The sequence below is a fragment of the Triticum urartu genome, chromosome 3 (genome assembly GCF_003073215.2).
Source record: "Triticum urartu cultivar G1812 chromosome 3, Tu2.1, whole genome shotgun sequence".
NCBI lineage: Eukaryota > Viridiplantae > Streptophyta > Magnoliopsida > Poales > Poaceae > Triticum > Triticum urartu.
The window spans coordinates 290743471-290815559 of record NC_053024.1 but is presented as its reverse complement, the minus strand read 5'-3'; positions in this window follow the sequence as shown (position 1 = coordinate 290815559).

The following is a 72089-nucleotide window of genomic DNA, read 5'->3' as shown; positions in this document are numbered from 1 at the left end:
ACGCGTGCGGTAGTCGGCTGTGCTAGGTCGTCCAAGACGCCGACATGCGGCCCTACACCGCGCAGTGTTTCCAGACGATGCCGGCGACCGTCGGTGTCATAGCCCTCGTCGATGCAGGCTTCACCTCTCGCATGTGCCAGATGATGGTCGACTCCATCCGTAGTTTCACCGCCGTCAAGAAGCGCGTGGACGATCTTGCCGTACTGCTCCAGCCTGCGCGCCCAGGCTCCTCGTTGCCTGCCACCCTCATCGGTCTCCTAGGTGACGAACTCTTTGAAGCACCGGTGGCCTTGCAGCTGCCAGAGGTCGCGACGAAGAATGTGCACATCGAGGCCGCGCTCATCGCACATCACCTCGTCATGCAAGAAACCATCGAGCTGCACATCCACATCTATGAGGAAATCGTCTAGATAGGCCAATACAAGGCCAGCGACGACAGAAAGACGTTGGCCTTCTTCTAGTGGCTGGAATCTTTGGACACCATTATTCAGAAGCACGTCGACCTGGACACGAAAGCCACTTCTACTTAGCTGCCGTTCGGTGGGCCGACGCCCTGAGTCGAGGAGGTGGAAGTTGTCGATGGATGCATCTTTCTTCTTGCCTCCTGTAACTAGCACTGCATTGCCTTCTAGCTATAATCTTTTATTAGTGTATGTCATTTTTATTCTAGTCATAACATTCTCATCGTGAGGTGGGGCCACAGTTGAGCAAACCGATGCTACCTCTTGAGCATGCGTTGGTTTTCCCTTGAAGAGGAAAGGGTGATGCAGCAAAGTAGCGTAAGTATTTCCCTCAGTTTTTGAGAACCAAGGAATCAATCCAGTAGGAGACTACACGCAAGTCCCCTGGAACCTGCACAAACAAACAAGAACCTCGCAACCAATGCGATAAAGGGGTTGTCAATCCCTTCACGGTCACTTACGAAAGTGATATCTGATAGAGATAATAAGATAAATATTTTTGGTATTTTTGTGGTATAGATTGGAAAATAAAGATTGCAAAATAGATAGTAAACTATAATTGTAGATTGGAAACTTATATGATGCAAAGTAGACCCGGTGACCATAGGTTTCACTAGTGGCTTCTCTCAAGATAGCATGTATTACGGTGGGTGAACAAATTACTGCCGAGCATTGATAGAAAAGCACATAGTTATGATGATATCTAAGGCAATGATCATGAATATAGGCATCACGTCCGTGACAAGTAGACCGAAACGATTCTGCATCTACTACTATTACTCCACACATCGACCACTATCCAGCATCCATCTAGAGTATTAAGTTCATAAGAACAGAGTAACGCATTAGACAAGATGACCTGATGTAGAGGGATAAACTCAAGCAATATGATATAAACCCCATCTTTTTATCCTCGATGGCAACAATACAATACGTGTTTTTTCCATTTCTGTCACTGGGATCGAGCACCGCAAGATTGAACCCAAAGCTAAGCACTTCTCCCATTGCAAGAAAGATCAATCTAGTTGGCCAAACTAAACTGATAATTCGAAGAGACTTGCAAAGATATCAAATCATGCATATAAGAATTCAGAGAAGAATCAAATAATATTCATAGATAATCAAGTTCATAAACCCACAATTCATTGGATCTCGACAAACACACCACAAAAAGAGTTACATCGAATAGATCTCCAAGAAAATTAAGGAGAACTTTGTATTGAGATCCAAAGAGAGAGAAGAAGCCATCTAGCTAATAACTATGGACCTGAAGGTTTGTGGTAAACTACTCACACATCATCGGAGAGGCTATGGTGTTGATGTAGAAGCCCTCCGTGATCGAATCCCCCACCGGCAGATCGCCGGAAAAGGCCCCAAGATGGGATCTCACGGGTACAGAAGGTTGCAGTGGTGGAAAAGGTGTTTTGTGGCTCTCCCCGAAGGTTTCAGGGTATAAGAGTATATATAGGCGAAAGAAGTAGGTCGGTGGAGCTGCGAGGGGCCCATGAGGGTGGGGAGGGGGGCGCCTGGCCCCCCCGGGCGCTTCCTCCTACCTCATGGCCGCCTCGCTGCTTCCTTGACGTCCACTCCAAGTCTCCTGGATCATGTTTGTTCCAAAAACGATCCTCGCGAAGGTTTCATTCAGTTTGGATTCCGTTTGATATTCCTTTTCTGCAAAACATTGAAATAGGCAAAAAAACAGCAATTTGCACTGGGCTTTTGGTTAATAGGTTAGTCCAAAAAAATATTATAAAAAGGTATAATAAAGCCCATTAAACATCCAAAACAGATAATATAATATCATGGAACAATCAAAAATTATAGATACGTTGGAAACGTATCAAGCATCCCCAAGCTTAATTCATGCTCGTCCTCGAGTAGGTAAATGATAAAAACAGAATTTTTGATGTGGAATGCTCCCTAACATAATTTCAATGTAATTCTCTTTATTGTGGCATGAATGTTCAGATCCAAAAGATTCAAGATAAAAGTTTAATATTGACAAAAAATAGTAATACTTCAAGTATGCTAACCAAGCAATTATGTCTTATCAAAAAAACATAGCCAAAGAAAGCTTATCCCTACAAAATCATATAGTTTGTCCATGCTTCATTTTTGTCACACAAAATGCACCCCTCATGCATAACCCCGATGACAAGCCGAGCAATTGGTTCATACTTTTTAACGCGCTTCAGCCTTTTGAACCCTTACGCAATACATGAGCGCAAGCCATCGATATGGCACTATAGGTGGAATAGTATACGATGATGGGGGTTATGTGAGAAGACAAAAAGGAGAAAGTCTCACATTGACGTGGCTAATCAACGGGCTATGGAGATGCCCATCAATTGATGCCAATGCGAGGAGTAGGGATTTCCATGCAACGGATGCACTAGAGCTATAAGTGTATGAAAGCTCATCAAAAGAAACTAAGTGGGTGTGCATACAACTTGCTTTCTCACGAAGACCTAGGGCATTTTGAGGAAGCCCATCGTTGGAATATACAAGACAAGTTCTATAATGAAAAATTCCTACTAGTATACAAAAGTGAAAAAGTAGGAAACTCTCTATCATGAAGACCATGGTGCTATTTTGAAGCACAAGTGTGGAAAAAGGACAGTAACATTGTCCCTTCTCTCTTTTTCTCTCTTTTTTTATTTGGGCTTCTTTGGCCTCTTTTTTTATTTGGCCTTCTTTGGCATCTTTTTTATTTGATTTACTCACATGGGACAATGCTCTAGTAATGATGATCATCACACTTTTATTTACTCATAACTCAATGTTACAACTCGATACTAGAACAAAAATATGACTCTATGTGAATGCCTCCGGTGGTGTACTAGGATATGCGATGAATCAAGAGCGACATGTATGAAAGAATTATGAAAGTGGCTTTTCCAAAAATATGATGTCACCTACATGATCATGCAAAGAAATATGACAATGATGGAGCGTGTCATAATAAACAGGACGGTGGAAAGTTGCATGGCAATATATCTCGGAATGGCTACGGAAATGCCATAATAGCTAGGTATGGTGTCTGTTTTGAGGAAGATATAAGGAGGCTTATGTGTGATAGAGTGTATCATATCACGGGGTTTGGATGCACCGGCGAAGTTTGCACCAACTCTCAAGGCGAGAAAGGGCAATGCACGGTACCGTAGAGGCTAGCAAATTGCGGAAAGGTGAGAGTGCGTATGGTCCATGGATTCACATTAGTCATAAATAACTCATATAAGTATTGCAAAAGTTTATTAGCCCTTGAAGAAAAGTACTACTACGCATGCCCCTAGAGGGATAGATTGGTAGGAAAAGACCATCGCTCGTCCCCGACCACAACTCATAAGGAAAGCACTCAAAGAACACCCCATGCTTCAAATTTGTCACGCAACGTTTACCATACGTGCATGCTACGGGATTTGCCAACTTTAACACAAGTATTTCTCCATTTCACAATTTCCCAACTAGCACGACTCTAACATTACCACCTTTATATCTCAAAACATCTATCAAGAAACATAGTATTCAATGCACTCTATATGAAAGTTTTTATCATACCCATCTTGAATGCCTATCATATTAGGACTAATTTTATAGCCAAAGAAAATTACCATGCTGTTCTAAAAGACTCTCAAAATAATATAAGTGAATCATGAGAGATCAATAATTTCTACAAAATAAAACCACCACCGTGCTCTAAAAATATAAGTGAAGCACTAGAGCAAAATTATCTAGCTCAAAAGTGAAGCACATAGAGTATTCTAATAAATTCCTATTCATGTGTGTCTCTCCCAAAAGGTGTGTACAGCAAGGATGATTGTGGTAAACTAAAAAGCAAATACTCAAAACATACAAGACGCTCCAAGCAAAACACATATCATGTGGTGAATGAAAATATAGCATCAAGTAAAGTTACCGATAGACGAAGACGAAAGAGGGGATGCCTTCCGGGGCATCCCCAAGCTTAGGCTTTTGGTTGTTCTTGGATTTTGCCTTGGGGTGCCTTGGGCATCCCCAAGCTTAGGCTCTTGCCACTCCTTGTTCCAAAATCTATTAATTCTTTACCCAAAAACTTGAAAAGTTCACAACACAAAACTCAACAGAAAATCTCATGAGCTCCGTTAGTATAAGAAATCAAATCACCACTTAGGGTACTGTAATGGAATCATTCTTTATTTATATTTGTGTTAAACCTACTGTATTCCAACTTCTCTATGGTTCATAACCCCTGATACTAGCCATATATTCATCAAAATAAGCAAACAACACACAAAAACAGAATCTGTCAAAAACAGAACAGTCTGTAGTAATCTGTAGGTTTCGAATACTTATGTAACTCCAAAAATTCTACCAAATTAGGAAAACCTAAATAATTTGTATGTTGATCTGCTGCAGTTGGAATCAGTATTTTATCGTTCTCTGATTAAAAACGAAAATTATTCTCGTGAGCACATAATTTCTGTTTATTTTTTCAGTAAGGTCAAATAACAATCATCCAAGAAGATCCTAAACGCTTTAGTTGGCACAAACACTAATTAAAACATAAAAAACACAATCATACCAGATGCTGGATGATATATTTATTACTAAACAGGAATAAAAAGCAAGGAACCAAAATAAAATTGGGTTGCCTCCCAACAAGCGCCATCGTTTAACGCCCCTACTTAGGCATAAAAACAAGAATAGATCTAGGTATTGTCATCTTTGGTAGGCAATTCTTCAATTGAACACTTATAACCCTTAGGAGTTTCCTTCTTTTTATTAATGATCAAACTCCTAGGCAAGAAATCAAGAAATTCATTTGTTGAAAAACGTTCCTTAATGATAGTGATAAAGTTGGGGTGAACACATTGATTTGAGATCCGCATTTTCCTTACTATAAGATTCACCCTTATTTTTAGGAACATACATAAACTTGGCAACTTTGGTAGTAGGAGGGTTTGAAGTATTTCTTACGGTAGACAAGGCAGACCCTAAGTTGGTAATAATATCCTCAAGTTTATCAATTCTAGTAGAATCTTGATCTTCGTTTCATTAACTATGGGTTCTTTCTCTCGAAAAAATTCCAGAGTAACTCCGTCCTTAGATCCATGTTGAAAAATTCTCGACCAACTCTACGGTGGCAACTTTATTTTCAATAATTTCAAGCCTTTGCATCACATGTTCCAAAGTTAAAATAGTTCCATTGACCAAAAGAGGTGGTGGGCCAAACAAATCTAACATAGCATTATAAGAATCAAAAGTATGGCTACCCAAGAAATTCCCTCAGGTAATGGTATCAAGAATATATCTGTTCCAAGGAGTGATGCCTACATAAAAATTTCGAAGAAGAACGGAAGTAGATTGCTTCCCAGTGGATATATTCTGAGCATTGCAAATTCTATACCACGCACCATTTAGATTTTCTCCCTCCCTTTGTTTATAATTAAGAACTTCATGGTCGGGAGTACTAACAGTGATACAAGGACTAGCCATAATAGAAAAATAAACGATCTAACAGTCGAACACACGACAAGCAAGAAAAAAGAGACGAATGGAATAAGGCGAACGGAAAAGAGGCGAATAAAACGGCAAGGGTGAAGTGGGGGATAGGAAAACGAAAGGCGAATGGAAAATAATGTAATGCGAGGGATAAGAGTTTGTGATGTGTACTTGGTATGTCTTGACTTGTGCGTAGATCTCCCCGGCAACGGCGCCATAAGTCCTTCTTGCTAGCTCTTGAGCATGCGTTGGTTTTCCCTTGAAGAGGAAAGGGTGATGCAGCAAAGTAGCGTAAGTATTTCCCTCAGTTTTTGAGAACCAAGGTATCAATCCAGTAGGAGACTACACACAAGTCCCCTACAACCTGCACAAACAAACAAGATCCTCGCAACCAATGCGATAAAGGGGTTGTCAATCCCTTCATGGTCACTTACGAAAGTGAGATGTGATAGAGATAATAAGATAAATATTTTTGGTATTTTTGTTGTATAGATTGGGAAATAAAGATTGCAAAATAGATAGTAAACTAGAATTATAGATTGGAAACTTATATGATGTAAAGTAGACCAGGTGACCATAGGTTTCACTAGTGGCTTCTCCCAAGATAGCATGTATTACGGTGGGTGAACAAATTAATGCCGAGCAATTGATAGAAAAGCGCATAGTTATGATGATATCTAAGGCAATGATGAATATAGGCATCACGTCCGTGACAAGTAGACCAAAACGATTCTGCATCTACTACTATTACTCCACACATCGACCACTATCCAGCATCCATCTAGAGTATTAAGTTCATAAGAACAGAGTAACGCATTAGGCAAGATGACATGATGTAGAGGGATAAACTCAAGCAATATGATATAAACCCCATCTTTTTATCCTCGATGGCAACAATACAATACGTGTTTTTTCCCTTTCTGTCACTGGGATCGAGCACCGCAAGATTGAACCCAAAGCTAAGCACTTCTCCCATTGCAAGAAAGATCAATCTAGTTGGCCAAACTAAACCAATAATTCGAAGAGACTTGCAATGATATCAAATCATGCATATAAGAATTCAGAGAAGAATCAAATAATATTCATAGATAATCAAGTTCATAAACCCACAATTCATCGGATCTCGACAAACACACCACAAAAAGAGTTACATCAAATAGATCTCCAAGAAAATTAAGGAGAAGTTTGTATTGAGATCCAAAGAGAGAGAAGAAGCCATCTAGCTAATAACTATGGACCCGAAGGTTTGTGGTAAACTACTCACACATCATCGGAGAGGCTATGGTGTTGATGTAGAAGCCCTCCGTGATCGAATCCCCCATCGGCAGATCGCCGGAAAAGTCCCCAAGATGGGATCTCACGGGTACAGAAGGTTGCGGCGGTGGAAAAGGTGTTTTGTGGCTCTCCCCGAAGGTTTCAGGGTATAAGAGTATATATAGGCGAAAGAAGAAGGTGGGGGCGCGCCCTCCTACCTCGCGGCCGCCTCGCTGCTTCCTTGACGTCCACTCCAAGTCTCTTGGATCACGTTTGTTCCAAAAACGATCCTCGCGAAGGTTTCATTCCGTTTGGATTCCGTTTGATATTCCTTTTCTGCAAAACACTAAAATAGGAAAAAAAACAGCAATTTGCACTGGGATTTCGGTTATATAAAAAGTTATAATAAAGCACATTAAACATCCAAAACAGATAATATAATAGCATGGAACAATCAAAAATTATAGATACGTTGGAGACGTTTCAACCGACCATCGGCAAATCCCCACCCTTCCCACCGTGCGTCGGCCAAGAGAGAAACGAGGGAGAAGAGCTAGCTGTAGCATCAACGCTGTTGTCAGATGGGTGTCGTGTTGACAGAATAGGAGTACTGAGTACTCGTACCTCTTTTTAGGGAAGAAGTAGTCGTACATCTAGTACCAGTAGTTGGGTGCGTGCGACCTATACATGTCATCACTTTAGGTCTCCTTTTTGAACTACAGCTATGCTTCATAGTAGTACTACATATTTTTTCACGCATTTATCCTCCTATATGTACTCCTAGGCTATTTCCACGTGCTCCCTTTCACCGACATGTGGGACATAGAGCATCTGGGTCGTAGTGCATGCACGACTCAGAGCATATGCAACCCTAATGGCGTAATTTACATTCCAGACCTTGCGAATTACATGCAAACCCCCCGCAGAAGAATAAATAAATAAATTAATTACTACATGCAAACCGGATTATTTTCATAGAAACCGGAGCACGTTCATTAAATTTGAGACATAACACATTGATAAAAAAACAACCGGACCTAAACCAGTCTAAGGTCCTCTTTGATTCGCATGATACTGAAAACACGGGAATGGGGAAAGTATGATGGCGATGAACCGATACGAGGAGGAAGAGGAGTAGTATTGTACAGGCTACAGACTGGACTGTAGCACATTGTTTTTATGGCCATATCACCACATTGTTTTCTATGGCCTATCGCCTTCTGGTTCACTTGGGCTACCGTGGTTCACACTCCTCCGACGTGAGTAGTAGTACTAGTATACCGCTTGATTCTTTGCTCCTTCTTACGTACTTCGCCGACATGTGGGAGTTCCCGCATCCTGGTCGACGTGTCATGCACCAGATTAGAGCGGGGAACGGAAGGGGGCATCACCCCAGTCGCAGCGCAGTACTTCATGACTATAGTGAGTATTCATATCACAGGACCCCGTCTTTCCAGCAGTAACACGCTGTCAAATCGCACAGCCCTACCTTTCCAGCAGTAAGTTGAATCCGCTACTCCCTCACCCTCCTCTGCTCTTCTGTCAAACTGCCTATGCGAAAACTGCAGCTCGTACAGCCCGGGAAAAGCCCCGCCCTCAACTTTTAGCTACTCACAGTACTCCCTTCGTTCCTAAATATTTGTCTTTTTGGATATTTCAAATGGACTACCACATACGCATGTATATAGACAAATTTTAGAGTGTAGATTCACTCATTTTGCTCCATATGTAGTCACTTGTTGAAATATCTAGAAAGACAAATATTTAGGGACGGAGGGAGTATAATTTTGTATCGGTGAATTGCGCCACGGAGCAGAAAACCAAAAGAAAAATGTGGTACATGTAAGCAAATACAGTTCAAGCTCTACCTAGCGATTCGGAATGTAAACCGTGCATGTGTTTATATGTATAGTGTAGATTCACTCATTTTTCTCCGTATGTAGTCAATTGTTGAAATCTCTAGAAACGCAAATATTTAGGGACGGAGGGAGTATAATTTTGTATTGATGAATTGCGCCATGGAGCAGAAAACCAAAAAAATGTGGTACATGTAAACAAATATAGTTCAAGATCTAGCTAGCGATTCGGAATGTAACTGTGCATGTGTTTATACGTATAGGTTAATTAAAAGTACCGAGTCCATTGATGCAATGTGGTAAAAATGTACCATCGATATCTCAATGTCAAAATAGTTCGAGCTTGTTCGTTCTATATAAATAGTAGTATTGTATGTTTATTCACCCGTGGGGTTGTTCAATGAATGGAGGGCCGGGGAGCACAAGTGAACAAAGTAAGTAGGAGTCGTATAGTTGGTCATGTTAAATAGAGAGTTTATTTTCTTTAATGACATGTACAAAAATTGAAATGCTTGTTGTGGAGAGAAAAAGATAATCACTCCACTATATATATAGGCAGGGGCCTCAGCACTTGCTTTACTAGGGTTGCTCTCTTCATTCTCTCATCCTATCCAGATCTAAACAAGACAGTGGTAGTGACATTTTCTCTCTTCTCACCGTTGGTCACAGATCCAGCCGGATCCCTTCGGCCGGTGTGTGTAGAGGACTAGGTGCATCGTTCACGCGGTCATCGGCGTCGAGGGAGGAAACCCATAGCTGCCGGCGGGTCCCGATCCCCTGCATGTGCCGTTCTCTCCGACACACCGCTGGCTCGGGAGGTCCTCTGACTCTTCTTCCTCGCTACTGTACTGTGCGCAGATCCGACCTGCGGCCACCGATATCCCGACGACCCTCAGGTATAAGTTCTTCGAAAGCGGCTTTGGAAGTGGAAATGGAAATAAAGGGAAAAGGCAGTCAAACTGGATAAGGAACATATCTATCAGTGGTTGAAAAAAGGATAGAAAGTGGCGGCTGGTGGACAAGTCAACAAAGTATGTCCAAGATTAGACTTGCTGCCCTCACATAGTAAAAGGTCTCCGGGATTAGATTTGCGGACCTCACATAGTGAAAGGTCTCCAGGATTAGACTTGATGCCCTCACATAGTAAAAGGTCTCCAGGATTAGATTTCCTGCCCTCACAGAGTATGAACAAACTCGGCATCACCACTTTATGCCTCCTTGTAGGCACATTGTGCGGATGTGTCCACTATCACATGTCCTTATACCAATTTTTTTGTTGTTGTTAATGTAAGGGTGCATGTAAAATGAAGCCAGTGAGGTCATGTGTAACCAGTGTTATTGTTAATCTAATGCCCCCGGTGATATGATGCAATTAAATTGTGTTACAAATGGTACTCCTGCTGTTTTCCCAAGTATGATAAGTAAGTTGCTTCTTTACGCAGCTAAGTGTCCTGGTGTCCCCACGGTCCCATGACCTTAAACCAATTCTTTGGCTGCTGTTGATTTATTGTATCTGGTAAATAAGCAATGCCAGCATTAAAGTAATCCCATATTTGACGAATGTCATTGTTGATCATAATGCTTTCGGTAACATGAAGCATTGCTGACGTTTTAAAATTCCGACTGTCCTTGCAAGATTGCCATGAACATAATCAAGATGCTTCTTTTCATTTTGTGTATGTTTCGTATCTTGTTATTGACTAGCAACTGTTTTCTTTCTATCTTTTTGTAAAGATAGGTATATCCATTTCACCTTGTAGATATTGTGACCTTTTGGTAAACTGCACAAAACACTTTTTTTGGAATGAGTGTCTTGTGCAATTCAACTAAAATGTCACTTGGGCAACATCTCTCAATTTTGGTGGAACTGCACAAAAATCTCCGTCAAATTCTGCTGGTAATCTCGTGCAACATTTTATTAGCCTTTGCAATATGAGCCATCATTGTCACCACAATGGCACTTTATTTTAGTGGAACTGCACAAAAGGATAAGAAAATTATAGTTGCACCTTACATGAGCCGGACAACAAACTTTAATGTTGCTCAATTTTAGTGAAACTACTAAAGAAGAACCAGCCAGCTCACAAGAGCAAGTACTTCTTGCTAGCTGAATGATGCAATATTTGCTTCATTTCAGGTGAACTGCACAAAAAGTCGCATGAATTGAATCATCGAGTGGAGCTGCAGGTTGAGTTCAAGGAGTTCCACTATTATAGTAATCATGCTCTTTCTTATATGTGTTGTGCAAACAGGAATACTAAACTACAGATGTTGTGATGGTCAAGAACATTCGCCAAGTTCTTGGGTTGTATGACACGGCTAGCCAAGATGGATTTAATCCCGATATTCACTTTATCAAAAGGCTCTAATAGGTTGGTTCTAAATCTTGCAAGCTGGGAATCAATGAGATGTGCAGGCATCTTTATTGTATTTATTATTTGAATCTTATTTGTTGGTTCTGAATCTTGCAAGCTGGGAATGAATGAGATGTGTAGGCATATTTGTTATACTTATTATTTGAATCTTATCTGTTGGTTCTGAATCTTGCAAGCTGGGAATCAATGAGATGTGTAGGCATATTTGTTGTACATATTACTTGAATCTTATTTGTTGGTTCTGAATGTTGCAAGCTGCGAAACACGGCATGATGATGCATAGGATAGAAACCATAGAAAACAGTTCAAACTTGGTAGTATTATTTGTGTGAAAGTGCGACAAATGTGTTGATCGCGTGCTTCCTGAGAATAATAATTCTAATTCTTGTGCATGTTAATCATGTGGCACTGGTAGAATGATCCAATGCACTAAGCTAATTAAATTTAAATAAAGTGACCACTAACACTTGTTATTACAGTACCAATACAGACCCGCTCATGAATGGACGTGTGGCCGGAATAGGATTCTTAATGGAGGCGTTTGAATGCGGCGAGGGTGCATGTTCTATCGGGCGTGCAGCGGGCGAGGGAGGGGTAGTAACTGTTGTCGCCTATACACACTCAGTTTACTATTGAATCCAATTCCCCAAGAGCTGAAAAATGAATTGCTGCCGCCACCTACCCATTCGTTCACTTGAAGAGACTCCAATGACGATCCGAGGGGTGAGCCTGCTGGATATGGACTTCAGCAAGGAGTTCACCTTTGAGTTCGTCGTTTAGTCCCATGGCTGCACCAAGTTGAATGTGATGTACACCAACGATCCAAACTCGGTGAAGCTCTGCCTCGCTGAGTTCAAGCAGTACCTACAGGACGAGAAAGCAGAAGCACAAGGTCGCAGGACTAGACCTTGTGACCATCCATTCGTCTCCTGACAGGGACCAGCAGATTGCTGTCACCCAGGTATGTGTGTGGGACGAGGTTCTCGTCTACCACTATTGTAGGGCCATCAGAGGTTCTGGGTCATTCTCCCATTTCATCGGCGGCGCCAACTGCACCTTTGCTATGCTGGAGAGAAGGAATAACGTGATGATTCGTCCATCTGGAGCAACAAGCTTATCGACATCCAAAAGCAATACAAGATCATCGGCAACAGGCAGGAGAAGGACTCTGTGATTGACCTTGCTGAGACCATCATCGACCCCTACTACGCTAACATGAAAGAAGACAACGATAGCAAGAACCTGAACACGTGGGAGGTACCTCTGAATCTAGCCTACATAACCTACGCGGCCAAGGACGCATACGCATGATACGACATGTACAGGCGGATCTTGGACATGAGGGCGTGTCTGCTTCCCGTAACCGACGAGTACACGGACAGCCGCATCGTCATGATCAAGCGTGCTAGGAAGGTTTAGATGTTGTACTTTATCTGTTTAAGCACCTTTATCATCTGAGTGTTTCATGCATTAGCCTATGTGTCATAATTATCTGTTTTGTCCAAAATATTTCTTCTAAGAACCCATTAACCTATTTTCTTTTTTAGTGGCTATTTTCTTATGTATGTAACTAGTTCACTCGGTTGCCGTGCTTTGAATCTCCTTCCTCCCAACATATTCCCCTTCTCAGGTGGACCCAGTAGGTCTCGTATACACACATATGGGACCAACCACCTATCCATTTGTATTTCTTTATTTTGTTCAATCTTTCATCCTCTTCTTATACAGTGGCTGGCGGCGCTGCCGTGCACGCCTTGGTGACCTATCCTAGCCTCTGGCATTGGCCAGTCCATCCCTCTACTCCCACACATTGTTCGGCGGCGGCAGCTCCATCGGCCCACCCTCCACCCGAACAAGTCAACCCTCGTACTCCCCTCCGCTTGCGTCTTCCCCCACTCCGGTCATTCGGTCTGAGGTCTCGACATCGTCCACCGCCTTGGTGCTCTCTCCATGGCGCCGCCATCTGTCATTCCTAACATGGTCAGCAAAACAAGGGGAATTGGGAGATGACTGTTTGTCGAGAGGCTGACAGTCCCGGGCCCACCTGTCAAGACCCCGATTCCAAGTCACACTGATCTAGCCTGTAACACCTCATATCACTTTGTGGCCTCACGCACAGTATTCCCACGAGTGTCACCTTACCTTGGCCCGGGACCGTTTGCGCCTTTTGGCTCACGTATATGATAGTGTCGCTAGCATCCATATGATAGAGAACCCGGGCCGACATGACTAGTCATGAACCCAAAGTGGCACTAAATTACAGGGATATGCATACATGAATCAACCTTGAGCATGTCGGTCAACAGCGTATGAATCCGGGATGTAGCAACTGGGCTAATAGGACTCTGGGAACCCGGGCTGTAGCAGGCTAACAGGACTCCGGATGTCTCCGCATGACATTTCCCCGAAGGGACAGACACAGGAACAAAGTGAATCACATGCCGTCCAGTCAAGTGTTCCGGAGCAGTAGTGCTGGGCTAGTAGGACTCTGGTGAGCCAGGCTGTAGCACAAGACTACATTTCCCCATAAGAGAGGCTACCAAGGATAAACAACTAGATTGTCGGATCCCACACACACCAAGCATTTCAAACATACACACAATATGCTCGATATGTGTAAATACAACATGGCATCACAACAAAACTCTACAACTCAAAGTACTTTATTTAGAAGGCTCCAGAGAGCCTTACATAATATGTTCATACATGTAGGGGTCACACGACCCGACACTCAAGTCATACAAACATACATGCACATGTGGAAGCAAACTTGTCTGAGTACAGACAACTAGAAAGCAAGAAGGCTTGACGAAGCCTGTCTATCTACAAGGCCCTTCACGGCTCAGGTTCACCACCTGGGTGGCAAGTCACTCATTAACGTCGAGATCTACATAGAACCCATCGGAGGGGGCGGTGTTCTCTTCTGCAACAGTAATTAAGCCAACACGAGTACAAAGGTAATCAACAAGTCTTACAACAGATCCTACTATACATGCAACATTCTCAAGAAGGATAGTGGGGTTATTGCAGCAAGTCAGCTTTGACTCTTGGCTAAGCTATCCTACTAGACAACAATTTGTAAATGTTTTGCGCACACGAGTCCACTACTCACCACAATAATACACTAGCGTGGATCCTCCTCCATCCTCCCATGTAAGGGCCATCCACTGCACTCACACTTGTCTTGAGGCTTTTAGGAGTACCCATTTACTTGTCTATGAACTGTATAGGAAACCAAGTAGTCCTTTACCGCGGACACGGCTATTCGAATAGATGATGTTAACCCTGCAGGGGTGTACTTCTTCATACACGCTCTCACCACTTACCGCCGTTAACACGACATGTACTCGGCAACCTTCAAGCGGAAGCCCAATGAGGGTGTCGGCCACGGCCTACCCAAACACTCAAGTCTCTAGTACAGGTTTATCGCCTATCCAGGTTCCATCCGTAGGGAGTCCGGCCGACGTTTCCACATACGGCCCCGAACGATGTATATAGGGTTCCCGAGACACCAAACGGGCGAATCGGTACACCATGCCACGGTGTATCTACCGCATTATAGCCCACCCCTAGGGTCAGCGCTATGCATGACCACCAACACATATCCTATAAACACCAGAAACTAGTTTCAACTCCTGGACAGAGGACTAGGGTGGTTAAGAAGCTGAGAGGGTCCATTGGTTTCGGGCCCTGTGCATGGTAGAAATTGATTCTTAAATCACACATACAGATCTCGGTGCTTAAGGACGGTTCCAATGAAACAACCCACCATGTACTCCTACATGGACACTCATTGATACCTTTACCAAATCGTGTTCAACACATCACTCACATTATCGACATAATCATTTCACTCTAGACCATCACCCAGATGAGCCAGACCGGACACAACTCTAAGCATAGCAGGCATAGCAAGGTAGGAAACACATACATGGCTTGATAAGTCCTACACATGCTAGTGGGTTTCGTCTAGTTACTATGGCAATGACAGGTCATGCAAAGGAAAAGGTTCAACTACCGCAGCACACAGCAGTTTGAAACGTTGTTGTCTTAATGCAATAAATGAGAGCAGGAGCGAGAACATGGGATTGTATCGATATGATCAATGGGGATGCTTGCCTGATGGAGTGGTAGTAGGGTACTGCCCTTCAGTCGGATATTCGAAGGTATCCTCGGAGGCAGAACCTACCACGAAAGACACAATTGAACACAATCATCACATGGCAATATGCAACAATATGATGCATGCTATGACATGGCAATATGGGTGAGTTTTGGCTAATGCATTCTAAAACAGGTTGGTTTGAGCTCATTTGAATCAAAGATTCAAATGCAAACCCAAAATAAGAGGTCATATTAGTGCATTAACTTGTTGCACTTAAACAGCAAGGTTAAAGTGTTCTGACATGCATGAAACCATTACAGATGGAAAGATTGGATTTTTCTATTCATTTTTCATATATAAATCTTTGCATTTGGAGTTATAGATTGATTTCTATGAATTTTTGAAATTTAGAACATTTTCTGGAATTTCCAGTATAAGAATGAATCCAGTAATTGATTTACTATGTCAGCATTGCGTCAGGGTGACGTCAGCAGTCAACGGGGATGGTCCAGGTCAAATCTGACCAGTGGTCCCGCGTGTCAGTGTCATTAGTTTAACTAATTTTTAGTTAGTCCTAATCCTAACTTAATTAGCAGACGGGTCCCACTTGTCATAGACCCAGGGGTCAAACTGGGCCCACCCGGAGTCAAACACGGCCAGCGGGGTGAAACTCACCGGTGTTTAGCCGCCGGTGAGGCCAAACGCGGCGGGGCGGTGCGGGATTTGTACTTCGACGACCAAATGGACGGCGGAGGCCACCTATGCTTAGCTGGGAGCAAGCCGCGTCGAGTGGTGCTAGTGGTTGGGCTTGTGGTCACCGGAAACGACACCGGCAACGAGCGTGGCGGCGGCCGGAGCTCGGACGAGCTCGAACTCGTCGCTAGGAGGCACAGCGAGGAGCGTGGAGAGGTTCTACTGGCTCCTGCGGGTGCGGTGAAGACGATGGCATGCTCGGTTTCGAGCCAACGTGGCTGTGGCCATGACGGCGACGTGCGGTGGCGGCGGCGGGTGCGGCCGAGCTTGGTGCGGTCGTTGTGGTGCTCGAGAAGGAAAACAGATAGGATGGGAGGTAGCTGAGCACACGGCGATCACAGTGGAGCACACGGCAAGGTTGGGGACGAGCTGGTGCAGCGGTGACGGCGAAGGGGATCTCTGGCGGCGTTCGTTGAAGGCAAGGTTGAAGAAGACGGCGTAGGGCGTGCGAGCGCTTGGGGCTCGGCTAGCTCGACGAAGCGGACGACGGTGGAGCTCAGGGACACGACGGGGCGGCGTGAGGACGACGGTGGCTGCGAGAACTATGGCGGCGCGGGCGCGGCAGCATCGGCTATGGCGAGGAGAGGGCGAGAGAGAGAGAGAGAGACGGAGGAGTGAGCGAGGTGTCTGTGGGGTCGAGGCGGCGACGTGGAGCTCGCCCGGGTATCCAGGGGCGAGGCGGCAAGCAGGTGGCGCGGTGGCGAGCTCTCGCGCGCCGGCGTCACCTCTTGCCTACCTACCTGGCGGGAGGAAGCAGCTGGCTGGCATGGGCCAGCACAGTGCTGGGCCGCTAGGTGGGCCGGGAGGTGGGTGAGGCTAGGTAAGCCCTCTGCTCTTTGCTTTCTGTTTTTCTTTTTATTTCTCTCTGTTCTGTGTTTTGAAATAGTAGAAATACTATTCCATTTAGGAAAAACCTGTAAATATTCATAGGAACATTTGGAAATATTCTCAACAGCCTAAAAATACCTCCAAGATTATTTGGGCATTTTAAAATATTTATAGGATTTAAATTGCCCAAATGCAAATACTTATGGCTTGGTGCAAAAATCCAGAATAGCCTCCAAAGATATGAAACCATTTTTGGGAGAGGGTTTAACCAGGACCAAAGATGGTGAATATTGAAATTATTTTTAGTAAACCCTAGTGGGTTTCAGGGGTTTTTTGGGGGTTCTGTCATCCCCATTTCCAAGTTTCTGATAATTTAAACATGATGCAAGCACTGTAATGCATGAACTAGCTAGGGTGTGACACCACCAGGTCCATGGCCTAGGTTTTGTTGTTTAACATGGGCAGCCCACGACATGTTTCCACTTTTTTTGGATCCAGCAGGTATCAAGCGGCCTCTGGGCCTCCTAGCCTAGCTTGTCTATAATATCAGCAGCGCAAGTTATGTTTGTTTTTTCAAGACGACGCACAGCTCAGTTCTATTTTTCTATAAGAATGCAAAACTAAACCTATGTTTTCCCTTATATAACAGCATATATATATTTATATCTTATTTTATTACATATATATATATAATAGAAACAACATAAGGTTCCGTCAAACCTGTCATTCATCCAACCATTTTATAGACCTTCCGCTTCTTTTATTTTTCATTTTCATTAATCCTATATCTGAATTTTCTCCCAATTTCTTTTTCGATGTAATCTGAGTTTTCTCCCAGTACTTTTCCCTAGAACCAACTCAACTGTCCCACGTCTAGCCTAAAAAATAATAATACCTCATGTCCTATTAACTCGTCAAATTAAAATGATATTTTATTGCATAAATCAAAAGTTCTTACAATATAATAACAATAATTGTTTATATATAACTTGGCAAGTTAACTCCTAGTGATTGCGTACATAAGCTTGCAAAGATTATACTCACCAATGCAGTAATAGACGTGTAATCATGTGTTTATGTTTTTATAACATTTCTCTGTCTAGCCCAACATGATATTTTTACCCAGCCCAGCAAGTCCGCAGACTTCGAGAAAGATGCAAATGGGCTTTGAATTCTACCATAATATATAAACGGGTTGCATAGATGATACATCATTGTTTCACCCAGCCCACCAAATGGACTAAAAACCAAATGGACTAGCTAACATGTGGGCCAGTAGGTCGAAGCCTAAGCACTTTCGCAAAAAATGAAAAATACAATGGTCGAATCCTAAGCAAGGCGTTGGATTTACATCCAACGGCCGGTATTCTTCTTCAATATCTCGTCTTCTTCCCCCAGCACTGCCGGGACCGCCTGCTCCAGCCTTCGGCGTCTAGCGATGCTGTTTTGCGCGCCTCGCAATGAAACGCTACCCCGCCAATGGCCAGACCATCCCTCCTCTCCTCCGCACCTCCTTTTATTCTCCACCGAGTGTAGGCTCACCCCGCACCCGAACCAGTCAAGTTTCCCACTCCTCTCCATCTGTGACTCCACTACCGCGTCTTCCCATCTTCGAGGCGTTCCAATTAGGGGCCTCGCCGTCGTCCACTATCTTGGTGCGTGGTGTGGTCCATGGACGCACGTGGAGAGGCTGACAATAGGGACGCACCATGCCCATGGACGCATGCATGAAACTACATCCTTTTTACACTAAAAATAATGCTTTCTCCCCTAGATAGCTGGGACCGACCAGCTACATCTTCGCATGCTAGGAAGTGTATCATTGTTACGGGCAAAAAATGATTCTTCCCCATGACAGCTGGGACCCACGAGCTATATCTTCGCATGCAAGGAAGTGCGTCCTTATCCTTCCTGACAGCTGGGACCCACCCATTCAAAGCATATATAGCGTTGTCTGTGTACATACTGGTCGATCGGTCTGTCTGCCACAATGAACAGTGGTAGAGTAAGGAGCGGTAGCAGTTCACGCCATCCAGTCAAAACCCTGTACACATACGTACAACCAGATGCCAAAAAATGCGGCCACGTACGTACATACGGGCGGGGTCTCGAATGCATACTCGCACATATGTACGGCCAGGGCTCGTGTACATGGAGAGGCCACAGATGGCAGCAACGGCATCCTGTTCATCGGAAGCCAACCGGCTGGGTCGGAACGGAGGAACTACACCGTGTTCATGGGGAGGCAACGGAATGCGTCGTGTTCATCAAGAGGCAACGAAATACGTTGTGCGATACGTCCCCAATGTATCTATAATTTTTTATTGTTTCGTGCTATTATATTATCTATTTTTGATGTTTTATATGCATTAGTATGCTATTTCATATGATTTTTGGGACTAACCTATTAACCTAGAGCCCAGTGCCAGTTCATGTTTTTTTCCATGTTTTAGAGTTCTGCAGAAAAGGAATACCAAACGGAGTCCAAACGGAATGAAACTTTCGCCATGATTTGTCTTGGACCAGAAGACATCCAAACGACTTGGAGTGCACATCAGGAAAGCCATGAGGTGGCCACAAGGTCAGGTGGCGCGCCCCATCCTCATGGGCCCCTCGTGACTCCACCAACCTATTCCTTCCGCCTATATGTTCTCAAATATCGCATAACCTTCTAGGGGAGCCACGAAACCACTTTTCCACCGCTGCAACCTTCTGTACCTGTGAGATCCCATCCAGGGGCCTTTTTTGGCATCCTGCCGGAGGGGGATTCGATTATGGAGGGCTTCTACATCAACACCATTCCCTCTCCGATGAAGCGTGAGTAGTTTACCACGGACCTACGGGTCCATAGCTAGTTGCTAGATGGCTTCTTCTTTCTCTTTGATTCCCAATACCATGTTCTCCTCGATGTTCTTCGAGATCTATTCGATTTAATACTCTTTTGTGGTGTGTTTATTGATATCCAATGAATTGTGGATTTACGATCAGCTTATCTATGAATATTATTTAAATATCCTCTGAATTCTTATATGCATGATTTGATATCTTTTTAAGTCTCTTCGAACTATCGATTTGGTTTGGCCAACTAGATTGGTTTTTCTTGCAACGGGAGAAGAGCTTAGCTTTGGGTTCAATCTTGCGGTGCTCGATCCTAATGACAGAAGGGGAACCGACACATATTGTATTGTCGCCATCGAGGATAACAACATGGGGTTTTCATCAAATTTCTTGAGTTTATCCCGCTACATCATGTCATCTTACTTAATGTGTTACTTTGTTCTTATGAACTTAATACTCTAGATGCAGGCAGGAGTCGGTTGATGTGTGGAGTAATAGTAGTAGATGCAGAATCATCTCGGTCTACTTGATACGGACGTGATGCCTATATTCATGATCATTTCCTTAGATATCGTCATAACTTTGCGCTTTTCTATCAATTGCTCGGCAGTAATTTGCTCACCCACCGTAATATTTTCTATCTTGAGAGAAGCCTCTAGTGAAACCTATGGCCCCTGGTGAGGGAGTCCTGGATTAGGGGGTCCCCGGGCGTCCGAGCTATGTGACATGGGCCAGACTGATGGGCCGTGAAGATACAAGATAGAAGGCCTTACCCCGTGTCCGGATGGGACTCTCCTTTGCGTGGATGGCAAGCTTGGCGTCCGGGTGTGTAGTTTCCTTTCTTTGTAAACTGAATCTATACAACCCTAGGCCCCTCCAGTGTCTATATAAACCGGAGGGTTTAGTCCATAGAGGTTAAGATAATCATACAAGCTAGACATCTAGGGTTTAGCCATTACGATCGTCAGGTAGATCAACTCTTGTAACCCAAATACTCATCAAAGTTAATCAAGAAGGAAGTAGGGTATTACCTCCATTAAGAGGGCCCGAACCTGGGTAAACATCGTGTCCCCTGTCTCCTGTTATCTTCGATCCTCAGACACACAGTTCGGGACCCCCTACCCAAGATCGGCTGGTTTTGACACCGACATTGGTGCTTTCATTGAGAGTTGCACTGTGACGTCAACAGAAGGCTCGATGGCTTGTTCGATCATCTACAGGAATGCCGTTTCCTGGGAAGCGTTCCTCCCCGTCCAGATTTTAGTATTCGGTGGCTTAGTTATGCATGCCAACTCTATTGGCCACCTCAAACAGATCGACAGCTACGCCCCTGGTCATCAGATAAGTTTTGGGAACCTAAACTATGTCGCTGATATCTGAGGAAACTTGATCTTCGAAGGGTTCGCGTCCCCTACCACTGCTTTGGCCTCAGATCCGGAGCAAACCACCAGGTTCGAAGATGGGAGTTTGGAGCCCACCGGACTCTCCACTACAAATCGCACCATTGAGGATCCGGAGGCAATTATGTCCAGGGCAAACTCGGAATCAGACCGGGTTCCCCCTATCATTGAAAGGCCGGACTCGCCCCCAGACTCCAGATCCGACTCTCGAAGTCCACGCCAAGCAGGCACGACCAGGAGGTTTTCACCCCAGCCAGCCCCGCGGACTTTCTCTTCCACATCCAAACCTCGCTCTTAAACGAGGCTCTGGAGTTAAAGCGATCCCTCACCATCACAGAGGAATCACTTCCGAATTACACCCAGCTTGGACTAGGGGCTGAGAGTGGGGAATTTCACATCCCACCCACGACCCACTTCATAGCAACTGTCCAAGATTTAATTGACATGCTGGACTACGCCTCCGAAGACATCGACGACATGGATGACGATGCCGGAGACGAACAATGCCAAGACCCGCCGATCACCGGACGTTGGACGACAACCTCCACATATGACGTGTATATGTTGGACACACCCAAAGAGAATGACGGCGATGGCAGGAAGGATCCAATTGAGGACAAGCCTGCTGAGGCACCTCCAAAGCATCAACGTTAGCGGCGCCACTCAAAATTGCGTCGTGAAAAAGACAGCAATATCGGCACCGAAGACAAGAACACCCCAGAGAACTCCGAAGACCCCGAAGCCCCTGTCAACCCAACATCCGAACATGATGATTGGGAGGATGGGCAAGTTAACCCTGACAATCCAGTCGGGAATGAGCACTCGGAGGATAGTAACTATCTACCAATCTCCGAGGATGATGTGAGCCTCGGCGACGAAGACTTCATCGTGCCAGAGGAACCACTCGAGCAGGAGCGCTTTAAACGCCAGCTAATCTCCACTACGAGAAGCCTAAAAAAGAAGCAGCAACAACTCCAAGCCGAACAAGATACACTCAATGACAGGTGGACCCAGGTCCTGGATGCCGAACAGTATGGCCTTCAACGACCAGCAAGGGTTATCCGAAGCGTTGGCTTCTACCACAATTCAACGACGAGGCCGTCGAGCCCATACCGTCAAGACATAACCATGCTGATAAACCAGACCGGCCACCACGTGGATGAGGTAAAGCGGCCACCTATGCCGAACATCAACCTGCACCACCTCGCCAGAGAGGCAGAGAGACAGCGGTTCGAGGATACACCTATGACCTACGGAAGGACCTGGACAATAGAGCAGGCCAAGCCAGATCAATCTATGGATCAAGGGGGCGTGCCCCAACGCGAGAAGATGACCATCAAGCCTGGCACGACAGGCACAACCTCACCCGGGCCAAAAACCGCATGCAGACTTCATCCGAACTATGTTGTGACATCGCCCGATACAGAGGCGCCACACACCCCTTATGCTTCACCGATGAGGTAATGAAGCACTAGTTCCCAGAAGGGTTTAAACCCATGAACATTGAATCATACGATGGTACGATGGATCCCGCAGTATGGATCGAAGATTTTCTTCTCCACATTGACATGGCTCGCGGTGACGATCTCCATGCCATCAAGTACCTCCCCCTAAAACTCAAGGGAACATCACGACACTGGTTAAACAGCCTCCCAGAAAACTCTATTGGTAGCTGGGAAGATTTGGAGGATGCCTTTAGAGACAACTTCCAAGGCACCAATGGTCGGCCTCTAGACGCCGATGACCATAGTCACATAGTCTGGTAACCCGGAGAATCAGCCTGGAAACTCTGGACCAGGTTCTTAATTAAAAAGAACCAAATTGTCGATTGTCCAGACACCGAAGCCCTCACGGCCTTGAAACACAGCGTCCATAATGAGTGGCTCACCCGACACCTCAGCCAAAAAAAGCCGAAGTCTATGGCAGCTCTCACCGCGCTTATGACCCGCTTTTGCATGGGAGAAGATAGCTGGCTAGATCACAGAAGCAACAACACCAGCAGCCCTGGCACCTCTGAAGCCAGAGACAGCAAAGGCAAGACACGACGCAACAAACACAAGCGCCGAAGCAACAATCAAGATACCAAAGATACGGCGGTCAATGACGGATTCAGTGGCTCTAAACCTGGTCAGCGGAAGAAGACATTCAAAGGAAACAAAGATGGTCCATCTAGTTTGGACAGAATACTCGATCGGCCTTGTCAGTTTCATGGAACTCCTGACAAGCCTGCCAATCATACCAACATAAATTGTTGGGTCTTTAAATAGGCCGGTAAGTTAAACACTGAAGATAAAGGGAAGGGGACGCCTAGCGAGGACGACGATGAAGAGCCTCGCCCAACGAACACGGGGGGAAAAGAAATTTTCCCTCGAGGTAAAAATAGTGAACATGATCTACGTCACTCATATCCCCAAACAGGAGTGCAAGCGCGCACTAAGGGACGTTTATGCCATAGAGCCAGTCGCCCAAAAATTTAACCCATGGTCAGCCTGTCCGATCACTTTTGATCGTAGAGACCATCCGACCAGTATCTGTCACGGAGGTTTGGAAGCATTGGTCCTTGATCCAATTATCGACGGATTCCATCTAACGCGCGTCCTTATGGATGGAGGTAGCAGTCTTAACCTGCTTTACCAGGACACTGTCTGCAAAATGGGCATTGATCCGTCAAGAATCAAGCCCACCAAAACCACCTTCAAAGGAGTCATACCCGGCATAGAGGCCTGTTGCACGGGGTCCATAACGCTGGAGGTAGTCTTCGTCTCCCTCTATAACTTTCGAAGTGAAGACTTGATCTTCGACATTGTCCCTTTCCGCAGTGGCTATCATGCACTGCTGGGACGAACCGCTTTCACCCATTTCAATGCAGTCCCGCATTATGCTTATCTAAAGCTCAAGATGCCCGGACTACATGGCGTCATAATAGTTAATGGGAGCATGGAGCGCTCCCTCCATACTGAGGAGCATACCGCGGCCCTCGCAGCCGAAGTACAGGGTGGCCTTCTCAAGACAAATACTACATCGGCAGTTAAGCCCCTGGACACTATCAAACGAGTCTGTTCTAACCTGCATAATGGCAGTCCGGCTAGTCCAGAGCTAGATTAACAATTCGGCCTCCGTCCAAGCCCCAAATTGATAGCGGCAAACGCACCACGCATACATAACTATGCACTAAAGATACCATTGGCAAGGATGGAGGCACACCACAACTAAAGTCCACAATGCGGCTCGACCCTATATGGACCCCCATATCCTTCCCTTTTTCTTCATATTTTTAGTCTTTCAGGTTCTTTACAAACCCACCTTAAAATGGTACCAAGGGCCCTTTTCCAGGCCCCTTATGCATACTCGATCGTTGATCCTCTCAAAGGATCCTACCCCAAGGCGAAAAGCAGCGCAGATGTGCGGTAGAGTGTCCAAAGGATCTTGAAGATCAATTTTTCCATTTTAGGACATGTATGTAGCTTTCCCTTGTTCTCAAATTATGGGCATGTAAAATAGCCTCGTTAATCATGGCATTCGCTGTAAAAATACGTTTTGACATATCAATCAGACTATAATGGAAACAGTTTCGTCCAACCCTATTTGTTATTGGCTTATTTCCTAATCTGTATTCCCTCTTTGTGTCAGATTGGCACATACACCTCGTCTCGATTTAAATCACCAGGGGCTCTAGTGAGCCACATATATTCTTTTCTCAAAAAAAGTCCGAACACTTTTATAGTATACTTTGGTGTCCCGCATATGGCATTATATGCATCGGCTCTGAATCATGTCTTTGGTCAATAGTTGGGTTGCCCAGCTCCTGGGGTTACCACCTTACGTTCTACTTGTTCGGCTAAGGTAGTATAGGGAGAACTACTGTGATTGTGTTTCTGGTTTGTCCGGTCAAACACCTTAGTAGAGAAAGCCGAAAACTGACTGTCATGGTATGGTGAGAGCTGGCCGGCTATTTGGCGACTTAATGTAAATATCTTGCGATTTTTTCGTATTATACGAAGGACTGACTTCGGTTAGGTCACGCGCCTAAGGCATCACCGTTCGAACAGCCGCACGCGCACCAGGGGCTAGTTCTTAGCCCCACAGTCAAACTCCTATGGCTAAGTGAAAGTGCTAAAGCCACATAGTCTGATTGCCTGGTTCGTTACGTAAGTCACCTCCTTTACGGACCAAGATGTTGGGTCAAGAGTGATTACACATTATTATGAACACCCCCGTTGCATCTACGGGGGGCTGAAGCCGATGACTGGCAAACTTTCAAGAATAATAAAATACGGTCGTATAGGAGGTATGTAGTTCGGGTAAAAGCATAAAAATATTACAAAGCCTTGGTTTATAATACAACGTCTGGGAAGTTCGAATACATTCACTCGAACATGATATCCTTCAAGCATTGACCCTCTATCAAACGGGCGCCCTCTAGGACATCTTCGAAATAGCACTCCGGCTTGCGGTGGTCCTTGCCTCCTGGCGGGCCCTCGACTGCCACAACGACATCCTTCATTTTCGCCCAGTGCATCTTGACACGGGCGAAGGCCATCCGTGCACCTTCTATACATGAGACCGCTTGACCGCGTCAATTCAGGGCAGCGCATCGACAAGTCGCTGCACCAGGCGGAAATAGCTGCTTGGAATGGGTTCGGTCAGCCACAGCTAGAGTATGGCGTCCCTCATGGCCAATCCGGACATCCTATGCAGCTCGGCCCACTACGCCATTTGGTCATTCAACAGCGTTGGGCGCTCCTGCGCCGTGAACTGTGACCAGAATAGCTTCTCCGTCGTGTGCCCCTCCTGGGCCCGGAAGAACTGTGTGGCGTCGGCAGCACTCTTCGGAAGATCCGCAAAGGCATCTGGAGCACTCCACAGTCGAGTGAGAAAGGCATACTTCTGATTGCCAAATTTACTCTGTAAGAGAAAGGGCTTACCAACCGCAATCTATCCGGCCTGCTTTATCTCCTCGCGCGCCGCTCAGGATTCGGCCCGCGCCTCCTTGGCCTCTTGAAGAGCCTTGTCAAGGTCGGTCACCTAGGCTTTATTCTTCTCTTCTAGGGACTCGCAATTGTTGGTGCCGTCCTTGAGCGCTTGCTCCATTTCGATCACTTGCTCCTCGTATTGGCGGCACATGACCTGTTCAGACTCCAAGTCCTTGGCCGCTTTATCAGCGGCCGCTTTGTTCACCCTTGCCTGCTCCTTGGCTTTGGCAAGTTCACCTCTGAGGGTCTCAACTGCAGCAGCGCTGCCTGCAATCATACACATAGCAGCGCATGAGCTTCAACTCAGAGTCTGCATATTAATACAGGCATGAATGAGATATTTTGAAACATACCTTGCGCTTCATCAAATCTCCTGTTAATGCGGATGAGATCCTCATCGGCCAGTCCCAGCTTATGCTTGAGCTCGGATACTTCGGCGGCCTGGGCGGTTGCCGATAACAGTGAAGCTCGTTCCTCAAAATAGACAAGCACATTATCTCCTGCAAATATTATCGATACTCGGTTTGGCCTTTTTTCCAAAAGCCGAACAGAGTCTCAGGGGCTACCACCTATATGCAGGCATATTTTTTATATGAAAAGCGATCAAGAATATTACATCGCATACCTCGAAGCCTGTTAGCAGGCTAGTGAAGGCTTCTCTCAGCCTGCTCTTGGCGGACTAAACCCTTCCAACCACCACACCCATCAAGGCGCGGTGCTCCTCCATGATGGAAGCACGTTGCAGTGCCTCCATTAGTATGTTCGGCGCCTCCGGATTAGTGGAGATCACCGCTGGAGTTGGCTCTCCCCCTCCAAAGGGGGTCGCTTATCCGGTTCCGGAGCCACTTGGGTTTCCAGAACGGTGTTCGGCTGGGGGCCGGACTAGTCTCGGCAACCAAGGCGTTACCCTTTGAGACAACACTTTGGTGTCGTCCATGGTGATAGGAGGGGAGGCTCGCGGAGGCGAGTCGCTCTCCATCATCCCCGGATCGAAAGAATTCCCCTTCGACGATTGTTGGGGGAGGTAACGGGCCGGACTACATCATACAATGTGTTAAGACAACAATTATAAAAACCGTACTTATGTAAGGTATCATCGGATACTTATGATGCGGAGAGGGGCTTCGACCTGGGGAACCACTGAGGGATGGCTTCGACATCCGAGTCTGAGCCGTCTAGGAGGGATATTTTCCCCCTCTTGGGCGCCTCCGCCTCTGGGTCTACGGAGGCCGCCCTTTTCTTCTTCCTCCCCTTCAGGGGAGAATTGCTTTCTGCCTCCTCCTCCTCTTCATCTTCATCTTCCTCGTGGGAGGAACGAGTTTCGGTCTGCCTGGACACTGCGTCTGAAGTACCTTTATGGCGGAGACCACCTCTAGCCTCCTTGCTCTTCTTCTGGGCCTTTTTCTCCGATGCTTGATAGGGCGCCGGGACCAGCATCCTCATTAACATAGAATAAGCTGGGTTTTCGGGGAGTGGAGCCGGACACCTAATCCACCCCGCCTTCTTTGTCAAGCCCTGTTTATAGGATGGAATTCTCAGTGCAACCCCTTTGATTGATGAACTAAGTTATGTTCAGAAATTTAGCACTTACCGGGGAGGCCAGATGATTGTAGTCGAGGCCGATGTCCTCTGACGTCTTTGCCATGACTTTTGAGTCTTCAAGAGCAGCTTCCAGATCGCTTCATGCGTCCTTCCGAAGAACCATTGCAGGGGCCGCGACCCTTCCGGATTAAACTCCCACATGCAGAGAGGCCGGCGTTGGTAGGGAAGGGTTCGGCGGATGAGCATCACCTGGATCATGTCAGTGAGGCTGGTTTTCTTCTCTATGATACCTATGATGCGCTTTTGCAGCATCAACACCTCGTCGGATGATCTCCAGTCCAGACCCTTGTTGGTCCACGACACAAGCCGCAGCAAAAGGTCTGGATCTGAAACCAGGAGAGGCTGCCCACTTGGTGTCGCGGGGTTCGGTGATGTAGAACCACTCCTGCTGCCATGTCTTGACAGTATCCACAATGGTCCCTCTAGGCTAGGTAATGTTGGGGACTTTTCTCACCATGGCGCCACCGCAATCCGCGTGCTACCCGTCGACCACCTTCAGCTTCACGTTGAAAGCCTTGAGCCACAAGCTGAAGTGTGGGGGGATGCGGAGGAATGCCTCACACATGACGATGAATGCCGAGATATGGATAAAGGAGTTCGGGGCTAGATCGTGAAAATATAGCCCGTAATAGAACATGAGACCATGAACAAAGGGGTGGAGGGGAATCCCTAGTCCGCAGAGGAAGTGAGGGATGAACACAACCCTCTCACTAGGCTCTGGAGTGGGGATGACTTGCTCTTTGGCAGGGAACCTGTGTTTGATTTCCACTGTCAAGTACCTCACCTCACGGAGCTCCTTGATGTCCTTCTCCATCACGGAGGAGGCCACCCACTTGCCATGAGAGCCGGATCCGGACATGGTTAGAGTGTTTGGTGGTGTTTTAAAGGATTGAAGCTTGGGCACTAGAGCTCGAGGATGGAAGGGCTAAGGAAGAAGAAGGCGTGGGGTAAAATGATGGGTCCTTATCCTCTTATAAGGGAAGTGAATATCAAGTGCCCCCTCACAAGCCTTAAAACTCGCCTATTCCCAATGGGTCGTGCAAACTGCATGGTTGGATTACCCAAACCCGTATTGATGAGAATCCCGCAATAAGGGGACACGATCTCTGCTTGGACAAGACGTGTCAATTGAGTCTGCGCCTCGAAGCGCGAAGCAGGAGGCCACAAGACAGTTCAAAATAATAATAAGGCCAATCGTAAGTCTCGTCGAAAAAGCTGTTAGTAGACATGACTTATTTTGTTTAAGTTTTTCGCTCTTGTGGTTCAGGGTTGTAACTATTATACAGAGCCAGATATAGTTCTCTTTGTTCAATTGCTTTGGAGTATTTGGAGGAGGAACCCGCCTTGCAATGCCGAAGACATTCTGCGTGCCCAACACATTGTCATTGAAGCCTGGTTCAGGGGCTACTAAGGGAGTCCTGGATTAGGGGGTCCCCGGGCGTCCGGGCTATGTAACATAGGCCGGACTGGTGGGCCGTGAAGATATAAGATAGAGGCCTTCCCCCGTGTCCGGATGGGACTCTCCTTTGTGTGGATGGCAAGCTTGGCGTCCGGATGTGTAGTTTCCTTTCTTTGTAAACCAACTCTGTACAACCCTAGGCCCCTACGGTGTCTATATAAACCGGAGGGTTTAGTCCGTAGAGGCTAAGATAATCATACAGGCTAGACATCTAGGGTTTAGCCATTACGATCTCGAGGTAGATCCACTCTTGTAACCCCTATACTCATCAAAGTCAATCAAGTAGGAAGTAGGGTATTACCTCCATTAAGAGGGCCCGAACCTGGGTAATCATCGTGTCCCCTGCCTCCTGTTAATTTCAATCCTCAAACACACAATTTTGGACCCCCTACCCGAGATCGGCTGGTTTTGACACCGACACCCGGGTCTATTTTCCATCATATAATCTTCTTCCATCATATAAGTTTCTGACCTACAATTTTAGTTTCCTATTTACTTCCTTTGAAATCTTTTACTTTCTATTCCATAAACCAAAAATATTACTTTACCGTTTATCCATCTATATCATCTCTCACTTTGCAAATAACAATGAAGTGATTGACAACCCCTTTGTCGCGTTGGGTTCAAGTTGGTGTTTGTTTGTGCAGGTATTCGGTGGCTTGTTGCGTTGTCTCCTACTGGATAGATACCTTGGTTCTCAAAAGCTGAGGGAAATACTTACTCTACTTTGCTGCATCACCCTTTCCTCTTCAAGGGAAAAACCAATGCAAGCTCAAGAGGTAGCAGGAAGAATTTCTGGTGCCATTCGCCTCTCGTTTTCCTCTCCCCCACTTTTGAAATGATTTTCAAAAAGATTCGCTTTTTCTTCACCCATTTTTCCGTTTATCTTCTTCGCTTGCTCTTTTGTGTGCTCGTGTGTTGGATTGCTTGCTCTGTCACGATGGCTCAAAATAATACCAAATTGTGTGACTTTTCCAATACCAACAATAATTATTTTATTATTACCCTAATTTCTCCCACTACTAATTCAGAATCTTGTGAAATTAATACAGCTCTGCTGAATCTTATTATGAATTTCCGGCCTTCCTAATGAAGATGCTGCATCCCATCTTAATAATTTCGTTGATTTGTGTGATATGCAAAAGAAAAAAGATGTGGATAATGATATTGTTAAATTGAAGCTATTTCCTTTCTTGCTTCAAGATCATGGTAAAACTTGGTTTTCATCTTTGCCTAAAAATAGTATTGATTCATGGAAGAAGTACAAAGATGCTTTTATTTCCAAGTATTTTCCTCCCGCTAAGATCATATCCCTTACGAACAATACTATGAATTTTTAAGCAAATTGATCATGAACATGTTGCACAGTCTTGGGAAAGGATGAAATTAATGATACGAAATTGACCTACTCATGGTTTGAATTTTTGGATGACTATACAAAATTTTTATGCCAGGTTGAATTTTGCTTCTAGAAATCTCTTAGTTTCGACCGCAGGAGGTAATTTTATGGAAATTCCTTTAGGAGAGGCTACTAAACTCCTAGATAATATTATGGTTAATTATTCTCAATCGCATACTGAAAGATCTTCCACTAGTAGAAAAAGTGCATGCGATTGAAGAGATTAATGTTTTGAGTGGAAAGATGGACGAGATTATGAAATTATTCGTTAGCAAGAGTGCTCCTATTGATCCTAATGATATGCCTTTGTCTACTTTGATTGAGACTAATAATGAATCTATGGATGTGTATTTTGTTGGTAGGAACAATTTCGGCAATAACGCGTATAGAGGTAATTTTCCTAGTAATTCATCTAATAATTATGGTAATTACTACAACAATTCTTATGGAAATTATAATAAGATGTCCTCTGATTTGAGAATAGTGTTAAATAATTTATAAATTTGCAAAAGAATTTCAATGTTATGATCGAAGAAAGATTTCTTAAGATTGATGATTTGGCTAGGAACATGGATAGAATTTCTCTTGATGTTGATTCCTTGAAACTTAGATCTATTCCACCCAAGCATGATAACAATGAGTCTCTCAAAGCTATGAGCATTTCCATTGATGAGTGCAAAGAAAGAACCACTAGGATGCATGCTAAGAAAGATTGGTTTATAAAAGTGTGTTCTTCTAGTTTCCATGAAAATAATGATGAAGATCTTAAAGTGACTGATGTGACTCCTATTTGATCTTTGTTTTCCAATATAAATCTTGATAAATATGGGACTGGAGATGAGTCAACTTTATTTAGAAGGCGTCCCAATGATTCAGAGTTTTTAGATCTCGATGCAAAAATTGATAAAAGTGGGATTGGAGAGGTCAAAACTTTAAATAGCAATGAACCAACTCTTTTGGTTTTCAAGGAATTTAATTATGATAATTGTTCTTTAATAGATTGTATTTCCTTGTTGCAATCCATGTTGAATTCTCCTCATGCTTATAGTCAAAACAACGCTTTTACTAAACATATCGTTGATGCTATGATGCAATCTTTTGAAGAAAAACTTGAATTAGAAGTTTCTATCCGTAGAAAACTTTATGATGAGTGGGAACCTAGTATTAAGATTAAGATTAAAGATTATGAATGCCATGCTTTGTGTGATTTGGGTGCTAGTGTTTCCATGATTCCAAAAACTCTATGTGATGTGTTAGGTTTCCATGAATTTGATGATTGTTCCGTAAATTTGCATCTGGCGGATTCCACTATTAAGGAACCTATGGCAAGGATTAATGATGTTTCTATTGTTGCAAATAGGAATTATGTGCCCGTAGATTTCATTGTTCTTAATATAGATTTCAATCCTACATGTCCTATTATTCTTGGAAGACCTTTCCTTAGAACGATTGGTGCAATTATTGATATGAAAGAAGGAAACATTAGATTTCAATTACCGTTAAGGAAAGGCATGGAACACTTCCCTAGAAATAAAATTAAATTTCCTTCTTAATCTATTATGATAGCCACTTACGGATTGCATGCCAAAGATGTCAATATCTAGATCTATTCGTGTTTGATGCCTAGCTAAGGGCGTTAAACAATAGCGCTTGTTGGGAGCCAACCCAACTTTACTTTTGTTTTTGATTTTTAGGTTCTGTTTTGCATTAAATAATTCATATAGCCTCTGGTTAGATGTGGTTTTGTGTTGTAATTAGTGTTTGTACCATGTAAGACCTTTGGAATAGCTTACGGTGATAGTTGATTTGATCTTGTTGAAAAATAGAAACTTTTGTGCCCAGGAGATTAATTTTCCTTTTTAGCAGAAGAAAGATAAAATACTGATTATTTTCCAGAAGATTAATAAACAAATTTCTTAGGACACCCTAATTTTTCAGGATTTTTGGAGATATAGAAGTATCTGAAATGTCCAGATTGCTACACACAGTTTTGTTTTCGACAGATTCTGTTTTTCGCGTGTTGTTTCCTTATTTTGATGCATCTATGGCTAGTATCGGGGGGTATGAACCAAGGAAAAGTTGGAATACAATAGATATTACACCAATATGAATAAAGAATGAGTTCACAACAGTACCAAAAGTGGTGATTTATTTTCTTATACTAATGGAACTTATGAGATTTTCTATTGAGTTTTGTGTTGTGAAGTTTTCAAGTTTTGGGTAAGGATTTGATGGACTATGGAATAAGGAGTGGCAAGATCCTAAGCTTGGGTATGCCCAAGGCACCCCAAGGTAATATCCAAGTACACAAAGAGCTTAATCTTGGGGATGCCCCGGGAAGGCATCCCCTCTTTCGTCTTCGTCTATCGGTAACTTTACTTGAGGCTATAATTTTATTCACCACATGATATGTGTTTTCCTTGGAGCATCTTGTAGGATTTGAGTCTTTGCTTTTTAGTTTGCCACAATCATCCTTGATTTACACATCTTTTTAGAGAGACACACACGATTCATGATTTATTAGAATACTCTATGTGCTTCACTTATATCTTTTGAGCTAGGCCAATTTGCTCTACTGCTTCACTTATATCTTTTTAGAGCATGGCGGTGGTTTATTTTATAGAAATTCATGAACTCTCACACCTCACTTATATTATTTTGAGAGTCTTTAGAAAATCATGGTAATTTGCTCTGGTTATAAAATTAGTCCTAATATGATAGGCATCTAAGAGGGATATAATAAAAACTTTCATATAAAGTGCATTGAATACTAAGAGAAGTTTAATTCCTTATGATTGTTTTGAGATATAAAGATGGTGATATTAGAGTCGTGCTAGTGAGTAGTTTTGAATTTGAGAAATACTTGTGTTAAATTTTGTGAGTCCCGTAGCATGCACGTATGGTGAACCGTTATGTGATGAAGTGGGAGCATGATTTACTTATTGATTGTCTTCCTTATGAGTGGCGGTCGGGGACGAGCGATGGTCTTTTGCTACCAATCTATCCCCCTAGGATCATGTGTGTAGTACTTTGTTTTGATGACTAATAGATTTTTGCAATAAGTATGTGAGTTCTTTATGACTAATGTTGAATCCATGGATTATACGCACTCTCCCCTTTCCGCCATTGCTAGTCTCTCTAGTACCGTGCAACTTTCGTCTGTACCATAAACCCACCATATACCTTCCTCAAAATAGTCACCATACCTACCTATTATGGCATTTCCATAACCATTCCGAGATATATTGCCATGCAACTTTCCACCATTTCGTTTATATGACACGCTCCATTATTGTCATATTGTTTTGCATGATCATGTAGTTGACATCATATTTGTGGCAAAGCCACCATTCATCATTTTTTATACATGTCGCTCTTGATTCATCGCACAACCCGGTACACCGCCGCAGGTATTCACATAGAGTCATATTTTGTTCTAGTATCGAGTTGTAATTATTGAGTTGTAAGTAAATAAAAGTATGATGATCTTCATTATTAGAGCATTGTCTCGTGTGAGGAAAGGATGATGGAGACTATGATGCCCCCACAAGTTGGGATGAGACTCCAGACGAAAAAAAGAGGCCAAATTTTTTTTAGAGAAGGCCCAAATAAAAAAATAAAAACTAAGAGAAAAGAGAGAAGGGGGAATGCTACTATCCTTTTACCACACTTGTGCTTCAAAGTAGCATCATGATCTTCATGATAGAGAGTCTCCTATGTTGTCACTTTCATATACTAGTGGGAATTTTCATTATAGAACTTGGCTTGTATATTCCAATGATGGGCTTCCTCAAAATGCCCTATGTCTTCGTGAGCAAGCGAGTTGGATGCAGACCCACTTAGTTTCTTTATTTTGAGCTTTCATAAACTTATAGCTCTAGTCCATCTTTTGCATGGCAATCCCTACTCACTCACGTTGATATTTATTGATGGGCATCTCCATAGCCCATTGATACGCCTAGTTGATGTGAGAATGTCTCCTTCTTTGTCTTCTCCACAACCACCGTCTATCCCACCTATAGTGCTCTATCCATGGCTCACCCTCATGTATTGTGTGAAAGTTGAAAAAGTTTGAGAACATTAAAAGTATGAAACAATTGCTTGGCTTGTCATCGGGGTTGTGCATGATTTAAATATTTTGTGTAATGAAGATGGAGCATAGCCAGACTATATGATTTTGTAGGGATAAGCTTTCTTTGGCCATGATATTTTTGAGAAGACATAATTATTTTGTTAGTATGCTTGAAGTATTATTGTTTTTATGTCAATATTAAACTTTTGTTTTGAATCATATGGATCTGAACATTAATACCACAATAAAGAGAGTTACATGGATAAATATGTTAGGTAGTATTCCACATCGAAAATTTTGTTTTTATCATTTACCTACTCGAGGACGAGCAGGAATTAAGCTTGGGGATGCCTGATACGTCTCCAACGTATCTATAATTTTTGATTGTTCCATGCTATTATATTATGTGTGTTTGGATGTTTTATATGCATTAATATGCTATTTTATATGACTTTTGGGACTAACCTATTAACCAAGAGCCTAGTGCCAGTTCATGTTTTTTCCTTGTTTTAGAGTTTTGCAGAAAAGGAATACCAAACGGAGTCCAAACGGAATGAAACTTTCGTGATGATTTTTCTTGGACCAGAAGACATCCACAAGGCTTGGAGTGCACGTCAGGAAAGCCACGAGGCGACCACAAGGTGAGTCGCGCCCAAGGGGTAGGGCGCGCCCCCACCCTTATTTGCCCCTCGTGACTCCACCGACCTATTTCTTCCGCCTATATATTCTCAAATATCCCAAAACCTTCTAGGGGAGCCACGAAACCACTTTTCCACCACCGCAACCTTCTGTACCCGTGAGATCGCATCTAGGGGCCTTTTCCGGCGTCCTGCCGGAGGGGGATTCGACCACGGAGGGCTTCGACATCGACACCATTGCCTCTCCGATGAAGCATGAGTAGTTTACCACAGACCTACGGGTCCATAGCTAGTAGTTAGATGCCTTCTTCTCTCTCTTTGATTCTCAATATCATGTTCTCCTCGATGTTCTTGGAGATCTATTCGATGTAATACTCTTTTGCGGTGTGTTTTCCGAGATCCGATGAATTGTGGATTTATGATCAGCTTATCTATGAATATTATTTGAATCTCCTCTGAATTCTTATATACATGATTTGATATCTTTGCAAGTCTCTTCAAACTATCGATTAGGTTTGGCCAACTAGATTAGTTTTCTTGCAATGGGAGAAGTGCTTAGCTTTTGGTTCAATCTTGCGGTGCTTGATCCTAGTGACAGGAGGGGAACCGACACGTATTGTATTGTTGCCATCGAGGATAACAAGGAGTTTTCAACATATTGCTTGAGTTTATCCCACTACATCATGTCATCTTACTTAATGCGTTACTTTGTTCTTATGAACTTAATACTCTAGATGCAGGCAGGAGTCGGTCGATGTGTGGAGTAATAGTAGTAGATGCAGAATCGTTTAGGTCTACTTGATATGGACGTGATGCCTATATTCATGATCATTGCCTTAGATATCGTCACAACTTTGCGCCTTTCTATCAATTGCTCGGTAGTATTTTTTTCACCCATCGTAATACTTTCTATCTTGAGAGAAGCCTCTAATGAAACCTATGGCCCCCGGGTCTATTTTCCATCATATAATCTTCTACTTTCCATCATATAAGTTTTCGATCTACAATTTTAGTTTCCTATTTAATTTCTTTGCAATCTTTTACTTTCCATTCCATAAACCAGAAAAACCAAAAATATTACTTTACCATTTATCCATCTATATCATATCTCACTTTGTAAATAACCATGAAGGGAGTGACAACCCCTTTGTCGCGTTGGGTGCAAGTTGGTGTTTGTTTGCGCAGGTATTCGGTAGCTTGTTGCGTTGTCTCGTACTGGATTGATACCTTGGTTCTCAAAATCTGAGGGAAATACTTACTCTACTTTGCTGCATCACCCTTTCCTCCTCAAGGGAAAAACCAACGCAAGCTCAATAGGTAGCATCGTGTTCATGAGGAGCCAACCGGCTTGGACAGAACAGTCGAAACGAGGTCTAGCGTACCGTAGAACGGAGGAAACGGGCCTTCTGTTCGACCGCGTACGGTCGAAACGGGGTCTTGTTCATCGGGAAGGGTCTGGCGTACCGCAAAACGGAGGAAACAGACTTGTGTTCGATCGCGTACAATCGAAACGGGGTCATGTTGATTGGGAGGGGTGTGGCGTACCGCAAAACGGAGGAAACGGACTAGTGTTGGAGCACCTACGGTTGAAACAGGGTCCTGTTGATTGGGAGGGGTGTGGCGTAGCACAAAACGGGACTCCATGGGTGACTGTTCATCCACTGTCGACTTCCTCCAGCCTCCACTTGCTACTCTTCATCCACCGTCCACTTCCACCAGCCTCCACCAGCTATTGTTCTTCCACGGGGTCCTTTTCATCCAGCCTCCCCGGCTACTGTTCATCCAGCCCTCCACGGGGTCCTGTTCATCCAGCCCTCCACGAGGTCCTGTTCATCCAACCTCCACCGGCTACTGTTCAACCAGCCCTCCATGGGGTCCTGTTCAACCAGCCCCTCCACGGGGTCCTGTTCAACCAGCCCTCCACGTACGGGATCCCTCCATCGACTACTGTTCATCCACCCCCACGCCTCCTCGATTGGGGTCTTGTTCATCCAGCGTTAACGACCTCTACTACCATGGGATCCTGTTCATCCAACCCCCACCAGGAACTCTTCATCCAACACCCACCAGAAACTGTTCATCAAGAGGCAGCTTTGATCGGCTTCAGTTGCAGCGGTAGCGAAGGAATTACTCGGGTTCAGTTAACAGCAAGGGATCGATCGGGGTTCAGTAATGTAGCTAGTGCAATCGCTTGGGTTCAGTTAGAGCCCAATGCCTTGCTCGGGTTCAATTAGAGCACAATGCCTCGCACACACATGCTCGTACGTGTACGAGAGAAACACGCAAACCCCCGTGCATCACTTGGCCCCGACCACCCACTATAATTGGGAACTCCATGATATTTTCCTTGCCCTCGCTTCTACCACGATTTTTTCCGTCATGGACGGCCCAAAGAATGTCATGCAGCTGCGTCTCCGGCCCGCCCAGGACGAAAAGCCCATTTTCTGTCATGATTTTTTGTCATAGAAGTAGGAGCCCACCACATCTATGATGATACTAGGTTTTGTCACAATTATTGTCATAGAAGTATCATAAGCATGACAGGAAAAAAATTCGTTCGGCCCAAAATGTCACGGATGTGACTTTTTTTGTAGTGATATTCCTTTGACTATAAGATTATGCAACTCCCGAACACCGGAGGAATGCCTTGTGTGCTATCAAACTTCACAACATAACTGGGTGATTATAAAAATGCTCTACAGGTATCTCCGAAGGTGTTTGTTGGGTTGGCATAGATCGAGATTAGGATTTGTCACTCTAAGTATCAGAGAGGTATATCTAGGCCCTCTCGGCAACACACATCATAAGAAGCCTTGCAAGCAAAGTGACTAATGAGTTAGTTATGGGATGATGTATTATGGAATGAGCAAAGAGACTTGCCGGTAACAAGATTGAACTAGGTATGGAGATACCGACGATCGGATCTCGATCAAGTAACATACCGATGGACAAAGGGAATAACGTATGTTGTCATAACGGTTTGACCGATAATGATCTTCGTAGAATACGTAGGAGCCAATATGAGCATCTAGGTTCTGCTATTAGTTATCAGCCGGAGTGGTGTCTCGGTCATATGTCTACATAGTTCTGAAACCAGTAGGGTCCCCATGCTTAACTTTCGATGACGATTTTGTATTATATGAGTTATGTGTTTTGGTGACTGAATGCTGTTCGGAGTCCCGGATGAGTGTCGGTGTCAAAACTGGCAGATCTCGGGTAGGGGGTCCCAAACTGTGCGTCTAAGGATCAGAGGTAACAAGAGGCAGGGGACACGATGTTTACCCAGGTTCGGGCCCTCTTGATGGAGGTAAAACCCTATGTCCTGCTCGATTAACTTTGATGAGTATAGGGGTTACAAGAGTTGATCTAGCACGAGATCATAATGGCTAAACGATAGATGTATAGCATGTATGATTATGATTACCTCTACGCACTAAACCCTCCAGTTTATATAGACACTGGAGGGGGATAGGGTTATACAGAGTCAGTTTACAAAGAAAGGAATCTTCGTATCCGAACGCCAAGCTAGCCTTCCACGCCAAGCGGAGTCCCATCCAGACACAGTGGAAAGCCTTCCATCTTTTATCTTCACGGCCCACGAGTCCGGCCCGCGTCACATAGCCTGGACGCCCGGGGATCCCCTAATCCAGGACTCCTTCAGTAGCCCCTGAACCAGGCTTCAATGATGATATGTATGGCGCGTAGATTGTCTTCGGCATTGCAAGGCGGGTTCCTCTTCCGAATAATCCAAAGCAATTTGAACAAAGAGAACCGCATAAGACCCTTCAACAATGATGCAGTATCCGGTTTTTACATCCTCGGTCTTGCCAGGTAGGCCCTCCATGATATTCCGACGGCTACGACTCTGCATTAAACATCATATCCTTTGGCTTCCACGCCTCCGTCGCCCCGACTTCCACGTGTCAGATGAACACAAAAGGTCATAGCATTTTTACAAATAACACCCTGGCAGTGCACAAAGGGCGTCTATTTAAGGAGATTAGATCTCAGATGCCATTCCACGCCAGGCGAAAATCTCAGAAGTTGCCACAAGAAACCACGCAAACATGGCCAGCGCTCCCAGTTCTTCCCCCCGTCCCCACTGTCCTCAAAAGGGCGATTGGGAGAGCTGTTTGATGTCTACTACGCAACCTTCTTCTTGTAGACGTTGTTGGGCCTCCAAGTGCAAAGGTTTGTAGGACAGTAGCAAATTTCCCTCAAGTGGATGGCCTAAGGTTTATCAATCCGTAGGAGGCGTAGATGAAGATGGTCTCTCTCAAGCAACCCTGCAACCAAATAACAAAGAGTCTCTTGTGTCCCCAACACACCCAATACAATGGTAAATTGTATAGGTGCACTAGTTCAGCGAAGAGATGGTGATACAAGTGGTATATGGATAGTAGATATAGGTTTTTATAATCTGGAATTATAAAAACAGCAAGGTAACTAATGATAAAAGTGAGCGTAAACGGTATTGCAATGCGTTGAAACAAGGCCTAGGGTTCATACTTTCACTAGTGCAAGTTCACTCAACAATAATAACATAATTGGATCACATAACTATCCCTCAACATGCAACAAAGAGTCACTCCAAAGTTACTAATAGCGGAGAACAAACGAAGAGATTATGGTATAGTACGAAACCACCTCAAAGTTATTCTTTCCAATCAATGCGTTGGGCCATTCCTATAAGTGTCACAAACAGCCCTAGAGTTCGTACTAGAATAACACCTTAAGACACAAATCAACCAAAACCCTAATGTCACCTAGATACTCCAATGTCACCTCAAGTATCCATGGGTATGATTATACGATATGCATCACACAATCTCAGATTCATCTATTCAATCAACACAAAGAACCTCAAAGAGTGCCCCAAAGTTCCTACCGGAGAATCACGACGAAAATGTGTGCCAACCCCAATGCATAGGTTCATGGGCGGAACCCGCAAGTTGATCACCAAAACATACATCAAGTGAATCACGTGATATCCCATTGTCACCACAGATACGCATGGCAAGACATACATCAAGTGTTCTCAAATCTTCAAAGACTCAATCCGATAAGATAACTTCAAAGGGGAAACTCAATCCATTACAAGAGAGTAGAGGGGGAGAAACATCATAAGATCCAACTATAATAGCAAAGCTCGCGATACATCAAGATCGTGCCAAATCAAGAACACGAGAGAGAGAGAGAGAAATCAAACACATAGCTACTGGTACATACCCTCAGCCCCGAGGGTGGACTACTCCCTCCTCGTCATGGAGAGCGCCGGGATGATGAAGATGGCCACCGGAGAGGGATTCCCCCCTCCGGCAGGGTGCCAGAACGGGTCTAGATTGGTTTTTGGTGGCTACGGAGGCTTCTGGCGGCGGAACTCCCGATGTATTCTGCTCTCCGATAGTTTTTGGGTATATGGACATATATAGGCGGAAGAAATACATTAGCGGATCCACGAGGGGCCCACGAGGGTGGAGGGCGCGCCCAGGGGGGTGGGCGCGCCCCCCTGCCTCGTGCTCTCCTCGTTGATCCCCTGACGTGCACTCCAAGTCTCTTGTATTGCTTTCTTTCCAAAAATAACTTTTCCGAAGGTTTCATTCCGTTTGGACTCTGTTTGATTTTCCTTTTCTGTGATACTCTAAAACAAGGAAAAAACAGAAACTGGCACTGGGATCTAGGTTAATAGGTTAGTCCCAAAAATCGTATAAAATAGCATATAAATGCATATAAAAGATCCAAGGTTGATAATATAGTAGCATGGAACAATCAAAAATTATAGATACGTTGCAGACGTATCAGCATCCCCAAGCTTAATTCCTGCTCGTCCTCGAGTAGGTAAATGATAAAAACAGAATTTTTGATGTGGAATGCTACCTAACATATTTATCCATGTAATTCTCTTTATTGTGGCAAGAATATTCAGATCCATAAGTTTCAAGACAAAAGTTTAATATTGACATAAAAATAATAATACTTCAAGCATACTAACTAAGCAATTATGTCTTCTCAAAATAACATGGCCAAAGAAAGCTATCCCTACAAAATCATATAGTTTGGCTATAGTCCATCTTCACCAAACAACGTATTTAAATCATGCACAACCCCGATGACAAGCCAAGCAATTGTTTCATACTTTTAATGTTCTCAAACTTTTTCAATCTTCACGCAATACATGAGCGTGAGCCATGGACATAGCACTGTAGGTGGAATAGAATGGTGTTTGTGGAGAAGACACAAAGGGAGAAGATAGTCTCACACCAAATAGGCATATCAACGGGCTATGGAGATGCCCATCTATAGATATCAATGTGAGTGAGTAGGGATTGCCATGCAACGGATGCACTAGAGCTTTAAATGTATGAAAGCTCAACAAAAGAAACTAGTGGGTGTGCATCCAACTCGCTTGCTCACGAAGACCTAGGGCATTTTGAGGAAGCCCATCATTGGAATATACAAGCCAAGTTCTATAATGAAAGATTCCCACTAGTATATGAAAGTGACAACATAGGAGACTCTCTATCATGAAGATCATGGTGCTACTTTGAAGCACAAGTGTGGTAAAAGGATAGTAGCATTGTCCCTTCTCTCTTTTTCTCTCATTTTTTTATTTTTTATTTTTTTATTTGGGCCTTCTCTTTTTTTATGGCCTCTTTTTTTATTTGGGCTTCTTTGGCCTCTTTTTTTATCCGGAGTCTCATCCCGACTTGTGGGGGAATCATAGTCTCCATCATCCTTCCCTCACTGGGACAATGCTCTAATAATGATGATCATCACACTTCTATTTTCTTACAACTCAAGAATTACAACTCAATACTTAGGACAAGATATGACTCTATATGAATGACTCCGGCGGTGCACCGGGATGTGCAATGACTCATGAGTGACATGTATGAAAGAATTATGAATGCTGGCTTTGCCACAAATACGATGTCAACTACATGATCATGCAAAGCAGTATGACAATGATGGAGCGTGTCATAATAATCGGAACAGTGGAAAGTTGCATGGCAATATATCTCGGAATGGTTGTGGAAATGCCATAATAGGTAGGTATGGTGGCTGATTTGAGGAAGGTATATAGTGGGTTTATGGTACCGGCAAAAGTTGTGCGGTACTAGAGAGGCTAGCAATGGTGGAAGGGTGAGAGTGCGTATAATCCATGGACTCAACATTAGTCATAAAGAACTCACATACTTATTGCAAAAATCTATTAGTTATTGAAACAAAGTACTACGCGCATGCTCCAAGGGGGATAGATTGGTAGGAAAAGACCATCGCTCGTCCCCGACCGCCACTCATAAGGAAGACAATCAATAAATAAATCATGCTCCGACTTCATCACATAACGGTTCACCATACGTGCATGCTACGGGAATCACAAACTTTAACACAAGTATCTCTCAAATTTTCAACTACTCACTAGCATGACTCTAATATTACCATCCTCATATCTCAAAACAATCATCAAGTATCAAACTTCTCATAGTATTCAATGCACTTTGTATGAAAGTTTTTATTATATCCCTCTTGGATGCCCATCATATTAGGACTAAATTCATAACAAAAGAAAATTACCATGCTGTTTAGAGACTCTCAAAATGATATAAGTGAAGCATGAGAGTTCATCTATTTCTATAAAATAAAACCACCACCGTGCTCTAAAAGGATATAAGTGAAACACTAGAGCAAATGACAAACTACTCCGAATGATATAAGTGAAGATCAATGAGTAGTCGAATAATTATGCAACTATGTGAAGACTCTCTAACAATTAATAATTTCAGATCTTGGCATTTTATTCAAACAGAAAGCAAAACTAAAGAAAATAAAATGACGCTCCAAGCAAAACACATATCATGTGGTGCATAAAAATATAGCTCCAAGTAAAGGTACCGATGAATGAAGACGAAAGAGGGGATGCCTTCCGGGGCATCCCCAAGCTTAGGATCTTGGTTGTACTTTAATATTACCTTGGTGTGCCTTGGGCATCCCCAATCTTAGGCTCTTGCCACTCCTTATTCCATAGTATATCGAATCTTTACCCAAAACTTGAAAACTTCACAACACAAAACTTAATAGAAATCTCGTGAGCTTCGTTAGTGAAAGAAAACAAAACACCACTTAAAGTTACTGTAATGAAATCATTATTTATTTATATTTGTGTTAAACCTACTGTATTCCAACTTCTCTATGGTTTATAAACTCTTTTACTAGCCATAGATTCATTAAAATAAGTAAACAACACATGAAAAACAGAATCTGTCAAAAACAGAACAGTCTGTAGTAATCTGTAGGTATCGACCACTTCTGTGACTCATAAAATTCTCAAATAAATTTTTGGACCTGAGGAATTTATCTATTAATCATCTGAAAAAATAATTAACTAAATATCACTCTCCAATAAAAAACGGCAGCAATTCTCGTGAGCGCTAAAGTTTCTGTTTTTTATAGCATGATCGCAAAGACTTTCCCCAAGTCTTCCCAAAGGTTCTACTTGGCACAAACACTAATTAAAACATAAAACCACATACAAACAGAGGCTATATGAATTATTTATTACTAAACAGGAACAAAAATCAAGGAACAAAAATAAAATTGGGTTGCCTCCCAACAGGCGCTACTGTTTAACGCCCCTAGCTAGGCATGATGATTTCAATGATGCTCACATAAAAGATAAGAATTGTAACATAAAGAGAGCATCATGAAGAATATGACTAGCACATTTAAGTATAACCCACTTCCTAAGCATAGGGATTTTGTGAGCAAACAACTTATGGGAACAAGAATCAACTTGCATAGGAAGGTAAAACAAGCATAACTTCAAAATTTTAAGCACAGAGAGGAAACTTGATATTATTGCAATTCCTACAAGCACATGTTCCTCCATCATAATAATTTTCAGTAGCATCATGAATGAATTCAACAATATAACCAGCACCTAAAGCATTCTTTTCATGATGTACAAGCATAGAAAATTTACTACTCTCCATATAAGCAAAATTCTTCTCATTTGGGATAGTGGGAGTATCATAAGATACTTGAATACTATAAATTGTTTCCACATTAAAAGAGTAATGTTCAGAAAAAGGGTAATCATAATCATGACAAGTTTTATAAAATTAATCATCACTACTTTTTATAGCATATGTATCATCACAATAATTATCATAAGTAGCAACTTTCTTCTCATAATCAATTGGAACCTCTTCCGGAATAGTGGATTCATCACAAAATAAAGTCATGACCACTCCAAATCCACTTTCATCAATATAATCATCATAAATAGGAGGCATGCTTTAATCATAATAAATTTTGCTCAACAAAACTTGGGGGAACAAAAAATATCATCTTCATCAAACATAGCTTCCCCAAGCTTGTGGCTTTGCATATCATTAGCATCATGGATATTCAAGGAATTCATACTAACAACATTGCAATCATGCTCATCATTCAAATATTTAGTGCCAAACATTTTAATGCATTCTTCCTCTAACACTTTGGCACAATTTTCCTTTCCCTCATACTCACGAAAGATATTAAAAATATGAAGCGTATGAGGCAAACTCAATTCCATATTTTTTTGTAGTTTTCTTCTATAAACTAAACTAGTGCTAAAACAAGAAACAAAAAGATTCGATTGAAAGATCTAAAGATATACCTTCAAGCGCTAACCTCCCCGGCAACTGCGCCAGAAAAGAGCTTGATGTCTACTACACAACCTTCTTCTTGTAGACGTTGTTGGGCCTCCAAGTGTAGAGCTTTGTAGGACAGTAGCAAATTTCCCTCAAGTGGGTGACCTAAGGTTTATCAATCCGTAGGAGGTGTAGGATGAAGATGGTCTCTCTCAAGCAACCCTGCAACCAAATAACAAAGAGTCTCTTGTGTCCCCAACACACCCAATACAATGGTAAATTGTATAGATGCACTAGTTCGGCGAAGAGATGGTGATACAAGTGGTATATGGATAGTAGATATAGGTTTTTATAATCTGGAATTATAAAAACAGCAAGGTAACTAATGATAAAAGTGAGCGTAAACGGTATTGCAATGCGTTGAAACAAGGCCTAGGGTTCATACTTTCACTAGTGCAAGTTCTCTCAACAATAATAACATAATTGGATCACATAACTATCCCTCAACATGCAACAAAGAGTCACTCCAAAGTTACTAATAGCGGAGAACAAACGAAGAGATTATGGTAGGGTATGAAACCACCTCAAAGTTATTCTTTCCAATCAATCTGTTGGGCTATTCCTATAAGTGTCACAAACAGCCCTAGATTTCGTACTAGAATAACACCTTAATACACAAATCAACCAAAACCCTAATGTCAACTAGATACTCCAATGTCACCTCAAGTATCCGTGGGCATGATTATACGATATGCATCACACAATATCAGATTCATCTATTCAACCAACACAAAGAACCTCAAAGAGTGCCCCAAAGTTCCTACCAGAGAATCATGACGAAAACGTGTGCGAACCCCTATGCATGGGTTCATGGGCGGAACCCGCAAGTTGATCACCAAAACATACATCAAGTGAATCACGTGATATCCCATTGTCACCACAGATATGCACGACAAGACGTACATCAAGTGTTCTCAAATCTTTAAAGACTCAATCCGATAAGATAACTTCAAAGGGGAAACTCAATCCATTACAAGAAAGTAGAGGGGGAGAAACATCATAAGATCCAACTATAATAGCAAAGCTCGCGATACATCAAGATCGTGTCAAATCAAGAACACGAGAGAGAGAGATCAAACACATAGCTACTGGTACATACCCTCAGCCCCGAGGGTGGACTACTCCCTCCTCGTCATGGAGAGCGCAGGGACGATGAAGATGGCCACCGGAGAGGGATTCCCCCCTCCGGCAGGGTGCCGGAACGGGTCTAGATTGGTTTTCGGTGGCTACGGAGACTTCTGGTGGCGGAACTCCTGATCTATTATGCTCTCCGATAGTTTTAGGGTATATGGATATATATAGGCGGAAGAAATACATCAAGGGAGCCACGAGGGGCCCACGAGGGTGGAGGGCGCGCCCAGGGGGTGGGCGCGCCCCCTGCCTCGTGCTCTCCTCGTTGATCCCCTGACGTGCACTCCAAGTCTCTTGTATTGCTTTCTTTCCAAAAATAACTTTTCTGAAGGTTTCATTCTATTTGGACTCCGTTTGATTTTCCTTTTCTGCGATACTCTAAAACAAGGAAAAAACAGAAACTGGCACTGTGTTCTAGGTTAATAGGTTAGTCCCAAAAATCATATAAAATAGCATATAAATGCATATAAAACATCCAAGGTTGATAATATAATAGCATAGAACAATCAAAAATTATAGATACGTTGGAGACGTATCACTGTTCGGTATCCCATGCCTAGCTAACCAAGCTTCAGTTGTAGGGATACCTCCCTTACGCGGATCTAGTCCCCGTTCGGGCGGGATTAACTTCCTTCAATGGCGAATCCCTGGTGGAAAATTTCCCCAACCCTTCAGAAGGGGAGCGAGTGTGCTTCATTCCCTTTCTCTTAAGAGGCGTTGGATTTCCAATCCACCCTTTCCTCTGAGGTCTCCTAGAGTATTACGGACTCCAGCTGCACAATCTCACGCCAGGCTCCATACTGCTGATCTCGGGCTTCGTGGCACTTTGTGAGTTGTTCCTAGGCTGCGAGGCCCATTTTGAATTGTGGAAAAAGCTTTTTTGCCTCGTCCCTCGCTCCCTAAAGGGTTCCATATTCGAGGTGGGTGGCACCGAGGTATGGCGCATAGCCGGGATAGGATACCTATTCGGCACTCCGAAGAAGGCATCCGAAGAGTGGCCCTCGGAGTGGTTTTGTTTTGAAGATGTCGTTTTCCCAGACCCAATCCAACGAGGCCTACCCACGTTTTCCAATGCTCCATTAAAGAAGCGCCACAACTGTCGCCCCCGAAGCCTCAAGGAGGAAGACAATGCAGAGGTTAAGAAGCTAATGGACAAGATAAAGACACTCGCCCAATCCGAACTGTCCATTATTGAGGTAATGGCGATTGCAATAACGCGGGGCGTTCAGCAACTCCAATCTAGAGGGCTCCCCACGTGGCATTACAATGGGGAAGATGACGCTCATGATGTGGGCATAAGGGTCCGGACAACTTCGCCGTCTTGGCCGCCATGCTGGCTGATCTTTTTTAGCGGGAGAAGGAAGATTCCACTCGCCTTAAGTGCCAAGAGGGCTTTTACATGTACAACCCTCCCAGCTGGGTAAGCCTTCGCTTAGTAATTTTACTCAATACTCCTCCTGAATCATACCCAGTTGAACTTAATCCAACCATTTTTAACAGGATTGGAGGAAAGTCGCCGCGGGGATCTATAGCCCCGCCCCGCAGTCGGAGGACCATATTCGGGACCTGGATCCCGGATTCAAAGAGGATCCGGATATATCTGTAGAGCTCAAGGAGGGGTTTTCTATCAAGCGAGTTACGATGGCACGGAAGTGGCCATTATAGCTGATTACCCTATCCTTCTTCCCTCTTCCCGCGTAAGTACCCAGGAGACATCTCCTCCAAAAGAGTTTTCTTATTGCGCCTCACCAGCCGCATTGTCTCGTGCTTTTAAAGGGGCGGCGCTCGTCTCACCACACCGCATCAGAAGCGTCCCTTAAGAAGGCCTGCATGGGGCGGGTCTTCGAAAAGAAAGGCAGGCGACGATAGTGCCAAGATCCCACCCTCAAAAAGGTATGGTTATTTTGTTAATGCTCTCATGGCAGAGGTACCTGACGGTGTCCTGGACTAGGGGGTACTCACCACATTGTCTCCCGACCAGCTGGATTGGGCCGAGGACCCCCATGACGGTTCACTCATGGGCCACTTCGGGCAGCCCATGCCGCATACAAGGGAGATCCCACAAGACTTGGCGCTCAAGACAAGGACTCTCCTAAACCCTAGGCCTCTGGTGTGTTATATAAACCGAGGCCAGGCTAGTTAATAGACAATCTAATATTGATTAGAACAATCTCGTGGTAGACACATGTACTCTGTACTATCCCTTATGAATACAATTGAAAGCAGGATGTAGGGTTTTACCTCCATCAAGAGGGCCCGAACCTGGGTAAATCCTGTGTCCGTGTTACCATCGTTCCAACACGCCTAGCTTAGGACCCCTACTACGAGTTATGCCGGATATAGAACCGACATTGGTGCTTTCATTGAGAGTCTGCTAGGCGATCGTCGCAGATTGATGGGACAGTCAGGTGATATTTTTTCAATTAGACATGTTCTACGTAAATCATCTCTTTTGCAATACATTGCTTTCATGTCATGCTATATTGTTTGTAGGTAGATCAGGATCCATGATCTAGAGAAATTTAATGACAGCGGCTGTATTATGACCTCGTAGTACACCGGATCCGGACTCTTATGCGGCTATTACGAGTACATCATACCTTGCGCACCATGGAAATTCCCGATGAAGTACGCGCATGCGGCGGTGGCCTAGAGTTGTTGTTGCATGGGTCAGTGAAAGAAGTTAAAGGAACTAGCCGCTTACCTTTCCCTCCACTCATGGCTAATGCCGCTCTAGCCTCTCCTTCCCCTCCTCTCGCCGTCTCCTCCAGATCTCATCCCTCCCCTTGATCCCCTTCCCTCTCCGGTCCTCTCCCCTTGCCATCCCCTCACTCTCCCTCCGCCTCTCCTTCACTCCTTTTCTTCTACCCTCCCCTAGCGCCTCTCAATCCTAGATCTTCTCTTATCTACGCTGCAGGTCTCCTCTTTTGCTGGTTCGTGATGGAAGGAAAAGAAAATCAAGGAGAAGAGCAGTCAGCTGATCCAGTGAAAGACATAGGAGAGAGAGCTCACCAACTTCGGTCTGCATCAGATGCAGATTTGAGGATAGATGAGCAGGCTCAAAGATCCATGGCAGTCCCCTCACTGGAATTTAACCTCCAAGCACTCTCCATCAATGAGCCAGAGGTCGTTCGGATTAAGGCGGAGCAAGAAATTCAAGAACAAGGAGCAGATGCAGAGTTCAATGTTCTCATGACCCTTGCATCTACAGGAGGACCTCCCCGGGTCCTTTCTTTACAGGCGGTGCAGCAGTCCATGGCTAGAGCTTGGAGAAATAATTATTATGGAATTTCACAGCTTTCAAAGTACATCTTCGTTGCCCATTTTCAATCACTTGAGGCTGTGATGTTTGTGATTACTCGGCAGCCATGGAGCATGGGATCAGACAACTTTTTGTTAGAATGGATGGATCCAGAGGATGAGAATAAAAGGATAGAGGATTATCAATTCAAAACAATCTACGTTACAGTCAGAGTTTATGGAATACCTAGAAAGTTTAGATCTAAAGCTCTGCTATCCAGCATACTTGAGAGTATAGGTGAGATATCTGAGTTCCATCCAATAAATCAAAGTATGATTTTAGCCAGGCAGGAATACATTTGGGGTACAATAAAAGTTCAGGTAAACAAGTCAGTCAGAGACAAGGTATGCGTCACTTTCAATACGGATTTATCAGCCTGGGCATATCTGTTTTACGAAAGAATTGGTAGAATTTGTACTTTTTGTGGTGTCATGTTTCACAGTGTGCAACATTGCAAGATCAGAAACAATATCCTTATGTCAAGGAGAAGAATTCAGATTTCACCAGAAGATGTTGAGCCTAACAGATATGGAGAGTGGATGACAAATGCAGAGTTAATCCCTCAAAATTTAGTGTAGAATGCAGAGCACAATGCACATAATTTCTCCTCTTTTCGGAATCTGTAGTTGGCAAGGTTACAACATCAATTTGTTGAAGAGTCAAAGGGAAAAGGGAAAGGTGTTCACCAATCTTATCCATCTATACAAGAGCCAAAGGAGATGTCCATTAGAAAGATCAATGAGCAATTCAGAAGGCTGGAATCAGGTCCCTCATTACAACCTACATGCAGTGGGTCTCCTTACAGGTTGCAAGATCGTGCTGGTCTTTCTCTTAATTCCACTCAGTGCTTGCAACAGAGTCAAAGTGGTGCATTACAAGTAGTGAATGTACTTGGTCAACAATTATCAGTTGTGGTTAATAAAGAAAAAGCATCTAGTCAGACAAATATTGAGGGTACCACACAAGTTGAAACCGGAAGAGCTCCGGTTCACCCTATAAATTTTTCTGTTCCAGTGACCCAAGAGTTGCAACATGTTCCAGGCAGAGACCTCGGTTTTAATAACGCTCCAGGAGCCAATCCTTTTATTTCTCATGATTCACCTCCTGTTACTATTAGATCCAGTCCCAAAAGGCCGGGGGATTCAATTCTTGGAGCGCCTCCACCCCCAGCTAAAAAACAGCCTCTATCCTATGAGTTGCAAGGAGATGAGCAGCCAGATGTATCGACTGTTGTTGCAACTGAGGCATCCCCATGCTTCAGGATGGACAGGGTTCAGGCTTACTTGGTGCTCCACCTGTTGGATTACCTCTTATTGGCCAAGCATCTTCACTGGGTGCTTTGGGTGACACAATAGCTGCGACTTGCATCAGCAATGTTGTTCCTACAGGGCAGCTAGTTTCTGAAGGAGCTGCGGTTTCTCTCACTGCCTCCCTTCCCAGACCTATCGAAGCTGAGAGGAGCTAGAATAGACAAAAAAGTAGTCGTTGGGACATTCCTCCTGCGAAGGGATCTGGGGATACACGTTCCCATCTCCATGAGTCTCTTCGCCCTCGGCCTACTACTTACCTTCCGAAGCGTCACCATGGTGCCCATTATATGAGTAATACTCATTGCCTGCGCAGAAATAGGGGCATACCTGTTAAAGATAGGGATTTCACCTCCTCTGCTTATATGACTGCATCACCTCTGTAGTTTGCTGAAGAGACTAGAGCTAGTTATGAGCCGTGGCACATTAGCACGTCTTCCCCGACAAATAGTGCGGGCATAGTCTATTCTCATCAAGCTGCATCGGAAACTCACAGTGACTCTAAAACCGTTAGCAAAGGAAATACTCTGGATCACACACAAGTTCAAGGTGGAGACACTATGGAAGTTGATCGTCACTTAGATCAGACCATAAACTGTGCTATGGATCGGGCAGCAGCGCATGGCCCTAACGCGCCACGGGTGCCATGAAAGCCATTGCTTGGAATTGCCGAGGTATGGGCCGGGGCCTTGGCAATGATCGTATGATGTTCCTGGCCAATCTCATCCGCTCCACTAAAGCTCAGGTAATTTTTATTTCTGAAATTAAATCTTCTAAAGTAGGTTCTCGAGATCTTGTCAATCGTTTTGACATTTCTGATAGCATTGTAGTTCCTTCGCGAGGGTCGTCGGGAGGCCTTTGGCTGATGTGGACAGATGAGCTCAAGGTTTCTGTTTATAGCGCTTCGTTCCATGCTATCCTAGCGAATGTAGTTCATGTAGCTTCAGGTGTAGAGTTTTGTTTGGTCTGTATATATGGTGATCCTTATCATCGCCAGACTACTGTCATATGGAATCAGGTGGCCACTTTTGTGTATGATAACCTAGGCAAGCCGATGATGTGTATGGGTGACATGAATGATATCCTGTATGATATAGATAAATGCAATGCTAGTGTGAATTATTATCGGATGTCTTCCTTTCGTTCTTTGATTAACAATTGTGGTTTCTTTGACATTGGTTATAGTGGGCCGACTTACACTTGGCGTAATAGGCAGCACACATCTAACCCTATCTATCAACGTTTAGATCGCTGTTTGGTCAATCCTGATTGGTGTGCTTTTTACCCAAATACTAAAGTGCTTAATCTTCCTATCATTTTAAGTGATCATGCTCCTATTCTCATATCTACTGATGGACAGTTCTCTAAGCCAAAACAGTCTTTCAAATTTCTCATGCCAAGGCAGTCTGGAACAGTACCAGGACAACCTCTTTTTCTGCCAAAACTTTTTGTCTTGCAGGATCTTTAAAGAGGTGGTGCAAAAATAAAAAGCCTATTCAGGAAGAACTAAAAGAATTGGAAGGTCAAATCAATCAGATCCAGTTAAAGCCTCTTCATCAGCAGGATCATGTACTAGAGAACTCCCTTACAATCAGGTATGAGCACAACCTTTATAAACTTAATCAGTACTACAAGCAAAGGGCGAAGAAAAACTGGAATATAGGTGGGGATAGAAACACTAGGTTTTTCCAGCAAGCTGTTCTTAAAAGACGGAGACGAAACACTATTTTTTCCATCAAAGACGAGTATGATGTAGTTCATTTTAAACCAAGTCAAATTGCTAATACCTTTGTTAACTACTTCAGATTCATCTTTGCCTCTCCTAACATTAATATGGGCAGGCCTTATATTGAGACACATCCACTTCTTCATCAAGAGGACCCCACTTACTCAATCCCAGATAAGAATGAAATATTGCAGATTCTCAAGGATATGAAGCTAAATGCATCACCAGGACCAGATGGTTTCAACGTGGAATTTTATCTTGCAACATGGGACTGGATTGGAGATGATGTCACCAACTTGGTAACCAATTTCTATCATACAGGTATATTACCTCCTCACATTAGTGACACTAATATTGCTCTCATCCCTAAAAAGTTGGTTCCTCAAGTTCCTACTGATTATCGTCCAATCAGCCTTTGTAATGTTATTTATAAGATCATTGCTAAATCTTTGGCTAATAGGCTCAAACCGCACCTGCCTGATTACATTGAACCAACTCAGCAAGCTTTCATTGAGGGGCGTAGAATTAGCGATAACATCATCATTGCTCAAGAAATTACTCATACATTTGTTCTTAAATCCTGGAAACAACAAGCTTTCATGCTTAAGATTGATCTTGCTAAGGCTTTTGATCATATTGAATGGAATTTTATTGTCTCTGCTCTTGCTCGTAAAGGTTTGCATGCTCATTTTATCAATCTTATTTATGCTTGCATTTCCTCTCCTGGTTTTTCTGTCATCATTAATGGTCAACCTACTCAGAAATTTAAAAGTAGCAGAGGCATTAGGCAGGGATGTTCCCTTTCTCCTTATCTTTTCGTGCTTGCTATTAATGAACTTTCTCTTGCGCTTAATGAGGCCATGGCTAATAACCACTTACAGGGTATTTTGCTTGGTACAAATTGCCCCCCTATCCACTCTTTACTCTTTGCAGATGATCTTTTGGTCTGTGGTCAAGCAAGCATTCGGGAGGCTCAAATGATGGCTCAGATTATTCAACATTTTTGTGATCAATCAGGTCAAACTCCTAACTGGTCCAAGTCGGCTATTCTTTTTAGTGCATATGTCAATCAATCAACTATTGCTGATATCAGGAGCATCTTTCCTGTTAGTTCCATGGATGAGAGTTTTAATCACCTGGGCCACCCGTTAATCCTTCCAGCCAAGAATAGGGTTGTAGCTTACAATTTTGTTCTTGATAAATTTAAGTCTAAGCTTCCTTCTTATAAAGCTAACATGCTTTCACATGCGGCGAGACTTGAGCTTATTCGAGCTGTTTTCTCTGCCATTCCTGTTTATTACATGTCCAATATTTTATTCACCAAAAAATTTATTGCTAAACTCACATCTATTATTAGAACCTTTTGGTGGACAAGAATCAGGGAGGACAATTCCAAGGGTCTTTGCCTAAGAGCTTGGAAAGATATCTGCACTTCTAAGAAAGAAGGAGGGCTAGGAATTAGAAACCTTCATGCCATGAACCAAGGCCTCATCCTTGCCTCGGCTTGGAGACTTGCAAACAATCCAAACTCACATTTACATCTTGTTCTCAAATCGAAATATTTTTCAGATACCTCCATTTGGGCTGCCTCGTCCAACACTCCTAAGTCAGCTTTTTGGTCATCCATTCTCAAGATGCTACCTAAACTTAAGAACCATTCTTTCTACCACATCACTCAAGGGAACATCTCCATTTGGAGCACTCCTTGGTGCTCAGCTTGGACTGATATTCACAATCATCTCATTATCCAACCTACTGGCTACATCTATCCTGCACAAGTGAGAGATCTTTGGCTCCCAGGGCAAAAAACTTGGAACATCAGCTTAATTCATTCTCTTTTTGAGGAGCCGACGGCATCTATTATTACTCAGACTACCATCATTCCAGATGACTGTCGAGACATTCTTTGCTGGGATCTTACTCCTAATGGTAAATGTAACTCTAAATCCACTTATAAGTTGTGTTTGCAGGATATTCAAAGGCAGCCAAGAAACCAACCTTCGCAGGTCTCCCTACAGGTTAAACAGCTTCTTAAGCAGGTTTGGAAGCAAAAACTGATGGCACCCAGAGTTCAAACTTTTGCCTGGAGGTTACTTCGGAAAGCTCTTCCAACAGGTTTGAGAGCTAGTCGATTTTCATCTCATATTTCTAAACAATGTTGTCATTGTGATCTTGAAGAGGATGACATGCATCTCTTTTTTCATTGAACTTTTGCGAGAGCATCTTGGTTTGCTCATCCTTGGTACATCAGAAGTGATCTTCTAACTGATAATCATCTTTCTATGCAAAGTGTTATTCATGCTCTGCTCAATATGAATCACCCCTATGCATCTATATCTAACATTTTCAATTTCCTTTGGTGCATATGGAAATCTAGAAACGATTGCTTATTTGCTAGAAAAATGCCTCTTCCTCATCAGGTACACATTGCTGCTTCAGCTTTGGCTGAACACAATAATTACCTATAGAATTCAGTCCATGATGGTAAGCAAACTGATCAGCTTCTTACCTCTCATAATATAAGTACCTTACCTCAACAAGGCTGCACTGTTAGGATGGATCTTCTCATTTCAGGAGCTAAAATTTATTCTGATGCCACTTTCAACTGTTCGAAGATTCCAGGACTTGTACATGGAACAACAGCTACTGGAGTTGGAGTGTTTCTCTGTTTTTTGCAGGATCAAGCTGAGGCCAATGTGCAAATTCAAGCTTCCACCAAAAACACGAGCACGCCTCTTCAAGATGAAGCCCTTGCTTTTCTTCCTGCAGCTCAAATTGCTCACAGGCTTCACATTAATAGGCCTACTTTCCTCACTGATTGTCTCTCCTTGGCAAAAGCGGCAGCGAAAAGAAGTGTTTTGGCTGATTCTACCCCTTGGTCCATCAGGAAATATTTTGCTGAATTTTTCTCTCTTACTAAAGATCTCCAAGCGCAGGTGTTTCATATATCAAGAGAGATTAATGGCATAGCTCACAATGTGGCTCATCAGGTTCTTAGATGTTCTATAGAACCTGACATTAGTTGTTTTGCTTCAGCTCATTCACATAGGACATGCCCTGTAGTTTCCCTCCTTTCCAATATCAATTTTCAGGGCTATGTACTTCACGCTGTAAGATGTTATTGAGCTGAATAAAAGTGTTGGCGCTTGTGCGCCTTTCTCTGTTAAAAAAAATAAAGGAACTAAAATTATTCTGGCCAGCGGCAATCTAGATGAGACATGGAGCAGTGCACGTGTTCCAATCAGAGTTCATCTCTGTGGAGCACGCATCAGGGTAATTCTCTTTCCTTACTTTTTTAATTCATCTCTTGCTCGGGCGTTGGCCCTCTGCAATGTTCTCTGACAAGTGCATGGACGCAAACTACTACTAATTGATTACTAGTTTTGCAGCATTGTATCTTAGATTTGGTACGTGGATTCTAGTAATCTGAGTACTACTATTCCAATTAAAGGTGAGGATCAGTATATCTTTAATACTGGTTGATACTAGTCTGTACGGACCGCTTACTCTTATTCGCTTCGGTCTGCTATGGTCATCGGAATCAAATAGGTTCTATTTTTCTTAGCTATTGTTTAAGAACACAAGTTACTACATGTAGAATATTTTCTGTTGGTTTGTACTACATTGTTTTTGCAGAGATATCCAACCAGGCTTAACGCCTGGCCGACCTCTCTCCGTCACCTCGGCCAGCCGACCTGTGTTGACATCTCCCAGCCAGGATGTCACCAGGAGATTTCCGGCCTACACGTCGGAACTTTGTCGAAATGACCTTGGCGCTCGGGCCATACTCCTTTAATTATTTATTTCAATTAAATTAACATTTTTGGGTGGGGGAATTATTGCTCGGGCCAGTGTTATTTTCTTGACACAGGTTAGCTAACTTTTGGCCACAAGAAGGTCACCCCGCGAGTTCATGTTTCATCATGCTGCCACTGTGTTACATCGGCGTCGTTGTTCCATGCACCCTAAACCGCCGTGGAAGGTACAGAAGAAGTGCATGCGGACAGGTAGCCGATGCGTAAGGCAATTTGGCAGGGGCGATCCAACCGAGGAGCACGGCTGCTTACAGTCCACGCAGGGCAGTGCCAATAGCTGACACAAATTCATCTATGTGGCAACCCATAGGGAGAACGATCTTTCCCTCTTTCTTCTGTTATTTTATTTAGTATAAAGGCACTCTATGCTTTTAACTTCTAATCTGTCTCCCGTGCACTTTTCCATGTACTCGATTGATTCGACCATGCATTAAAAGTAGAATTGTACTAGTAGTTGCTAATACTTGCGTGAGATGCTAGACCTTCTGCGCCATATTTGATTGAGATCTGATGTTGGTTGGTACATCGTCTGCCGATTGCCTCATGAATCATCATGTGCCATTATTCCAGTTAATTATTCTGTATAGATTATTTGTCCAGATTATATCCATTTTGCTGGTGTACTTTGTTTTTTCTATGCCAATTGATGCGGCCGACATCTCTCGATGATCCGATATGTTGTTGTTAACAGCAGTCGCGCCATACTGTCGCCTCCGGGTGCACGCGGGGCAAATTCCGTTTGCTGGAAAACTATTACTAGATGCAAATCCATGAACACCTGCATGTGTAGCTTCGGACTCCTATAACAAATTACCCAGTTTCCGTCCATTGTTCGGCCAACACCGCATCTAGAGCTCAGACCGCCCTGCAAATTATGGCCCTGTCGCACCTTCACCGCATCACGCCGACACCCTACATCGACGTAATCGACTTTGACTACATCATGTAGTCACTTCGGCAAGCTGACGCCGTCGTCCCAATCGGCATAAATCGGCTTGCATGATCACCTCATTTGTCGAATTACCATACCGACATGTTCGGTCGCCTTGGGGACTTCGGCATCATTGAGAGAGACCTACCTCATCAAGTGTTCCGCACATGGGCCATATTTGTTTTATTAACTTTGCATAAATTATTAATTATGCAATGATTTTTTAATTTATTATTATTACTATTATCTCCGGCTTGCACTATTTTCCATGTGCAGGTAAATGATCCGGGTTGGACAGCGCTGTCACCTCGGCATACCGACGTACCATGTCACCTCGGCTGGACCGGGGGCTTCGTCAACACTTCATTAACCCATGCCGGGGACTTCAGCGTCATACCGCCGGCCTGCTACATCGCCTTACTCGGACTGGGGGTTACACTACCATATTGGTAGTGCTATGTCGCCACTTCGGACTGCCGAGCTCTTCGCTCCACCACCTCAGAACCAGCTTGGGGGCTGGGACCTCGTCCTGCCGTAAACTCGGACCGCGCATCGACACCGAACACATTAACCAGCTAAGTCTCTTCCATGCTCAATTTGTTTTAATACTTGTTCGGTTCGACCAAACATTATATTTGTGTCAAAAACTTAGTTTGTCAACAAATGTTGTTAGTTAAAAACACTTCGTTTCCCATATTAACTGGGGGCTTCCTTTATGAAGCCTTTCCTCTTGCATATGATTATACTTGTATGGCTTCGTTCCTTGTTCGTGTATTACGCCACAATATGCCCCATGTTGACTTAAGTGTTCCGCAAGCTAGGTTGCCTTGCTCCTGTGTTTACCCCTACGTTCCCGATTGTTCGCCTAGGGAGTAAAGGGAGCACCTCTGCGATTGTCACAATCGGGTCATCCGAGCTCAGACCTCAGACTGGGTGAAGCCGAAAGCTAGCGCTCTTATTGTTTTCAATCATGGTCGGCACACAATGGAACTCATGAGTACAAAAAATCTATTGCACAAGTCTCATAGTTACAATGAGCAACCGAAGAAAGGTATCAATGGGGGTACTATTTTCTTCAAAGATGCTTCTTACACTTCATCAGTAATATAGCATAAGTTCCCTGAGCGTGCTTTGTCTGTTACAGCCTTATGGCCTGATTGCCTGTTATCGGAAACACCGTCGATATTCTCAACAGGTGGAGTACATAACACTTTTCGGCCCTTGACCGAAGAGGGAGAAGCCGACGGTCGGTTAATACGTGTTTAAAGTTCGGGTGAAGACGGATATGATATAAGTACTTCGGTACATACAATCATTGTACATAAAATTCTTTTCCCAAATCACTTGGGGGCTCTTAAATTTATATGAGTTGTTTTATAATAAGTATTCTTCTTCTTAGTCGTCGCAAAGTCTTTTTCCATCACTCCTTTTTTCGACGCGAGTGTGTGGTCAATAGCCGAGGAGCCTAATTTCTCTCTCAAAGCCGCTAGAATTTAGTTTGCTAAACTGGCCTAACGAGAAGTACTCCGCCTTCGGGATAGGAGGTTGAAGCTGTAGGCAGACCCGCTTGAAGTCTTGAGATAGGATGTGTCATGTTAAAGCACGATAGAGGCACAATTTTCTTTTCTAAGACCAATTTTCGGATTGGCACCGAACACTCGATCTAGTTCGGACGTCAAGTTTTTACTGAAGTTTTTTGGTTTTCCAAGCCTATGGCACTTTTGAACTATTTGTGTGTTTCCAGCATAAGTATCGCAGTGCAACGCTGGACACCTTTAGAGATCCAGCAAAAACATTCTCGGATATTGCTATATATGCATCGGTTTCGAATTGTGTCTTCGGTCAATAGTTGGGTTGCCCGGCTAGTGTGCTTGCCTCCTACATTCCACTTTGTTCGGCTAGGTGTGCAAAGGGAGAACCACAGTGATTGTGTTTCCAGCTCGCATGGTTAAAGCGCCTCAGTGGAGAAAGCCTAAAACTGACTGCCACAATAAGCACAAACTGGTCAGCGATCCGATAGAGGTCACCCCGTGTTAAATGACGGGCCATTCATAACATTGGACGAAGTGTTTAGAGCTTGACCTCAGCTGTCACCGAACACTAACCGAGGGCTAGTAACTGGCCTCCCAACTTTAAGCTCCTATGACTAAGTGAAAGTTATAAAGCCCGCATATCTGATTGCCTCGTTTCCGCTAACACAACCGCCTTCGGGCACTGAGACGTCGGCTAAGGGTTGTTTTGTTATTGCGGAAACACCCTGCGTAGCATCTACAAGGGGGTGGAAGCCGACGATGGGCCACTTTCAACTGATAAACGGTCGCAACGGAGTCACTTTGGATATCATTGGCGTTTGTATACGAGGCCGCCTTCTGTAATTATCGTTATAAATCCATAAATATGCATCAATTTGAGTTAAGATTTTGGCCAAGCTGGGTTGCCTGGCTCCTGTGCTTACCCCTGCGATCCCGATTGTTCAGCTAGGTGGTAAAGGGAGCACCTCTGTGATTTTTACTACCGGGTCATCCGAGTTAGTACCTCAGACTGGATTAAGCCGAAAGCTAGCGACCTTAAAGGATATAATTGGTCGGCAATGACGGAAGTGAAAATTTAGGTTCGCTAAAGAACACATAGTTCGGGAACTTTCCCCAAACTAAATCCTCAATATTTTTCTCCCGCATTGATCGGAGGTGGGGTTTCATGATCATGCTTAGCATGACAACCCAAAGAAAGGAACCGATGGCGGGACTATTTTCTTTGGAAGACATTTCTTATGTTAAACAGTACAATAACATATCTCTTTGTGTACCTTTGTTTATAAAACCATATGGCCGGATTGCCTTGTTTGTCGTAAAACTTTGCCCTTTCAAAGGCTTTATAAAGTAGGACAAACACTCCTCGGCTACTGGCCGAGGAGGTGGAAGCCGATGGTCGGTCAACAAAGTTTTGTACAATGCGGATCCGAGCATTAATGATGTAAAGTACTTGGATACATAGATTCATTACACATAGTTTGTGATTTTACTTTGGATATTGATCCATAATTCGGCCACCCGTGCCCAAATTAAGGCTCGGGGGCTACTGAGCTTTGGGCTTATCATTTACTAATATTAAAGGGGCACAACGATCCCCTGATCTGGTGTTGCCACCCGACCAGTGTCTCGGGGGCTAATGCATTGCCTATTCAATGCAGAAAATTCAAAGGGCTCAGTGTTCCGCTTGACCGAACTATGGGCAAACGCGTCTTTGGACAACAATAGGTACCATCTGGGACTTATCCGGCATCAACCGAATATATTACGGTGACTTCACAAAACCCTCTCTCAAGGGCCCATCCGTCGATCACTATCTCCTCTAATGTGCATCTCGGATTTTTAGGCCGACACACACCTTGAGGGCTACTGGCTATATATCTCGTCAGTAAAATAAATTGCATCAACCAAAAATATTCACAAAGAATCAGCCCGCAGTAGGGGTGGTGCACCACCTCGGACATAGTCCGGCATAAAGCTCGAACACCCGTGGCTGGCTCCATAGAGGGCATTTCCGGCATTAAGCTTGGCTAAGTTCGTTCAATCTTTTAAATACCGAGGTAGTTTATGACACCTCGGACGCTGACCATTGTTAGAGCTTGGATGCAGTCCGGCGTTGGAGCTCGGAAGCGTTCCATCATAAAGCTTGAATTTTAATGGCTCGTTCCGTAGAAGACTACTCCGTCATTTCGTCTCGGATGAACTCATTCAAATTTACAGAGACCAAGGTGATCTATGACTCCTCGGATATAGTCCGGCGTTGGTGCTCGACTGCGAAAGATACCTCGAATGCAGTCCGGCGTTGGAGCTCGGATGCAAGAGGACACTGCCGCACGAGAACAACTTCAAACCTAACGTGTGGCGTAAAAATTAACAAGGCATTGATAAAGGTCGAGAACTTAAAGGGGCTCCCAGGATACCCGATGTGTAAAGTCTTCGGGTTAACTTCGGCGATCCTCAAGATCGAAGATGAGAAGATTTGTTGAACCAGTTTTCAAGACCAACGACCGAAGATGAAGAATAGTTCAGAAGAATCAAGGAGCGTCCCCAGCTTGAAGACCGGTTCAAGAGGCTACTGGCGGTGTCCTGGACTAGGGGGTACTCACCACGTCGTCTCCCGACCAGCTGGATTGGGCTGAGGACCCCCATGGTGGTTCACTCATGGGCCACTTCGGGCAGCCCATGCCGCATACAAGGGAGATCCCACAATACTTGGCACTCAAGACAAGAACTCTCCTAAACCCTAGGCCTCTGGTGTGTTATATAAACCGAGGCCAGGCTAGTCAATAGACAATCTAATATTCATTAGAACAATCTCGTGGTAGACACATGTACTCTGTACTATCCCATATGAATACAATCAAAAGCAGGTTGTAGGGTTTTACCTCCATCAAGAGGGACCGAACCTGGGTAAAACCTGTGTCCGTGTTACCATTGTTCCAAGACGCCTAGCTTAGGACCACTACTACGAGTTATGCCAGATAAAGAACCGATAGTACTGAATTTTGACATTTCCTGCTGCGCGACATTTTCAGGAAAAGCCTACGTCGGACTATGTCCGGGGACCTTGCTGGTCATGCGTCACCCATCCGAACCCTGGATCCCGCCCAAAGGGCTGGGGTTGGTACAGGAGAAATGCCGGATTGTCCTCTCCCTGAGGATTCGGATGATGTATCAGTTACCGACTCCGAAGTGGAGAGTGCAATGAACCATCGGTGCTGGAGTGTGGCTATGCACGACCTAACCTTTACTAAAGAAGCACTTAATGCTTTCAGCTCAGCGGATGCATACATCCGAGCTGCTCGGGTTGGGCTCGCTGGAGCCACTCAACAGCTTTCCAAGGACGTGCGGGTAAGATCATGTGTCAGTAGCCCCCGAGAATTAAAGTAGTTGATGCAACTAATTTTAGGATCGTTGCATAATCCAGTACTCACGGAGAAGAACAACATGCTGTCTCAGGAGCTAGAAAAATGCCGGGCCCAGCTAACTACTGTTACCGCCGAACTGGCGAAGTCCAAGGAGGCACTGACTGGTAATGTCCGCGACTGTTTGGAAAATATAATCATGTGCCAGTAATGTTTATTCAAACAAACACTATTGTATTTACGATGGTAGGATCGCCAGATCAGCTGGAAGAGAAATTGAAGGCTGCGCAGGTGGCTAAACAACATGCTAAAAGGAAAGAGGTCACTGCTCAGCGTGTACTGACATGGACCAGGGATGAGAAGCACAGGCTGTAGGATGCCAACACCCAGCTAGGTGAAGAGCTGAAAAACGTGCGAGCCCAACTGGCGGATGCCTTGAAGGAGAATCGAAAGCTGAGAGGTGGCATATTCAGTATGCCTTTTAACTTACTTCTGTACAGCTTGCTAATGCGAATCCTAACAAGTTTATTTATGTAGGTGTGCTGACTGGGCGGCCCAAAGAAGAGGTGTCCGGATTTCAAGGCGACCTGCTACAAGAGTTGTCTAAGGTGCATGAGCGAGCTCGGAAGGCAATGAGGAACATCGCTAAGGCTTTATGGCCAGCTGATTCTCCTCCAGGAAGTATGGAGGAACTCGCTAATTTATTCAAGGGAGCTCGGTGCCGTTTTGGGCTGTGGAAGATATCACCCTGCCGAGAAGGTGCTCGGGAAGCCTGGGCCATGGTGAAAACATGGTACACCAGACTTGATCTGAATCATATGGCGCGGGTCGGACCTCGAGGATCCGATGGACAGGAAATTCTAGACAGCCCGGTGTATGACCAAGTGAAGGTGGCCGCCAAGTTTTCTCAATAGGATTGTAAACTAGACAACCTATTAGAGGGTCTAGAGGAAGAAGAAGTTTTTGAGTCCAAGTAGCAATGTGCTTTTATTGACAAACTTTTCTCTAGCCGAATTTGTAAAACGATTGTCATGGCAGACTTTCTGCTTCGACCTCCGAAAACCCTAGGTTTGGAGTGTTTCCGAATACTATACCGTAGGTAAACACCAAAGTATGTTCCGAAACTAGGCAGTCCGGTCATAGTTGCTTGAACAGACAAGTTATATTCGGGGAGTTATGTTATATTACATTTGATTATAAGAAACATATTCCAGAGAGAATAGTTCTGTTAAGGGTTCCTTTCCCTGGGCCAACATGCCGGTTTTTGTTGCATACTGAAGCTGTGATGCTAAAAATCAAAGTACACGTTATAGTCTGGGGGCTTTGTATTGCAACGAGGGCAGTTTGTCTTTTGCTCGCTGCTACGTCTTGAGATTGCGTTGGTTTTCCCCGAAGAGGAAGGGATGATGCAGCAGAGTAGCGTAAGTATTTCCCTCAGTTTTTGAGAACCAAGGTATCAATCCAGTAGGAGCCCACACTCAAGTCCCTTGTACCTACACAAAGCGATAGCTACTCGCAACCAACGTGATTAGGGGTTGTCAAGCCCTTCACGGTCACTTACGAGAGTGAGATCTGATAGATATAATATTTTTGGTATTTTTGATATAAAGATGCAAAGTAAAAAGGTAAAGGCAAAGTAAATAGCAAAACAATATAAAAGTTATGGAGATTGATATGATGACAATAGACCCGGGGGGCCATAGGTTTCACTAGTGGCTTCTCACATGAGCATAAGTATTCTACGGTGGGTGAACACATTACTGTTGAGCAATTGATAGAATTGTGCATAATTATGAGAATATCTAGGCATGATCATGTATATAGGCATCATGTCCGTGACAAGTAGATCGAAATGATTCTGCATCTACTACTATTACTCCACTCATCGACCGCTATCCAGCATGCATCTAGAGTATTAATTTAAAAATAGAGTAACGCTTTAAGCAAGATGACATGATGTAGAGAGATAAATTCATGCAATATAAAATAAACCCCATCTTGTTATCCTCGATGGCAACGATACAATACGTGCCTTGCTGCCCCTTCTGTCACTGGGTAAGGACACCGCAAGATAGAACCCAAAGCTAAGCACTTCTCCCATGGCAAGAACTACCAATATAGTTGGCCAAACCAAACGGATAATTCGAAGAGACTTGCAAAGATAACCAATCATGCATAAAATAATTCAGAGAAGATTCAAATATTATTCATAGATAGCCTTGATCATAAACCCACAATTCACCGGTCTCAATAAACACACCGCAAAAAGAAGATTACATCGAATAGATCTGCACAAGAGAGGGGGAGAACTTGGTATTGAGATTCAAAGAGAGAGAAGAAGCCATCTAGCTACTGACTATGGACCCGAAGGTCTGAGGTAAACTACTCACACTTCATCGGAGGGGCTAGGATGATGTAGAAGCCCTCCGTGATGACGGCCCTCTTCCGGCGGAGCTCCGGAACAGGCCCCAAGATGGGATCTCATGGATACAAAAAGTTGCGGCGCTGGAATTAGGTTTTTGGCTCCTGTTCTGATCGTTTGGGGGTACGTGTGTATATATAGGAGGAAGGAGTACGTCGGTGGAGCACCCAGGGGCCCACGAGACAGGGGGCGCGCCCTAGGGGGGCACCCCCCACCCTCGTGACCACCTCTTTGATCCCTTGCAGTAGGGTCCAGGTCTCCTAGATCATGTTCGGTGAGAAAATCACATTTCCGAAGATTTTATTCTGTTTGGACTCCGTTTGATATTTCGTTTATCCGAAACACTAAAATAGGCAAAAAAACAACAATTCTGGGCTGGGCCTCTGGTTAATAGGTTAGTCCCAAAAATAATATAAAAGTGGAAAATAAAGCCCAATATAGTCCAAAACAGTAGATAATATAGCATGGAGCAATCAAAAATTATAGATACGTTGGAGACGTATCAGGCATCCCGAAGCTTAATTCCTGCTCGTCCTCGAGTAGGTAAATGATAAAAAGAGAATTTTTTTATGCGGAGTGCTACTTGGCATAATTTCAATGCAAATCTTCTTAATTGTGGTATGAATATTCAGATTAGAAAGATTCAAGGCAAAAGTTTATATTGACATAGAAAATAATAATACTTCAAGCATACTAACAAAGCAATTATGTCTTCTCAAAATAACATGGCTAAAGAAAGTTATCCCTACAAAATCATATAGTCTGGCTATGCTCCATCTTCCCCACACAAAGTATTTAAATCATGCACAACCCCGATGACAAGCCAAGAAATTGATTCATACTCTAACTTTTTCAAAACCTTTTCAATCTTCACGCAATACATGAGCGTGAGCCATGGATATAGCACTATAGGTGGAATAGAATGGTGGTTGTGGAGAAGACAAAAAGGAGAAGATAGTCTCACATCAACTAGGCGTATCAATGGGCTATGGAGATGCCCATCAATAGATATCAATGTGAGTGAGTAGGGATTGCCATGCAACGGATGCACTAGAGCTATAAATGTATGAAAGCTCAACAAAAGAAACTAGTGGGTGTGCATCCAACTTGCTTGCTCACGAAGACCTAGGGCAATTTGAGGAAGCCCATCATTGGAATATACAAGCCAAGTTCTATAACGTAAAATTCCCACTAGTATATGAAAGTGACAACATATGAGACTCTCTATATGAAGAACGTGGTGCTACTTTGAAGCACAAAATATGAGACTTGCTATATGAAGAACATGGTGCTACTTTGAAGCACAAAATATGAGACTTGCTATATGAAGAACATGGTGCTACTTTGAAGCACAAGTGTGGAAAAAAGGATAGTAGCATTGCCCCTTTTTATTTATTTATTTTTTTGGGCCTTCTTTTTCTTTGGCCGTTCTCTTTTTTTTGCGGGGACAATGTTCTATTGAATGATGATCATCACACTTCTATTTATTTACAACTCAATGATTACAACTCGATACTAAAACAAGGTATGACTCTATATGAATGCCTCCGGTGGTGTACCAGGATATGCAGTGAATCACGAGTGACAAGTATGAAAGAATTATGAATGGTGGCTTTGCCACAAATACTATGTCAACTACATGATCATGCTAAGCAATATGACAATGATGGATGTGTCATGATGACCTAGATGGTGGAAAGTTGCATGGCAATATATCTCGGAATGGCTATGGAAATGCCATAATAGGAAGGTATGGTGGCTGTTTTGAGGAAGGTATATGGTAGGTGTATGATACCGGTGAAAGTTGCGCGTTATTAGAGAGGCTAGCAAGGGTGGAAGGGTGGGAGTGCGTATAATCCATGGACTCGACATTAGTCATAAAGAACTCATATACTTATTGCAAAAATTTATAAGTTATCAAAGCAAAGTATTATGCGCATGCTCCTAGGGGGATAGATTGGTAGGAAAAGACCATCGCTCGTCCCCGACCGCCACTCATAAGGAAGACAATCAATAAATAAATCATGCTCCGACTTCATCACATAACGGTTCACCATACGTGCATGCTACGGGAATCACAAACTTCAACACAAGTATTCTTTAAATTCACAACTACTTAACTAGCATGACTTTAATATTATCACCTCCATATCTCAAAACAATTATCATGCTTCAATCTTTTCTTAGTATTCAACACACTCAAAAGAAAGCTTCACGAATCTAGAATACCAAGCATATTATTATTAGGCAAATTACCATGCTATTAAGAGACTCTCAAAATAATTTAAGTGAAGCATGAGAAATCAATAGTTTCTTTAAAACAAATCCACCACCGTGCTCTAAAAGATCTAAGTGAAGCACATAGAGGAAAATTATCTAGCTCAAAGGATATAAGTGAAGCACATAGAGCAAAATTATCTAGCTCAAAAGGATATAAGTGAAGCACATAGAGCAAAATTATCTAGCTCAAAAGATATAAGTGAAGCACATAGAGTATTCTATCAAATTTTAATTCATGTATGGCTCTCTCAAAAGGTGTGTATAGCAAGGATGATTGTGGTATAATAGCAAACAAAGACACAAATAATACAAGACGCTCCAAGCAAAACACATATCATGTTGGTGAATAAAAATATAGCTCCAAGTAAATTACCGATGGAAGTGGACGAAAAGAGGGGATGCCTTCCGGGGCATCCCCAAGCTTTAACTTTTTGGTGTCCTTGGATATCTTGGCGGTGCCATGGGCATCCCCAAGATTAGGCTCTTTCCACTCCTTGTTCCATGATCCATCAAAAGAATTCACCCAAAACTTGAAAACTTCACAACACAAAACTCAAAATAGAAAACTCGTGAGCTCCGTTAGTGAAAGAACACAAAAGACCACTTCAAGGTACTGTAATGAACTCATTCTTTATTTATATTAGTGTTAAACCTACTCTATTACAACTTCTATATGGATTATAAACTATTTTACTAGCCATAGATTCATCAAAATAAGCAAACAACACACGAAAAACAGAATCTGTCAAAAACAGAACAGTCTGTAGTAATCTGTAGCTAGCGCAAGATCTGGAACCCCAAAAATTCTAAAATAAATTTCTGGACGTGGGGAATTTATCTTTTAATCATCTTAAAAATAATTAACTAAATATCACTCTTCAAATAAAAATTGCAGCAGTTCTTGTGAGCGCTAAAGTTTCTGTTTTTTACAGCAAGTTCAACAAGACTTCCCCCAAGTCTTCCCAACGGTTCTACTTGGCACAAACACTAATTAAACACAAAAAACACAATATAAACAGAGGCTAAATAATTTATTTATTAATAAACAGGAGCAAATAGCAAGGAATAAAAATAAAATTGGGTTGCCTCCCAACAAGCGCTATCGTTTAACGCCCCTAGCTAGGCATAACAAGCAAGGATAGATCTAGGTATTGCCATCTTTGGTAGTCAATCCATAAGTGGATCTCATGATAGTTTCGTATGGTAATTTTATTTTCTTTCTTGGAAAGTGTTCCATGCCCTTTTTTCATGGAAATTGAAATCTAACATTCCCTTCCTTCATATCAATAATCGCACCAACCGTTCTAAGGAAAGGTCTACCAAGAATAATAGGGCAAGAAGGATTGCAATCTATATCAAGAACAATGAAATCTATGGGCACATAATTCCTATTTGCAACAATAAGAACATCATTAATTCTTCCCATAGGTTTCTTAATAGTGGAATCTGCAATATGCAAGTTTAGAGAGCAATCATCAAAATTACAAAAATCTAGTAAATCACACAAAGTCTTGGGAATAGTAGAGACACTAGCACCCAAATCACACAAAGCATAAAACTCATAATATTTAATTTTAATTTTAATATTTGGTTCCCACTCATCATAAAGTTTTCTAGGGATATAAACTTTCAACTCAAGTTTTTCTTCATAAGATTGCATCAAGGCATCAACAATATGTTCGGTGAAGGCTTTATTTCGACTATAAGCATGTGGAGAATTTAGCACGGATTGCAACAAGGAAATACAATAAATCAAAGAGCAATTTTAATAATTAAATTCCTTGAAATCCAATATAGTGGGTTTAGCAACATCTAGACTTTTATTTCTTTCAATCCCACTTTCATCAATTTCATCATTAAGATCTAAATACTCCGAATTTTTAGAACGCCTCTAGGTAAAGGAAGATCATATTCAGTTTCATCAAGATTCATATTGCAAAATAAAGATTTAATGGGAGACACATCAATAACTTTTAGATCTTCATCATTACTTTCATAGGAATTGGAAGAACACGCTTTAATAAAGGCATCTTTGGAAGCACACATCCTAGCGGTTCTTTCTTTACACTCATCAATTGAAATTCTGATGGCTTTAAGAGACTCATTGATATCATGCTTAGGTGGAATAGATCTAAGTTTCAAAGCATCAACATCAAGAGCAATTCTATCAACGTTCCTAGCCAAATCATCAATCTTAAGCAATTATTCTTCAATCATAGCATTAAAATTCTTTTGCGAAGAAATAAATTCTTTAATATTAGATTCAAAATCAGAGGACATCTTATTATAATTTCCATAAGAGTTGTTGTAGGAATTACCATAATTATTAGAAGGATTACTAGGATATGGCCTAGGATTAAAATTCCCTCTATAAGCGTTGTTACCAAAATTATTCCTACCAACAAAATTCACATCCATAGATTCATTGTTATTCTCAATCAAAGTAGACAAAGGCATATCATTAGGATCAGAAGAAACACTCTTAGTAGCAAATAATTTCATAAGTTCATCCATCTTTCGACTCAACACATTAATTTCTTCTATCGCATGCACTTTTTTATTAGAAGTTCTTTCAGTATGCCATTGAGAATAATTAACCATAATATTATCTAGGAGTTTAGTAGCATCTCCTAAAGTGATTTACATAAAAGTGCCTCCCGCAGCCGAATCTAAAAGATTTCTAGAAGCAAAATTCAATCCGGCATAAAATTTTTGTATAATCATCCACGAATTCATACCGTGAGTAGGGCAATTACGTATCATTAATTTCATTCTCTCCCAAGCTTGTGCAACATGTTCATGATCTAGTTGTTTAAAGTTCATAATATCATTTCTAAGAGAGATGATCTTAGTGGGAGGAAAATACTTAGAGATAAAAGCATATTTGCATTTGTTCCATGAATCAATACTATTCTTAGGCAAAGACGAAAACCAAGCTTTAGCACGGTCTCTAAGCGAAAAAGGAAATAGCTTCAATTTAACGACATCATTATTGACATCTTTTTTCTTTTGCATATCACATAAATCAATGAAGCTATTAAGATGAGTAGCGACATCTTCGCTGGGAAGGCCGGCGAATTGATCTTTCATAACAAGATTCAACAAAGCAGTATTAATTTCACAAGATTCAGCATTGGTAAGAGGAGCAATCGGAGTGCTAAGGGAATCATTATTATTGGTATTGATTAAGTCACACAATTTGGTAGTATCTTGAGCCATTGCGACAAACAAGCAATCTAACACACGAGCAAACAAAAAGCAAGCGGACAAAAGAGGCAAATAGAGAGGGAGGATAGAGAGAGAGAGAGGGCGAATAAAATGGCAAGGGTGAATTGGGGGGTGAGGAAAACGAGAGGCAAATGGCAAATAATGTAATGCGAGAGATAGGGATTGTGATGGGTACTTGGTATATTGACTTTTTGCGTAGACTCCCCGGCAACGGCGCCATAAATCCTTCTTGCTACATCTTGAGCTTGCGTTGGTTTTCCCTGAAGAGGAAGGGATGATGCAGCAGAGTAGCGTAAGTATTTCCCTCAGTTTTTGAGAACCAAGGTATCAATCCAGTAGGAGCCCACGCTCAAGTCCCTCGTACCTGCACAAAGCGATAGCTACTCGCAACCAACGCGATTAGGGGTTGTCAAGCCCTTCATGGTCACTTACGAGAGTGAGATCTGATAGATATAATATTTTTGGTATTTTTGATATAAAGATGCAAAGTGAAAAGGTAAAGGCAAAGTAAATAGCAAAACAATATAAAAGTGATGGTGATTGATATGATGAGAATAGACCCTGGGGGCCATAGGTTTCACTAGTGGCTTCTCTCAAGAGCATAAGTATTCTACGGTGGGTGAACAAATTATTGTTGAGAAATTGATAGAATTGTGCATAATTATGAGAATATCTAGGCATGATCATGTATATAGGCATCACGTCCGTGACAAGTAGATCGAAACGATTCTGCATCTACTACTATTACTCCACTCATCGACCACTATCCAGCATGCATCTAGAGTATTAATTTAAAAATAGAGTAACGCTTTAAGCAAGATGGCATGATGTAGAGAGATAAATTCATGCAATATAAAATAAACCCCATCTTGTTATCCTCGATGGCAACGATACAATACGTGCCTTGCTGCCCCTTCTGTCACTGGGTAAGGACACCGCAAGATAGAACCCAAAGCTAAGCACTTCTCCCATGGCAAGAACTACCAATATAGTTGGCCAAACCAAACGGATAATTCGAAGAGACTTTCAAAGATAACCAATCATGCATAAAATAATTCAGAGAAGATTCAAATATTATTCATAGATAGCCTTGATCATAAACCCACAATTCACCGGTCTCAATAAACACACCGCAAAAAGAAGATTACATCGAATAGATCTGCACAAGAGAGGGGGAGAACTTTGTATTGAGATTCAAAGAGAGAGAAGAAGCCATCTAGCTACTAACTATGGACCCGAAGGTCTGAGGTAAACTACTCACACTTCATCGGAGGGGCTAGGATGATGTAGAAGCCCTCCGTTATGACGGCCCTCTTCCGACGGAGCTCCGGAACAGGCCCCAAGATGGGATCTCATGGATACAGAAAGTTGCAGCGGTGGAATTAGGTTTTTGGCTCCTGTTCTGATTGTTTGGGGGTACGTGTGTATATATAGGAGGAAGGAGTATGTCGGTGGAGCACCGAGGGGACCACGAGGCAGGGGGCGCGCCCTAAGGGGGGCGCCCCCCACCCTCGTGACCACCTCTTTGATCCCTTGCAGTAGGGTCCAAGTCTCCTAGATCACGTTCGGTGAGAAAATCACGTTTCTGAAGATTTTATTCCGTTTAGACTCCGTTTGATATTCCATTTATCCGAAACACTGAAATAGGCAAAAAGCAGCAATTCTGGGTTGGGCCTCCGGTTACTAGGTTAGTCCCAAAAATAATATAAAAGTGGAAAATAAAGCCCAATATAGTCCAAAACAGTAGATAATATAGCATGGAGCAATCAAAAATTATAGATACGTTGGAGACGTATCACTCGCCGACCAATTATTCCCTTAAGAATGCTAGCTTTCGGCTTCACCCGTCTGAGGTACACGTCCGG